Source organism: Triticum aestivum, chromosome 5B (genome assembly GCF_018294505.1).
Source record: "Triticum aestivum cultivar Chinese Spring chromosome 5B, IWGSC CS RefSeq v2.1, whole genome shotgun sequence".
Taxonomy (NCBI): domain Eukaryota; kingdom Viridiplantae; phylum Streptophyta; class Magnoliopsida; order Poales; family Poaceae; genus Triticum; species Triticum aestivum.
In genome coordinates, this window is record NC_057807.1 from 163324619 (window position 1) to 163396707 (window position 72089).

Consider the following 72089-nt stretch of genomic DNA (forward strand, 5'->3'; position numbering starts at 1 on the left):
ACAAGAACCTCACAACCAATGCGATAAAGGGGTTGTCAATCCCTTCACAGCCACTTGCGAAAGTGAGATCTGATAGAGATAATAAGATAAGATAAATATTTTTGGATTTTTATGATATAGATTGAAAAGTAAATGTTGCAAAGTAAAGTAAATTGGAAACTTATATTGTCGGATTTTGGGTTCCGGCAGACCCTTGAGGTTCGACCACTAGGGTGCGCGCGAAGATCTTTCCCCTACCAGCTCACGTCGCGAAGTCTCACAAGGATCTAAGCCAGAAAGATGGACACACAAGGGACACGAGATTTATACTGGTTTAGGCCACCATTGTGGTGTAATACCCTACTCCAGTGTGTGGTGTGGCTGATTGCCTCAGGGGCTAATGATGAACAATACAAAGGGAGAACAGCCTCGTGAGGGGCTGTTCTTGAGCTGGTGCAATGAACTGCTTGGGTGAGTTCAGTAGACTCTCTCTAGTCTATGCGTCTTTTTGAGATGGATGATCGATGCATTTACTCTGTGGTGGCTAGTCCTATTTATAGAGCGAGCCCTGGGCCTCTCCCCAAATAATGAGCGGGAAGGGCGCCATCAATTGGCTATTTTGAAGGGGAACATCTAGTACACTTATCCTGACTAAAGTTGGTCTTCGGATGCCAAAGGCTCTGACGATGATGCTGTCCTGGGCTCCACAATGACCTCCATCCTGCCGTTCGGCTGGTCTTGGTCTTGTTGAACCGAAACGGTAACCTTTGCATGATGCCTTGGCCTGTGCTTGCCCCCTTTGCACCAAAGGGGAAACAAGGGCACTGTGCAGGCCGGCACCCGCCTTGTCTAGATCGTCATCGCTTGCGGGCTCCTCGCGAGGTACCCTGCCTTGATCTCTCCGCCTCCTCGCGAGCCTGCCTGATGAGGCTCTTCCTGAGGAAGCTTCCTATCGTCCGCCCCGCGAGGCTTGGCCCCTCGCGAGGGTCTTGAGCTTGAGCTGATGATGCTGGGCTGCACTGGGCCCCCACTTGAGCCATGCCGCAGGCCACAGGCAGGCAAGTCTAGGGAACCCCATTCCCAGAATGCCGACAGTAGCCCCCGGGCCCAAGGCGCGCCCGGACTTGGCTTAGCAGCGAAGCGAAGGGGCAAGTGCGAAGCGCCACGGGCCCCAACAGCATGCGGCCTTGGGCGCCGCATGGCGATTGGTTGGATGTGGGCGTCTCCGCTTCCCCACGACGACTCGGCAACTGTCCATCTGACAAAAAGAGGTGCCCGGTCCAGACTTACCTGCTTTGTTCTCGCTTGCCTTGCTCCAGATCCCCTTTCTCGCTCTTCCCCTTCCTACTTCCGAAATCCTCCAGATCTGTCTCAATCCTTCCCGTCCGGCAAGCCATGGCGCCTCGCAAGACCCCGACCGAGGCCTGGTACTCACCGGCTCTGGATCCCCCGAATGTGTCGGAGAAGAATCTCGCCCTCATGCGCCTGAGGATGGTGGCGCAGGGCAACAAGGGAGCGACTGTGCTCAAGGCCGGCTCCGACCAGCCTGAAGGCAAGGGGAGCACCTTCTACCCGCTCTTTGTGAGCGCCATCATCGCCGGTCTGGTGCCCCCTTTTTCCGAGTTCTTCCTTGCTGTTCTTCACTTGTACAACTTGCAAGATCTGCACCTGCACCCCAACTCTGTTCTTCTCCTGGCAATTTTCACCTACTATTGTGAGGCTCACATTGGGGTAAAGTCCTCAATGGCCTTGCTGCGTCATTACTTTTACCTCTGGGTTTCTCGTGGCCCCATCTCCGCATGTGCGAGCTTTATCGCATACTCCAGCTCCAACGCCATCTCGAAGCCTGGGAAGAGGATCGAAGGCTTCCGGAGCAAGTGGGTCATGGTGGATGTCGGGCGCCTCCACCCCCGACTGGTGCTGAATACGGGGCAGCCCAAGGCCGTCGATGCGTGGTCTCGCGCGGAGCTTGTTGACCCCCGTGCGAGGGCAGTGCTGAAGAGGATGAACGCGGACCTGAGGCCAGGCAATTTGGGGGCGGCGACGCTGACCGGGGCCACACTTCTGAGGGAGTTCCTGGAGCACCGGGTGGATCCACTCCGGGAGCACTCGCTACCATTGTGGAGGCTTGGGGAAGCGTACGCCGCCCTTCGCCTGAGCTCCGTGGCCCTGGCCGGCGAAGATCTGGTTGCGGCTCTCGACTCCTTGGTCGGGGGAGACATGGTGAGGCCGGAGGGCGCTCCCGTCCCCCTGTTTCTTCGCGGCGATTGGGAGCAGGTGGTGAACGCCATGCCCACCTTCAACGGTGAGGGGCTGGTGCCCGCAAAAGCTCCCGGGGATCTGGCGGCATTGCCGATGGTGAATGTGTCCTCCAGTGACACCAGCGGGAGTGAGGAGGAAGAAGAGGAGGAGGAGGAAGAAGAGTCTGGCTCTGAGGCGACTGGCGAGGAGTCGGGGGATTCCTTCCCTCGACGCAGGTCCCGCGCCCTCCGCTCCATGCCGGACGACGACGAGGCCGGTGCTAGGCGAGGAGGGGAGGATTCTCCCCTGGTCCCGAGGAAGGGCATGTCGGGGCTGGTTCTCCCAGGGTCTGCTCTGGCTCCGGGGCGGTCTAAGGCCAGCTCCGGCCTTCCCGACGCGCCCTCTGCTTCCGGGCCTCCCAAGGCCGATCCCAACTGTAGGCTCTCGGGCTTCAAGTTTGGCCGGAGGCTGCTTGAGTCCGCGAACGGTGACCAGTAAGTGCCCGATCCGCGCTTTGCTTTGTTTCTGCCGCCGAGACTTGACGTCTGCACTCTTTTGGCCAGGCCGGCACCTGCGGCGAAGAGGTTGAAAGGGGCTTCTGCGGCCCTGCTTGAGGCGAGTTTGTCTGCCGGGGCAGCGCCTTCGTCTGCGGGGAAAGGAGGCATCGAGGCTCGTGCCTCCCCTGCCCGGTCGTCCTCGCGAGCCAAGCAGGGACACTCTGGCGAGGAGTCAGCCCCCGTGGCCCCGCTGACGCTGGAGGTGCCTGGGCTTGGTGCTTCCGCTAAGGTGTCCAAGGCCTGGGAGGCTCCTTCCTCCCAAGCCATGATCACACTGCCGTCCTCTCTGTCGGTGTCAAAACCGGCGGATCTCGGGTAGGGGGTCCCGATCTGTGCGTCAAGGCTAATGGTAATAGGAAGCAAGGGACACAAATGTTTACCCAGGTTCGGGCCCTCTCGATGGAGGTAAAACCCTACTTCCTGCTTGATTAATATTGAAGATATGGGTAGTACAAGAGTAGATCTACCACGAGATCATAGAGGCTAAACCCTATGAGCTAGCCTATGATGGTATGATTGTAATTGTGATCGGCCTTCTAAGGACCAACCTCTCCGGTTTATATAGACACCGGAGAGGGCTAGGGTTTACATGGAGTCGGTTACAAGGAAGGAAACACAATATCTGGATCACCAAGCTTGCCTTCCATGCCAAGGAGAGTCCCATCCAGACACGGGCCAAAGTCTTGATTCTTGTATCTTCACGCTTCAATAGTCCGGACGATGTATACAGTCCGGCTGTCCGGATACCCCCTAATCCAGGACTCCCTCAGTAGCCCCTGAACCAGGCTTCAATGACGATGAGTCCGGCGCGCAGTATTGTCTTCGGCATTGCAAGGCGGGTTCCTTCTCCGAATACTCCAAAGTAATTATCGAACACTTGAATCGTGTCCGGATCCACAAAATGATCTTCACACACCGCTGTAGAGAGAATGATATTTCACAAATGCAATCTGCTGACAACTTTTTAGACAATGACATGTCATTACGGTCGGATCATTATTCGAACCGTTTTCCCACAACCAGCCACAGCGCATATTGCGAGGCGGTTTCTTTGACACGTCTTGTCAAAGCAGAGATCGTGTCCCCTTATCACGGGATTCTCATCAATACGGGTATGGGTAATCCCACCACGCCATCAATCGTGGCGCTTGGGAAGCAAGCGATTCCCAACGGGCAAGTGGGGAGGCGCACCGCTTTCGTCGCCTCTATAAAGGGACAAGATTTCCTCATTTTTACCCACGCCTTCTTCCTCCTTTGCCCACCCTTGCCCCCTCGAGCTCCAGCGCCCAAGCCCAAGTCTTCTCCGCACAGCTAAACATGTCCGGAGCAGGAGGCAAGTGGGTGGCTTCCACCGTCAAGGAGAAGCACATCACAAATCTTCGGGCGGCCGGATACTTGGCCGCAGACATAGCGCACCGGCTACCGGACGCCGGGCAGGTCATTCCGACCCCAGGACCCCACGAGAGGGTCGTATTTGTCGCCCACTTCATCCGTGGACTGGGATTTCCACTTCATCCCTTTGTCCGCGGGCTCATGTTCTACTACGGGCTAGATTTCCATGGTCTAGCCCCGAATTTCATCCTCAACATCTCGGCGTTCGTCGTCGTATGCGAGGCCTTCCTCCGCATCCGGCCTCACTTCGGCCTATGGCTGCAAACCTTCTGCGTGAAGCCAAAGATTGTAAGCGGCCAACAAGCGGAGTGCGGAGGGGCCATGGTGGGAAAGATGCCTAACATCACCTGGCTGGACGGTTCCTTTGCAGAGACCGTAAAAGGGTGGCAATCGTGGTGGTTCTACATCACCAAGCCGCGCGGCACCAACTAGGCGGCGGCCCCCAAGTTCCGATCCGGGGCCCCCATGCGGCTCACCTCCTGGGAAAAGAAGGGCCTGTCTTGGGGCGAATCTACGGAGCTGACCGGACTCCAGACATGCATCAAAAGCATGAAGGACAAGAACATCAAGCTTGTCAACATGATCCAGGTCATGCTCGTTCGCCGGATTCTGCCCTGCCAAAGGCGGGCATTCAATCTGTGGGAGTTCGTCCTGGTCAAACACCAGACGCTCTGGAAGCTCTACGACATGATGCACAAAGGCGCATGGAAGGTGTTATTCAAGGCCTCCGAAGTAACTCCTCCCACATCCGAGGACCACGGGCTTCACGCCGCGCGGCCTCCTAGTCAGGTGAGTTCTCAGACTACCACCGGATTTGGTTCTTCCCAATATATTCATGGGAGAGCCTTAAGTAGTTATGTATATTTGCTCAGGATTATGTGGAGACAGCGGAGCAGGTTTACTGTCCGGCTCCGCTGCCAGAAGGACCAGCTGATGCTCTCCTGATGGAGATGCTGGTCCTGGCACCGTACAAGGTGCCGGAGAAGAAGGCCGAAAAGAAGGCCCCGGGGACCCGAAAGGGTCTCCGACGTAAGGTTGTGCCAGAAGCCTCGTCCGAAGACGACGAGGCACACTCCTCCCACGAAGGGGAGGAGGAAGAAGAAGAAGATGCCCCATCCGGAAAGGATGAGGGGCCCGGGGAGGCAGACCAGGGGGCCGGAAAAGGCCCTCGGTGCAAGGCCGTCATACCCACGTCGTCCGACGACGACGAGATAGATTCCTCCCGCGGAGGCAGGGGGAAGCAAGAAGAAACTCTACCTCCCCACACCGGGGAGGAGAAAAATAGAAAAGCCGCCCCGGAGGGGGAGGCTGGGGCGTCCAAGAAGGGGAGGGTGTCCCTTCCGGACGACTCCGCCATGGCCACTCACAGCAAGGAGGGGTGGCTGCCCAGGGGGAAGCCCCCAGTGCGATCATAAGTGTCCGCACTCTATCATGATTTCACTTCATAATTTTTGTATTTATAATGCCGAACATATATGCAGTCCGGCCAGGGTTCATCCCGAGGTATCTTCCTCCGGATCCCTGAGCGATTCAGAGAAGAATTCGCTTCCGACGGCCGCAAGTCCTCAACCCGCAGATGACATGGAGGTGTTGTCCCGAAGGCTCCCAGAGCGGGGGGAGGTGACTCTGGAGATGCCCCAAGGCGGGATTCCATATGTCAGACACGCGGGGTTCAAGATCCCCGTGGATCGTGTCGATGAGAGCCACGGTAAGCCGGGCTCTCAGCCGAACATAGTTCAGGAACCTTCAATGGTTCCAGACTCAGGCGAGCGGTCCCTCGTTAGGGAGGGCGAGCCATCTGTGTCGAGGACTTCCGTTGCACCTGAGGCGCCAGACTGTCTGCGGGAAGCGCTTCGCGGCGCTTCCATGGATGAAGAGCACCGCACTCTTATGAATGCGGTGATTCAGAAGGTTTTGTCTACCAAGAGCGGACTAACCGAAGCCCGCACCAGCCTGCTGACCGGCTTTGAGGTAAGTAATAAAAAATGTATGAGATTACCACCCGATAGGTAGTAGCCCCTGATACTCTATTTGGTGTTCGGAAGGAAAAGCCAAACAGAGGGTCAATTATGATCCGCAGGAGCTTAATAATAAATATTTGTGTGAATAAGCAGGCTGTGGTGCTTGCCACTGCCGCCCGCACAGCCGAGGTGGCCGAACTAAAGCGGGACCTGGAGTAGGCGTAGGGAGAGCTCGACCTCACTAAGAGGCAGCTCGAAGAGAACAAGGGTAAGTGATTCCCCGCTCTTATGTATTTAAGGATAGATAGAATTGGTTAGTCTAACGCCAAAGCATCGTGACTGTGTGACAGGGGCCACCGTCAAAGTGGCGTCCCTGAAGAAAGCGTTGTCCGAGGCTGAAGACAAGGTGGCCTTGGAATGCAAGGAGCGCGAAAAGCAAAGTGCTAGAGTGGTCGAGGTACAGAAAGAGCTCCAGGACCTCGGTAAGAAGTACAAGTCCGTGGAGCATGATCCGAAGATGAAAGAGGCCGAGCTTGCGAAGGCCCTTGTGAGTATAAGAGACGCCAAGGCCGAAGCCGAGAAGGCACAGCAAGAAATCCAGGAGGCCAAAAAGATAGCAGCAGGTAAGAAGTTCTTTATGCAAAGCAAACATGTGGGGGAGGCGTTTCTTTTACTTACTCGAATTCGGAGTTCTCCAGGGGCATTCACAGATCTGCCATGCAGCGTATTGGACGCTGCGGAGTTCTACCGTGCCCAGGAGGGGAGCTCAATGGAGAAGCTGTTCTGGTCCTTGTATGCTGGGGCCGAACACCCAATGCCTCTGAGTGACCAACTGAAGTAGTTGGTCGAACTCCATAGGGCGGCCGAACTGGCTATGAAAGGTTTCATAGTCCGGATGTGGCCTGGTGAGCTCCTGCCCACTAGCTACTTTGGCCTAATCAAGCGGATGGTGGATGCCTGTCCACGGCTTGAAGTGATCAAGCGATCCGTTTGCATTGAGGGTGCCCGCCGGGCCTTTGCCCGTGTCAAGGTGCATTGGGGCAAGCTGGATGCGGAGAAGCTGGTGAAGGACGGGCCGCCGGAGGGCAAGGTGCATCACCATGACGAGATGTACTATGATGGCGTTATGAAGGGTGCTCGTCTCGTGGCCGATGAATGTACCAAGGACACCATTTTAGAATGAATTCACTTCTGTCATGTTTGTAATTTAAAGACGAAGTTACTTGCGCTATGTAGTGCTTTTGTTATTTAAAATATTACCTTCTGTGCGGATGTTTATAAAATTCTGAAAGTAGGCCAGTCGTCGGCTTCTGCCCACACATAACTAGTACTGGGGTGTTCGTGGAAAACCCGGACACTCTTTATCCAAATGTTTGGTCCCTTAAGGAGGTGTCCGGCGCAGCGAACAAGGCAATCAGACTATGCAGCTTTATAACTTTCACTTAGACATAGAGGTCTGCAATTTTAAATTTCGGTGAAGCCCCTAGAATCCGGAAGGCTGAATTGGGGCACTATACACGCCTAGATCGGACGAAGCCGATTTATCGCCTAAAGCGGAAAATCTTTAAGGATTTTAGGAACTCTCAAACAGCGACCAGCTCTCGCCACATCATGCCGGTCAGTTTTCGGCTTTCTCGACTGAGGTGCTCGTCCGGAAGAACCGGGACACAATCGCAGTAGTTCTCCCTGCGCTACCTTAGCCGATATAACGGAACGTAAGGTACCAAAACAAGGGAGCCGGGCTAACCCAACTGTAGACCCAAGGCATGATTCAGAGCTGATGCATATAGTGCTATAAGTTCGGGGTGCTGCACTGTTGAAAGTGTTCGGACTTGTATTGTCGTATTATGGGGTGCCATAAGAAGCCCCTGGTAAACTGACCGTACCAAGGTGTATGGATGCAATATCAAATAAACATTTATGAGAAAAAAATGCACAAATAAGAATATTAAGCTGACGCTATATATGATCTCCCATTGATGAATAATACGTTTAAGCGTATGTTTACAATGGATGCATTAAGCGGAGATAAATAGGACTATTTTACATGTCCTATCAAGGGGCAGGCTGTGTATAGATAGATAAAGCAGGTATAATGATCGTAAATAGATTCCACCTGGGTATTTCCTTCTGTGCACAACGCCTATTGCCTCCTTTGTTGTCTCTCCCATGTAAGTTCGGCAATCCGGCTCTTCTGAGGATGCTGCGCTAAAGCGATGTCCTGAAAGGTAAAAGGGAAAGATTATGAAGGTATTTGGCGGTTACCCGCACTATTGACTGAGTCATTGTTGCGCCTCCGCCTATGCCCATGGTATCTTGAGTGCGTAATTGTGTACACGTGGCACGAATGCTGCTTTGATGGGGCTTGAGCGGAGGCCGGACTGCTAATCACGCTCCTGGCATTCCTGATGATCTCGTTGCAGGGTGCTCCGGACTCGCTTGACGGTGCTTGAGGTTGTCGTCGCTAGATTGGTGGTTTGCCGGAGGAGGCCGCATTGTACTTCTGTCGCGAGGGCTGCAGTATGCTCTTCTGTACAGAGAGAGCGGTCCATGTTTCCGTTGATAGTTATGACCCCGCACGGACCTGGCATCTTGAGCTTGAGGTATGCATAATGTGGTACCGCATTGAATCTAGCGAATGCGGTTCGTCCGAGTAGTGCGTGGTAACCACTACGGAAAGGGACGATATCGAAGATTAACTCTTCGCTTCGGAAGTTGTCCGGGGATCTGAAGACCACTTCCAATGTTATAGAGCCCGTACAACGGGCCTCTACTCTAGGAATTACACCTTTAAAGGTGGTTTTGGTGGGCTTGATCCTTGAAGGGTCAATGCCCATTTTGCGCACTGTGTCCTGATAAAGTAGGTTCAGGCTGCTGCCGCCATCCATAAGGACTCGCGTGAGGTGGAATCCGTCGATGATTGGGTCTAAGACCAATGTGGCTGAGCTGCCATGACGGATGCTAGTAGGATGATCCCTACGATCAAAGGTGATCGGACAAGCTGACCATGGGTTGAATTTGGGGGCGACTAGCTCCATCGCATAGACGTCCCGTAATGCTCGCTTCCGTTCCATCTTGGGGATGTGAGTGGCGTAGATCATGTTGACCGTTTTCACCTGGGGGGAAATTTCTTTTGTCCCCCCGTGTTCGGACGCCAGGGCTCTTCGTCATCGTCGCTGTGCAGCCCCTTGTCCTTGTTTTCGGTGTTTATTTTGTCGGCCTTTTTGAACACCCAGCAGTCTCTATTGGTGTGGTTGGCTGGCTTGTCCGGGGTGCCATGAATTTGGCACGAGCGCTCTAGTATGCGGTCTAGACTGAGACTGGACGGTCCTTGATTATTTCTTTTGAACGGCTTTTTCCGCTGACCGGACTTGGATCTACTAAATCCGGCGTTTACTGCCGTGTCTTCAGTGTTGTCGCCGTTGTTCCGTCGCTTATGTCTGTCGCGTCATGGCTTGCCGTTGTTATCGCGGACATCCGAAGTGCCGGAATGTGGCATGGTGCCGCTGCGAGCCAACCAGCTGTCCTCACCCGCGCAAAATCGGGTCATTAGTGTTGTGAGAGCTGCCATGGACTTGGGTTTTTCCTGGCTGAGGTGTCGAGCAAGCCACTCGTCACGGATATTATGCCTAAAAGCCGCCAGGGCTTCAGCGTCCGGACAGTCAACTATTTGGTTCTTTTTAGTTAGGAACCGAGTCCAGAATTTCCTGGCTGACTCTCCAGGCTGTTGAGTAATGTGGCTCAGATCATCAGCGTCCGGTGGTCGCACATATGTGCCCTAGAAGTTGTCGAGGCATGCGTCTTCCAGGTTTTCCCAACTGCCAATGGAATTTGCTGGCAGGCTGTTTTGCCAGTGCTGGGCTGGTCCTTTGAGCTTAAGGTGAAGATACTTGATGGCGTGTAGATCATCTCCGCGGGCCATGCGAATGTGGAGAAGGAAATCTTCGATCCATACTGCGGTGTCTGTTGTGCCATCTATGATTTGATGTTTACGGGTTTGAACCCTTCTGGGAATTCATGATCCATCACTTCGTCAGTGAAGCAGAGGGGGTGTGCGGCGCCTCTGTGCCGGGCTATGTGGCTACGCAGTTCCAATTGGTCTGGGTTGCTGTGTTTGGCCCGGCCGGACTTGTTGATCATGTATCCGGAGTGACGGTCATCATCGCGCGCTGGGGCACGCCCTCGCGATCCGTAGATCGATCTTGGTTGTCCTGCTTTGTTTTCCAGAATATCTTGCAGGACCTGCCTGTTGCCCTGGGGTGTAGTGTATCGGCGTGGGGGTGCGGGATGGTATTCGGGTTGATATCCTGTTTTATCCCGTCCACGGGGTGGCCGGTCAGCCGTTTGGCGCTCGAGTCTGTATTCCTCGGCTGCCAGGACTTCAGTCCATCTGTCTGTGAGCAGGTCTTGATCAGCCTGGAGTTGCTGCTGCTTCTTCTTCAGGCTCCTCATAGTGGCTATAAGCCGACGCTTGAAGCGCTCCTACTCCACGGGATCCTCAGGCACGCCGAACTCGTCGTCACCGAGGCTAATCTCGTCTTCGGAGGGGGGCATGTAGTTGTCCTCCTCTGGGTATCCGTCAGTCGCCTGTTCTTTTGGGCTGACCTGCTCATCTTCCTGTTTGGCCTGCTCGAAGGCGGGCTGGTCAGGGTTATATTCCTCTTCGATGTCACCCAGATTGCTTTCATCTCCGAGGCCGGTATTGTTGTGGCGGGGCTTGGAGCGGCGCCGACGACTCCCATGCTTTGCTTTTCTTCCTGAGGGGTTATCCTCCGTTGCCTCGTCGCCATTGGTTTCCTTTGGAGTATCCACCATATATATATCGTATGAGGAGGTCGCCGTCCACCGCCCTATAAGCAGTGGCTCCTGTAATTCTCCTGCATCGTCGTCCATACCGTCGATGTCTTTGGAGTCGAAGTCAAGCACGTCGGTTAGATCATCGACCGTGGCAATGAAGTGGGTGGTGGGTGGGCAACGATGTCCGTCGTCGCCTGATTCCCACTCAAGCCAGATATAGTTCGGCACAGAGCCTCTTGACAAAGAGAGAGACTTCAATGAGTTCAGCATGTCTCCAAAGGGCGAGTGCTGAAAGATGTCCGCAACGGTAAACTCCATTACCGGATAAGAGTCCGGGGGCCCGGGGTTACAGGCTTCCACAGAGGTGAGACCTGTGTTCGGCTCCACCGCGGATGAGTGTGCGGCCTGCGGGGCGGGGTCCAGCCCTCCGTCCTTAGGCAACGCAACCTGCTCCGGATTTAGATCCGGGGCTTCTGCCGGGGTGATATCTCGCGCATCGTCTGACAGCAGGTCTAAGCCGTGCTCATCATGACTGTTCGGTGCTCCTGGCACAAGCCCGAATCCGTCGAAGATCAAGTCTCCGCGAATGTCTGCCGTGTAGTTCAAGTTTCCGAACCTGACCTGGTGGCCGGGGGCATAGCTGTCGATCTGCTCCAGATGGCCAAGAGAATTGGCCAGCAGTGCGAAGCCGCCGAACACGAAGATCTGTCCGGGGAGAAAAGTCTCGCCTTGGACCGTGTTGTTGACAATTGGAGGCGCCATCAAGCCCTGTAGCAACGACACAGAGGAACTCTCAGTGAAAGCACCAATGTCGGTGTCAAAACCGGCGGATCTCGGGTAGGGGGTCCCGATTTGTGCATCAAGGCTGATGGTAACAGGAAGCAAGGGACACAGATGTTTACCCAGGTTCGGGCCCTCTCGATGGAGGTAAAACCCTACTTCCTGCTTGATTAATATTGAAGATATGGGTAGTACAAGAGTAGATCTACCACGAGATCGTAGAGGCTAAACCCTAAGAGCTAGCCTATGATGGTATGATTGTAATTGTGATCGGCCTTCTACAGACCAACCTCTCCGGTTTATATAGACACCGGAGAGGGCTAGGGTTTACATGGAGTCGGTTACAAGGAAGGAAACACAATATCCGGATTGCCAAGCTTGCCTTCCACGCCAAGGAGAGTCCCATCCGGACACGGGCCAAAGTCTTGAGTCTTGTATCTTCATGCTTCAATAGTCCGGACGATGTATACAGTCCGGTTGTCCGGATACCCTCTAATCCAGGACTCCCTCACTCTCTGCCTAGTCCACCAGCTGCCGTCTCTTCTGATCCCTCTGCCATCTTGGACTAGGCCGCCAACGAACTGAGCCGGCTGCGGGAGGATCTCCAAAGCACGGACCCTCGCTTGGTGGTCAGGCGCCTGGAGCTAGCTTCTTGCTGGGCCCACTCTGTCGCCTCTGTCCGAGCGGCGCTGAGCCAGGCTACGTCTGCCTCCGACGAGGAGAAGCAAGATACCTTCCAGGTCAAGGCTGCTCGCGATGCTGCCTAGGGTGACGCTGCGGATGCCTGGGGCCGCTGCAAGGCGCTGGAGGTCGAGCTGCAAGGCCTGCGTGACGAGCTCGCGAAGGAGGTCCGCATCCGCCAGGAGAAGGAGGAGGAGATGAAGGCTCAGGAGGCTGCCATCAAGGACCGGGACGCCAAGCTTGATGACCGCCATGGCTGGTTGGAGACACTGGAGCATGCGCTGAAGGTGGAGAGGACCGAGCTAGACCGCAAGGTGCAGGTCCTAGCCGAGGATCGAGTGGCCTTCGCCAAGCTGGAGGAGAAGGCTCGCGCTGCACTGAAGACGCTCTACGAGGGAGGCTTAGAGAAGCCGTTGGTTGGCGAAGAGGACGGCCCTGCCGAGCTGCTTCCCTTCCTGGTCCGTGCGCTTGAAGATGTCACGGACGGCCTTGGCCCTACGACCAAGGCCGAGGCGCGTGCCCTGTCGTCTGTAGCGCTGACACGCTTCCTCAGCCACGTCTACCTTTGCGACCCCAATGTCGACCTCGAAAGCCTACTGGACCCTGTGAGTGGCGACCTCGCCGCCGCTGCTGCTGAGGCCGTGAAGGGCCGAGCCGCGGCTTTGCTAGGGAGGTTCCGTGCCTTCAGCACCTTACCCAGGCGCGACGCCGCCAGTTCCGCAGCTTCAGGAGGTGGAGCCGCCCAGCGTGACTCCACCACAGGCGGCGGCGCCACTGGAAAGTGATCCCTTTGCAGCTTCTGTCCTGTTTTAATTCCTGCAACATGCACGATGCCTCATGGAGGCATTTAAACTTGTGTTTGGTGTTGTGAAACACTCTATGGCTTGTAATATTTGCTTTTGAATTCCCTAGAATTTGCATTTTCCCTCCTATTTGCCTGTGTTCTATGTCGGCAGGGCCCGACCCCGCGCGTACCTCAGCCGCCGTTAGCCCCGACCGGAAACCAGGACGGGACTAAGGAGTGAGGGGCTACGTGGCAAGTTAGGCTCCTGAGTCGCGATGCTCAGGAGTCCCCCTTGACTCGCAAACAACAAGTAGGGAAGGGAGGCATAGGAGTGGATTTATCGTTCTACGTCGGCAGGGCCCGGCCCCGCGCATACCTTTGCCGCCGTTAGCCCCGACCGGAAACCAGGACGGGACTAAGGAGTGAGAGGCTACGTGACCAGTTAGGCTCCTGAGTCATGATGCTCAGGAGTCCCCCTTGACGTGCAAACGAGTCTTCATACCTTGGCTCCGCTCCGGGAGAGGTGCGCGACGACTAGGTCCGAGGGACCTGGCTGGGTGGCGTGCGTACGGGCGTAGCCCGGGCGCAGCCCCCGTGTCCAGCCCCCTCGCGTGGCACTCCTGAGGGAAGGCGTTGCGATGGTGCCAGACACTAAGCTCTAGGCTCCCTGAGGTTGATACGGCCGTGGGCTGCCCTTAGTTGTTTATCACCAGTGCGGAGCATAGCGCTTCTGTATGTGTACGAGCATAGCCGCTCCTCGGCAGTGTCGTCAGCCAGCGCGGAGCATGGTGCTTCCACTGGTACGTGGGAGGGGGCTCACCTCCGGGAGGAGCCCCCGGGGCGTGTACAGCCCCACGCTGACACGTGGCCGGCACGGTAGGGCTAGGAGAGGTGTATCTGGGCACCCGTGAGCCAGTGCGGGACTCACGAGGCCCAACCTCAAGGCGGGTTGCGCCTGGCTCTGGGCCTTTATCAATGGTGTCTTCCTGCAGGGTGGTTAGAATGCAAATACTCTACGTCCTCAGGTCCCGGCCCTCGAGCGAGCTTAGCCGCCGCTAGTATGACAGGTCGCGATGCCGTGGGTCAAGGCCAGGGGGTGAGGGCTGGAGAGCCAGTAAGAGCCCATGAGTCGTGATGCTCAGGCGCCCCCCTTTTAACGTGCAAGCGCTTTGCATGAGAGCGGAGAGGTCCGTGATAAGTAGCAGATGATATCCATGGGAGTCAGGTTAAGCGCGGAGGAGCAAATCCACTTCAGATAGATGAGGAAAAAGCAAACGCCACTGGGCTGGGCCCGAGCAGCTTGGGGATAATGCAGCCCGAGGGGCTCCCCCAACAAGGTAGGTAAAGAGCATAAGCAAAACGGATACATGCCGCAGGGACGGACCCACGCGACCTGGGAATGATGCAGCCTGCGGGTGCTCCCAGCTGAAAATGGAACTTTGAAAGATGTCACTTGATACCATTGCAGAGCGAGTGTCGGGGTAGCTGACGACGCGTGGTGAAGAAGCCAACCCTCACGAGCCTTCGGAGCCCTGAGCCTCGGGAGGCTCTAGGGGTCCGGGCGGCTCCTCAAGGTCCATCTCCATCTCCTCCAGGAACGCGCGGTGCCTGGCCACCTGAGCTTCCAGGATGCTCCTCATCAGGCGCTAGTGGGCAGCAGCCTCGTTCGGAAGGCCGAAGGGCATGCGAACGTAGCTGTGAGGTGGACCCTCACAACGCCCAACGCGTGAAGGCCAGAGGCGCTCGTGAGACGCGACTTGGTTGAGCCCTGGTACATCGATGCAAACGCGCAGCCCACCATCCTCGCCGGGATGTGGGGCTATGGCGGGTAGGCGGCGGCTGCCAGGCATGACTCATGACTCTTGTAGCTCCAGAATGTTCCTCGCGATGAACTCCTGAGGGTTTGGCCCTCCTTCCCTCATGCCTTCCTAAGGGAAACGTGCCTTGAAGCATGCCTCCAAGTGGTGCCCAAGCGCCTCCCTCGTGACCTTGGCGAGGTCGGTGGCCCTCTAGGAGAGAGCCCCTGAGCCCTGCCCGAGGAAGGTGCCGGGCGCGCCTTCCTATGCGACAGAGGGTGGCGCCCCTTGAACAGGCGCGGATCCTGATGCAACGCCTCCGGAGGTACCTGCCTCATGAGTGTTCGGGCCAGGTGAAGCCTTCTTCTTCTTAGGGACCGCCTTAGGAAGCCTCCCGCTCCTGTGATATGGGTCTTCGATTGTCGCGGCTTGGAAGGCATGCTCAAGAGAACACACTGCATCCCTTTCCTCACAAGGCACTGTGATGATCCCACCGCTCCCTGGCATCTTGAGGACATTGTAGCCATGGTGAGTCACTGCCATGAACTTGGCCAGGGCTGGGTACCCGAGGATGGCATTGTATGGCAGGCGAATGTGGGCGACGTCGAAGTCAATGAGCTCGGTGCGGTAGTTGTTGCGCTGCCCAAAGGTGACGGGAAGGCGAACTTGCCCTATCGGGACAGTGGAACCATCAGTGACTCCTGAGAAAGGCTTGGTTGGCAGAAGCTGATCATATGGCACTTGGAGATTGCTGAATGTCTCGACGGACAGGACATTGAGTCCAGCTCCGCCATCGAAGAGGGTTCTGGTGACTTGCACATTGCTAATGACTTGGGAGCAAAGCATCGGGAGGACTCCGGCCGTCGCTGCGCACTTGAGCTGATCCGCTGAGCTGAACGTGATAGCGCACACTGACCACCTAAGAGGGCGCGTGGCCTCAAGCTTGGGGAGGACTGCATTCACCTCGCGAGCAAACTGCTTGAAGATGCGCTGAGAGGCTAGGGCCTGAGCACCGCCCAGGATGCAAGCGATTGCACGCGGCTCCTAGAAGCCCCAGCCCCCTCGTCCTGATAATGGTCTTCATTCCTCCTTGGCGGTGGTGGCAGAGGAGGGAGGCCTGCATTTCCCTGAGGGCGATCCTCATGAGGCTGATCCCTCCAACCTCCCTCGCGAGGTTGGTCCTGCCAGCGGTCCTCGCGAGGTCGGTCATGCCACCCTTGGCGAGGGCCACGATCTTCCCATCGTCCTCCGCCTCTTCCTCCTCCTCGGCCATAGCCCCGGTCGTTGCGGTCGGGGCGTTGGCCGATATGCCCATCTCGCACAGCCCTGAGCTCTTGGCATTCCTTGGTGTTGTGGGTGTGGAGGTCATGGTACACGCAGTACCGGCTGCCCTTGGATGACTCAGGCTGATCCCTACCTCGCTTGGTGTCTGGCTCTGTCGCAAGCACGGCAGCCCCCTTGCGCTTCACGTCCTTGACCTTGGGCTTCTTCTCTTCTGGGTCGGCAGCCGAAAGCTCAAGGAGGGAGAGGCGCCCTTCCTCAGCCCTGCGCACTTGGTCGCCAAGTTGAACAGCTCCAGTGATGTGCACAAGTCTTCATGGATTGCTAGCTCCTCTTTCATCTTGATATCACGCACATCGTCAGAGAAGGCTGAGATGATGGCCTCCTCAGTCACCCTGGGGATCTTGAGGCGGGCGTTGTTGAAGCGTTGGATGTACTTCTACAGGGTCTCTCCTGGTTGTTGCTTGATGCGGCGCAGGTCACTCATGGCCGGGGGCCGGTCGCGAGTACCTTGGAAGTTGGCGATGAAGCGGGTGCGCATCTCGTCCCAGGAAGAGATCATGCCGGGAGCCAGGTTCAGGAGCCAGGTGCGGGCATCGTCCTTGAGCGCCATGGGAAACCAATTCGCCATGACCTTTTCATCCCCATTGGGGGCTTCGATGCCCAGCTCGTAGAGCTGAAGGAACTCCGCAGGGTCGGCAGTACCGTCGTAGCGAGGAGGTAGGTCCGGCTTGAACTTGTCGGGCCATGTGATGCTATGCAGCTCGGTGGTGAAGGCGCGGCAGCCTGCTGTGGCCACTGGAGCTCTCTGCTGATGCGGGGCTTGCCCGTGGAGATTCCCGCGCACCGCTGCCTGGAGCAGCGCGGGGTCTTGACGTGGCGGTGCAGGGATGCGGTCACGGCGCTCCGGTGCTGGGAGCATGCGAGCACCTTCTTGGGGACAAGGGATCTCTTGGCAGCTCCTTTCTTGTCGCGCAGGCGCCGGACGCGGAGGGTCTCGTCCTGGGGCCGCGCGCCTTGGGGCCAGGGCGCCTTCTTGGGGAGGAGGCGGCGGAGGCACCTCCTGATTCTCGCCTCCTGTGCAGGATGGAGGACGAGGCAGCAAGAGGGACGGCACAGGGGAGCCCCCTGCGGCGCTGATGAGCTTGGTGATACGGGCAAGCCAGTCCTCGTAGAGGTCGTCGACGGGACGGTAGTGCAGGAGCTCACGCGCCAGGAGCAGCGCAGCATGCACGTCCATGGGGCGCGACGGGCGTGGGACGACGAATCGGCTGGGGTCAGCGACGGGTCGGCGGTGCGGCCTTCCCGCCGCACCGAAGGATGCAGGGACGAGGCCTGCTGCTCATTCCCCGCCGGGCCGGTGGCAGCGTTGGCGGCAGGCGACGGGGAACGACGAGGGCGTCCGCCGATGGGCGCCGTTTGGGCGACGCGGGTGGCGAGAGCAGCCCGACGATCGGCGCGGGCTCGACGAGCATCAGCCATGGACACGACGGAAGATCACACGCGACCAGCGGAAGAAAGATTCCGGCGCACCCCTACCTGGCGCGCCAAATGGCGGATTTCGGGCTCCGGCAGACCCTTGAGGTTCGAACACTAGGGTGCGCATGAAGATCTTTCCCCTACTAGCTCATGTCGCGAAGTCTCACAAGGATCTAAGCCAGAAAGATGGACACACAAGGGACACGAGATTTATACTGGTTCAGGCCACCATTGTGGTGTAATACCCTACTCCAGTGTGTGGTGTGGTGGATTGCCTCAGGGGCTAATGATGAACAATACAAAGGGAGAACAGCCTCACGAGGGGCTGTTCTTGAGCTGGTGCGATGAACTGCTTGGGTGAGTTCAGTCGCCTCTCTCTAGTCTATGCATCTTTTCGAGATGGATGCTCGATGCCTCTACTCTGTGGTGGCTAGTCCTATTCATAGAGCGAGGCCCTGGGCCTCTCCCCAAATAATGAGCGGGAAGGGCGCCAACAATTGGCCGTTTTGAAGGGGAACATCTAGTACACTTATCCTGACTAAAGTTTGTCTTCGGCTGCCAAAGGCTCTTACGATGACGCCGTCCTGGGCTCCACGATGACCTCCATCCTGCCGTTCGGCTTGTCTTGGTCTTGTTGCACCGAAACGGTAACCTTTGCCTGATGCCTTGGCCTGTGCTTGCCCCCCTTGTACCGAAGGGGAAACAAGGACACTGCGCAGGCCAGCGCCTGCCTGGTCTCGATCGTCATGGCTTGTGTCACGGGCTCCTCGGGAGGTACCCTGCCTTGATCTCTCCACCTCCTCGCGAGCCTGCCTGATGATGCTATTCCTGAGGAAGCTTCCTGTTGTCCGCCCTGTGAGGCTTGGCCCCTCGCGATGGTCTTGAGCTTGAGCTGATCAAGCTGGGCTGCACTGGGCCCCCACTTGAGCCACGCTGCAGGCCGCAGGCAGGCAAGTCTGGGGATCCCCGTTCTCGGAACACCGACATATATGATGGAAAATAGACCCGGGGGCCATAGGTTTAACTAGTGACTTCTCTCAAGATAGCATAAGTATTACGATGGGTGAACAAATTATTGTCGAGCAATTGATAGAAAAGTGCATAGTTATGAGATTATCTAGGCATGATCATGTATATAGGCATCATGTCTGCGACAAGTAGACCGACTCCTGCCTGCATCTACTACTATTACTCCACACATAGACCGCTATCTAGCATGCATCTAGAGTATTAAGTTCATAAGAACAGAGTAACGCATTAAGCAAGATGACTTGATGTAGACGGATAAACTCAAGCAATATGATATAAACCCCATCTTTTTATCCTTGATGGCAACAATACAATACGTGCCTTGCTGCCCCTGCTATCACTGGGAAAGGACACGGCAAGATTGAACCCAAAGCTAAGCACTTCTCCCATTGCAAGAAAGATCAATCTAGTAGGCCAAACCAAAATTATAATTCGAAGAGACTTGCAAAGATAACCAATCACACATAAAAGAATTTAGAGGAGATTCAAATATTTCTCATAGATAAACTTGATCATAAACCCACAATACATCGGATCTCGACAAACACACCCTAAAAAGAGTTACATTGAATAGATCTCCAAGAAGATTGAGGAGAACTTTGTATTGAGATTCAAAGGGAGAGAAGAAGCCATCTAGCTAAAAACTATGGACCCGAAGGTCTGTGGTAAACTACTCACAACTCATCGGAGAGGCCTTGGTGATGATGTAGAAGCCCCTCTGGCGGAGCGCCGAAAAAGGCCCCAAGATGGGATCTCACGGGTACAGAAGGTTGCGGCGGTGGAAATAGGGTTTCGTGGTGCTCCTGGATGTTTTCAGGGTATGGAGGTATATATAGGCGAAGGAGGTCGGTCTGGGGAGCCACGAGGGGCCCACAAGGGTGGGGGGCGTGCCCACCCCCCTAGGGCATGCTCTCCTGCCTCGTGGCCGCCTCAGCTGCTTCTTGACGTCCACTCCGAGTCTCCTGGATTGTGTTTGTTCCAAAAAGATCGCTCCCGAAGGTTTCATTCCGTTTGGACTCCGTTTAATATTCCTTTTCTTCGAAACACTAAAATAGGCGAAAAAAACAACAATTTGGGCTGGGCCTCCGGTTAGTAGGTTAGTCCCAAAAATGATATAAAAGTGTAGAGTAAAGCCCATAAACATCCAAAATGGGTAATGTAAAAACATGGAACAATCAAAAATTATAGATACGTTGGAGACGTATCAAGCATCCCCAAGCTTAATTCCTGCTCGTCCTCGAGTAGGTAAATGATAAAAAAAAACAGAATTTTTGATGTGGAATGCTACCTAGCATATTTCTCTATTTTATTTTCTTTATTGTGGCATGAATGTTTAGATCCAAATGATTCAAGATAAAAGTTCATATTGACATAAAAATATTAATACTTCAAGCATACTAACAAGTAATCATGTCTTCTCAAAATAACATGGCCAAAGAAAGCTTATCCCTACAAAATCATATAGTTAGGCTATGTTTCATTTTTGTCACAAAAAATACTCCTATCATTCACAACCCCGGTTTCAGCCAACCAATTGGTTCATACTTTTTGACGTGCTTCAGCTTTGTGAACTCTCACGCAATACATGAGCGCAAGCCATGGATATAGCACTATGGGTGGAATAGAATATGATGATGGAGGTTGTGTGGAGAAGACAAAAAAGGAGGAAGTCTTACGTTGACGAGGCTAATCAACGGGCTATGGAGATTCCCATCAATTGATGTCAACATGAGGAGTAGGGATTGCCATGCAACCGATGCACTAAAGCTATAAATGTATGAAAGCTCAACAAAAGAAACTAAGTGGGTGTGCATCCAACTTGCTTGCTCACGAAGACCTAGGGCATTTTGAGGAAGCCCATCATTGGAATATACAAGCCAAGTTCTATAATGAAAAATTCCCACTATTATATGAAAGTGACAACATAGGAGACTCTCTATCATGAAGATCATGGTGCTACTTTGAAGCACAAGTGTGGAAAAAGATAGTAACATTGTCCCCCTTTTTTTATTTTCTTTTTTTGGCCTTTTTTTATTTGGCCTTTCTTTTTTTGTCCTTTCTCTTTCAAGGGACAATGCTCTAATAATGATGATCATCACACTTCTATTTACTTACAACTCATGCATTACAACTCGATACTAGAACAAAATATGACTCTATATGAATGCCTCCGGCGGTGTACTGGGATATGCAATGAATCAAGAGCGACATGTATGAAAAATTATGCATGGTGGCTTTGCCACAAATACGATGTCAACTACATGATCATGCAAAAGCAATATGACAATGATGAAATGTGTCATGAAAAATGGAACGATGGAAAGTTGGATGGCAATATATCTCGGAATGTCTATAGAAATGCCATAATAGGTAGGTATGGTGTCTCTCTTGAGGAAGATATAAGGAGGTTTAAGTGTGACAGAGCATATCGTATCACGGGGTTTGGATGCACCGGCGAAGTTTGCACTAACTCTCAAGGTGAGAAAGGGCAATGCACGGTACCGTAGAGGCTAGCAATGATGGAAGGGTAAGAGTGCGTATAATCCATGGACTCACATTAGTCATAAAGAACTCATATACTTATTGCAAAAGTTTATTAGCCCTCGAAGCAAAGTACTACTGTCAGGACCCCGACTCGATGACACATCGATCTAGCCCGTAACACCTCATATCACTTTGCGGCCTCACGCACGGTATCCCCACGGGTGTCGCCTTACCTTTGCCCGGGACCGTTTGCGCCTTTTGGCTCACGTATATGATAGTGTCGCTAGCATCCATATGATAAGGAGCCCGGGCTGACATGACTAGTCGTAAACCCAAAGTGGCACAGACTTACAGGGACAGGCATCCATGACCCAGCTTCGAACGTGTCGGTCATCAGCAAGTGGGTCCGGGCTGTAGCACTGGGCTAGCAGGACTCCGGTAAACCGGGCTGTAGCGGGCTAACAGGACTCCGGTACTCAATGCGTGACATTTCCCCGAAGGGACAGACACCGGAACGAAGAAGGACACATGCCGGCCAGCCTAAGTGTTCCAGAGCAGTAGCAAGCTACCATGGCTCAGCGGTAACACTAGGAGACATTTCCCGGTAAGAGAGGCTACTAAGATAAACAACTAGATAGTCAGATCCCACACATACCAAGCATTTCAATCATACACACAATATGCTCGATATGTGCAAATACAACAAGGCATCACAACATGACTCTATGACACAAGTACTTTATTTAAGGCTCAGAGAGCCATACATAACATACACAAAGGTACGGGTCACACGACCCAGCATTCAAGTCATACAGTCATACAAACCAGCAGCGGAAGTAACTTGTCTGAGTACAGACAACTAGTAAAATAAAAGAGGCTTGGAAAGCCTAGCTATACTACGTGGTCCTTCACAAGCTCAGGATCACCACCTGGGCCTTAGCCTACTCATTGATGTCAACGTCTACGTAGAACCCATCAGAAGGGGTTGCAGCGTCTTCTGTAAAAATGTAAATTATAGCAACATGAGTACAAAGGTACTCAGCAAGACTTACATCAGATCCTACATACATGCATATTATCAAGAAGGGTTGGTGGAGTTATTGCAGCAAGCCAGCTTTGACTCTTGGCTAGGCTAACCTACGAGACTCCAACTTGAAATGGTTTTGCGCACACGAGTCCACTACTCACCACTTCAATACACTACCGAGGATCCACCTCCGTCTTCCTACGGAAGAGCCATCCTCGGCACTCACACTTATCTTGAGGCTTTTAGTAGTTTCCATTTACTTGTCTATGAACTGTATAGGCAACCAAGTAGTCCTTTACCGCGGACGCGGCTATTCGAATAGATCATGATAACCCTGCAGGGGTGTACTTCTTCATACATGTTTCCACCACTTAGCGTCTGCACACGACATGTGCTCGGCAGACTTCAAGCGAAAGCCGACGTGGGTGTAGACCACGACCTACCTAAACACTTAAGCCTCTAGTCCAGGTTTATCGCCTATCCAGGTTCCATCCGCAGGGAGTCCGGCCGAGGTTTCCCATACGGCCCCGAACGATGTGAACAGGGTTCCCGAGATACCTAACGGGTATTCGGTACACCCGGCCACGTACCTACCGCATCACAGCCCACCCCTACGGTCAGCGCTGTCCACGGCCTCCAGTAGGCTACAAACACCAGAAACTACTTGCAACTCCTGGACAGAGAGCTAGGGTGAATAAGAAGTCGAGCGGGGTCATATTTCAGGGCCCAATGCATGGTAGTAGCTGTATCTTAAATCACACATACAGATCTCAGTGCTTAAGGTCGGCTTCAATGAAACAACCCACCATGTACTCCTACATGGCCTCTCATCGATACCTTTACCAAATCGTGTTCACCACACCACTCTCATTACCGACATAATCATTTCACTCTAGCCATCACCCAGATGAACCAGACCTGACACGACTCTAAGCATAGCAGGCATAGCAAGGTAGGAACAACACATACATATGGCTCAATCAACTCCTACACATGCTAGTGGGTTTCATCTAGTTACTGTGGCAATGACAGGTCATGCAGAGGAAATGGGTTCAACTACCGTAGCACACAGCAGTTTGAAACGCGTTGTCTTAATGCAGTAAAAGAGAGCAGGAGCGAGAACATGGGATTGTATCGATATGATCAAATGGTTGGTTGCTTGCCTGATGGTTCGATGCACTGATACGGTTCTTCGTTAGGGTAATCACGGTACTCCTCGGGGGCAGAACCTGCCGCAAAGAACACCGATACACAACCATCACCAAACAATGTGCAACAATATGATGCATGCATGAAACATAGCAATATGAGTGTGTTGGGCTAATGCAACTAAGACCAGAAGGGTTTGAACCAATTTGAATCAAAGATTCAAATTTCAAACTCAAACATGGCCTTTTAAAGTGCTTTTCCTTGTTCTGCATTAAACATCAGGTTAACTTGTTTAATCATGCATGAAAATAGTACAGATGGATAGATTGGATTTTTCTGATCATTTTTCATATATAATTTGTCTGATTTGGAGTTACAGAATAAAAGTTATGAATTTTTGAAGTTTAAACTATATTCTGGAATTTCCTATATTAGATTAATTCCAGAAAATCAATTATTGCGTCAGCCTGACGTCAGTGTGACGTCAGCAGGTCAACGGAACACGTCCGGGTCAAACCTGACAGTGGGTCCCGCGTGTCAGTGTGATTAGATTAATTAAAGTTTAATTAAAACTAAACCTGTTTAATTAACAGGGCTGGGCCCCACCTGTCATTGACTCAGGGGAGTCAACCAGGGCCCACCCGTGGTCAAACCCGGGTCGGCTGCACCGGCGTTTAGCCGCCAGCGAGCCCGACGCGGCGGCGGAAGTGGTTTTGGCCGTTTCGGCCACCAAATGGGTCGCGGAGACCACCGGAGTGGAGCTGAGGACGAGCCGCAGCTCTTGGTGGAGTCCGTTGGGGTCAGGGTGGCCGGAGTTGGCGCCGGCGACGACTTTGGTGGCCACCGGGGTTCGGCCGAAGACGAACTTGACGCTAGAGGGGTCGGTGAGGCTCGGGGAGTGGCTAGCTAGGTGCTAAGTGACACGGGGAGCATGATGGACACCGTGGAGTGGCCGGAGGATGACCGGGAGCACGTCGGCGACGAGCTCCACGGCGGTGGGTGCGGTTGAGCTCCGGGAGGTCGCTACACGGCTCATGAGCAAGAACGGAAGGGAGGGGAAGATGGCTAAGCTCACAGTGAGTGCGACGAAGCCCTTGGTGTGGTCGGAGATGGACCGGAGCGACGACGGCGTTGAAGGGGATCTCCGGCGACGGCGGTTCGGGCGAGGTCGTTGCGGTGGACTCGGGCGTTGCGAGCGCTCGGGGCTCGGCTTGCTCGATGAAGTGGACAGCGGCGGAGCTCCTGGACACGATGAGAGGACGCACGGAGCGGCGGGGAGCACGGCTACGACGAAGGCACGGCGATGGTGGCGTCGGCCATGGCGGGGGAGCGCGAGGGGGAGGAGCTGGAGAGGAGAGGGGGTGTCTGGGGGGTTCGGGGGAGCGAGAGAGGCTGATCCACGACGTCACCGGGCGAGGGGAGCGGCGAGGCGGCGAGCAGGTGCGTGGCGCGCGCTGCGGTCGCCGTCGGGCACCTGCCTGCCTGCCTGGCCGGCAAGCAGCTCGCTGGAGCGGCGCTGGGCTGGGCCGGCAGGTGGGCCGGGAGCAGGCGCCAAGTAAGTTTTTTCCATTTCTTTCTGTTTTCTGTTTTTTTAATACTTCTGCAACTTTGTTGAATTAAATAAAATACTTAGGCTACTCCTAAAATCACCAAACTACTCCTGGTCCATAGTTGGATTATTTCCAACATGAAACATTTTAGTTTGGAGATATTTGAGCATTTAAATATTTTATATAATTTTAAATGCCCAAATTCAAATATTTATGATTTAATTCAAAAACCCTAAGATGGCCTAGGAAAATGTGCACCACTTTTGGCAGAGGTTCTGAACCAAGACAAAAATGATGGGCATTTTAGAAGGGCATTTCAGGTTCATTGAAAAAGTTTTTAGTAAACCCTAGTTGGTTTCAGAGGGGACTGGGGGTTCTGTCATCCCCATTTCAGGTTTCTGATGAAAGAATAAACATGATGCAACACTCTAATGCATGACTAGCTAGGGTGTGACAACTCACCCCCACTCAAAAGAATCTCATCCCGAGATTTAGGTTCCTCCGGAAAGAAGGCGGGATACTCAAGTCGAAGACGATCCTCCCTTTCCCAAGTTGCTTCATCCTCAGAATGGTGCGACCATTGAACTTTGAGAAACTTGATATTATGACGTCGAGTGGTACGCTCGGCCTGATCGAGGATACGAATGGGGTACTCTCGATATGTAAGATTATCTTGGAGATCAAGCGTTTCGTGGTCCACTCCACGGATAGGATCCGAGAAGCAACGCCTGAGTTGAGAAACGTGGAAGACATCGTGGACTCTGGAGAGGTGCGGAGGTAGTTCCAACTGGTAGGCAACTTCTCCTCGTTTGGCGAGAATGCGAAAAGGTCCAATGTAACGAGGAGCCAATTTGCCTTTGATACCGAAACGATGGGTTCCCTTCAGAGGGGTAACCCGAAGGTAAGCCTTCTCGTCAATCTCGAAAGTCATAGCCTTATGTTTTCGGTCATATTGACTCTTTTGACGAGATTGGGCTGTTTTCAACTTTTCACGAACGATGCGAACTTGCTCTTCTGCTTCCTGAATCATATCCGGGCCAAAGAATTGTCTTTCCCCGGTCTCTGACCAGTTAAGGGGTGTTCGACACCGTCGTCCATAGAGAACTTCAAAAGGGGCTTTACCCAAGCTAGATTGATAGCTGTTGTTGTAAGCGAAATTCGGCAAATGGAAGGCACTTCTCCCAATCCATTCCGAATGAGATAACAGAGGCTCGAAGCATGTCTTCTAGAATCTGGTTGACGCGTTCCACTTGACCACTCGATTGAGGGTGAAAAGCGGTGCTAAAGGAAAGGCGGGTTCCCATAGCGTTTTGGAAACTTTCCCAAAATCGAGAGGTGAAAAGACTTCCTCGATCCGAGTTAATTTCCAAAGGAACACCATGGAGAGACACTATTCGGGAGATGTATAAGTCTGCCAGCTGACTAGCGGTTATACTCTCACGAACAGGTAAGAAATGGGCCACTTTGGAAAGACGATCGACAACGACGAAGATAGCATTATTCCCTCTCTTGGTCCTGGGAAAACCGGTAATGAAATCCATACCAATTTTATCCCATTTCCATTCAGGAATAGCTAAGGGGCTGAAGGGTGCCAGCAGGCCGTTGATGCTCTGCTTTTACACGACGACAGACGTCGCAATTAGCAATATACTGAGCAATTTCTCTCTTCATCCTAGTCCACCAGAACCTCTGGCGTAGGTCCTGATACATCTTGGTACTACCGGATGAATGGTGAGAGGGGATTCATGAGCCTCCTTAAGGATCAACTGTCGTAGATGCTGGTTCTTGGGAACCACTAAACGGTTCTCAAAGTACACAACACCATGATCATTTGTGGAGAAACAACTAGCACCTCCGCTAGCAATGTTCTCCTTGATTTTAGATATTCCCTTATCTCGCTTTTGGGCAGCGATGATTTGATCCGTAAGAGTAGGTTTCGCTACCAAGGTGGTAAGAAATCCTTGAGGAACAATGTGAAGGTTAAGCTTCCGAAATTCCTCATGCAGAAGCGGTTGACTTTGTTGTAACATCAGGTTGTTACAATAAGATTTACGACTTAGCGCATCAGCCATGACGTTGGCTTTCCCTGGGGTGTAAGTTATTCCTAAGTCGAAATCTGTGATCAACTCAACCCAACGTCTTTGCCTGAGATTCAAATCCGGTTGGGTGAAGATGTACTTCAGACTTTGGTGATCAGTGAATATTTCGCAACGATTACCGAGGAGGTAATGTCGCCAGGTTTTAAGTGCATAGACTACAGCTGCAAGCTCTAGATCATGAGTAGGATAATTTTCCTCATGTGGGTGCAATTGCCGTGAGGCGTAAGCAATTACATGTCGATCTTGCATGAGAATACAGCCTAGTCCTTGTCGCGAGACGTCGCAGTAGATAACAAAGTCCTTAGAGAAGTCTGGCGGTACCAGAACGGGAGCAGAAGTCAGGCGTCTTTTCAGTTCCTGAAAGCTGTGCTCACATTGTGGAGTCCATTCAAACTTTTTATCCTTCTTAAGGAGTTCGGTTAGAGGTTTAGCAACTTTGGAGAAGTTCTCGACAAAGCGACGACAATAGCTCGCTAGGCCAAGGAAACTCCGAACTTGCTTGACCGATTCAGGTGGAGTCCAATTAAGGACGGCTTGAACTCGCTCAGGGTTAACAGCAATACCTTTACCAGATATTACATGACCCAGATAGGTCACTTCTGACAACCAAAATTCACATTTGGAAAACTTGGCATAAAGGCGGTGCTCTCGAAGTTTCTTCAACACTAGCCTTAGATGTTCGGCATGTTCTTCCTCGTTCTTGGAGTAGATGAGTATATCATCGAGGTAAACCACGACGAATTTATCCAAATACTCCATGAAGATTGAGTTCATTAACCGAGAAAAAGTGGCTGGAGCGTTGGTTAAACCGAAAGGACATGACGGTGTACTCGTATTGGCCATAACGAGTAACAAAGGCCGTTTTAGGAATGTCCCCGTTCCTGATTTTGATTTGATGGTAGCCCAACCTCAAATCCATTTTGGAGAAGACTGAGGATCCAGCGAGCTGATCATACAGGTCGTTGATCCTGGGGAGCGGATATTTGTTCTTGATTGTGACCAAATTGACAGGTCGATAATCTACAACCATCCGGTCCGTACCATCCTTCTTCTTGACGAAGAGGACGGGGCAAGCCCACGGAGATGAACTAGGTCGGATGAAACCCTTTTTCAAGGACTCATCGAGTTGTTTCTTAAGCTCGGCTAGTTCTAGTGGTGCCATCTTATAAGGGTCTTCTAGCAATCGGAACGGTTCCTGGAATGAGGTCTATTACGAACTCAACATCCCTGTCGGGTGGAACACCTGGCAATTCCTCTGGGAAGACATCCGGAAAGTCACGGACTACCGGAACGTCCTCAAGGTCTGGCAAAGGGCTGGCGTTAAGAGAATATAATTGTCGCTTGGCTAATCGGGTCAAGACATTGACTATCTTCCCCGAAGGATGAGTGAGTTGAACAGTCCTAGAGAAGCAATCAATTTTGGCATGATGAGCTGACATCCAGTCCATACCCAAAATGATATTAATATCTGAAAATTTGAGAGCTATCAAAGATGCAAGGAAAACAAGTCTGTCGACTTGGATTTTCATTTCCATAACTTACCCTGGAGGTCTGCCATCTAGAACCGGGAGTAGAAATTTCCATAGTGGATGGCATGTTACAGAATGCGGTGTTATGCAAACGAGCATAGTTCTCGGATATAAATGAATGAGAGGCTCCTGTATCGAAAAGAACAGATGCCGGGTGGCAATTAACAAGGAGCGTACCGAGAACGACGTTGGGATCCTCTTGAGCTTCTTCGGCAGAGATACAGTTGACATGGCCACGTGTAGCGGTGGCCGGCTTGGCGTGGAACACTTTCCCTGTTGGTTTGCCACGGCCAACAGCTTTAGCAGACTGGTTGGGGTTGGTCTGGGGACACTCATGCATATAGTGACCAGATTCCCCACACTTAAAACAAGTCACGGCACTGGTACGTGGGGGAGCATTGTTGGTTGGACCCCCATAGGGCTTGGCTGGTGCAGACTGTTGAACAGGGCGAGGCGCCTGGAAAGATGGCCTCGGTGTGAACCTGGGTGGCAGGGCGGTGTTGGGCACCCACACGCGGCGCTTCTGAGGAGCAGCACCGGATGAGGAACCCATGTCACGGCCATGCTTGCGTGTTGCATCATAATCAGTCTGACCAGTTTCAGCACTGATGGCCTTGTTAACAAGTTTCTGAAAAGATGTGCACTCATGCAGACGGAGGTCGCGGCGAAGCTCAGGACTAAGCCCCTTACGGAACCTTGCTTGCTTCTTGGCATCAGTAGAAACTTCCTCAGTTGCATATCGTGCGAGGTTACCGAACTCCCTGCTGTAAGCATCCACAGAGAGTCGGCCCTGAGTGAAACTGCAAAATTCCTCACGTTTACGGTCCATGAGACCCTCCGGAATGTGATGTTCACGGAAAGCCTCGCTGAATTCAGCCCAAGTAGTGACATGGCCCGCTGGGCGCATAGCTCCATAATTCTCCCACCATAGACTGGCGGGGCCTTCAAGATGATATGCAGCAAAGGTGACCTTGTCAGCCTCCGCTATCAGCGCGGAACGCAGTTTGTGAGAAATACTGCGAAGCCAGTCATCAACGTCTAGAGGCTCGACGGAGTGGTGGAACGTGGGTGGGTGTAACTTGATGAAATCACTGAGTGACACCACGTTAGTCCTCTAATGGTGTGCTGTGTTCTGTTCAATACGCTCCAACAAACGGTTGGTCTCCCGTTTATTTCTCTCAGCTTCCATCATAACCTCGGCTAGGGAAGGAGGATGAGGCAGATTTGCATTCCTGACTTCACTGCCTTCAGCCTGCTCTTGAGGAGCAGGGTTAGTGCGCGTGTTGACCATCCTAGGTAAACAAGACAATGATTTAGTCAGAATGATAAAATTCCGACATAGGATACAGAATGTAAGGAATAACTCGGAATGCAAGATGATCATCCGTATGACATGGTAGATACAGAAACTGCTTCTTTATTCCATCGTCATACACACCATACAAGGTTTAGTACAAGACCAAACAAGGTACTATTACGGTGAAAGGAAGATTACATCACATCGGAGGCATCCCAAGCTCCTATACATTATTTTTCTACACCTCCGGAAGCGGTACAAACTAGGTCATATCCCACGAGTCACGCAGGACGATAGACGACACAGCTAGTACAAACTAGTGATACTACCACTAACTCAGACCGATCCGTAGTAGTCCTCGTAGAAATTACCTCCATAGCCTGGAAGCTCAACATGATCATCCGGAAACAGACGATCTCGCAGAGCTTGTGGACCATAGGGACTAGGATGAGGTCTTGGACCAACAGACGGTGGCCTGCGGGGACCGCGAGGTGGGGTGATGCCTCCTACATCACGCCAACCCATCACGTCTGGCAGAGCAGATCTCACAGGATAGAGATCGCGCATATCCGAATATCCAGCTTGCACCGCCGGTGCAAACCGAGTCAACGTGGCCCAATGGTCAGCACGGGTATTAAAAAGCTCTAGCCTCAAGGCCCGATTTTCACGATCCTTATCCTCGAGCATCTCAGCAGTAGTGCGGGTCCGTGAATCCTCCTGAGTGGGGTCAGCATAGATAGCCTGGAGATACCCTTGTGCTCCCAGAAGTGATCCTGGCATATACCGGAAGTCAGAGTCCCGAAATAGGCCAGACCTGACTCGCATGATGGTCATCATAGAGTAGGCGGCGTCCTGCACAGCCATCTCAATAGTAACCCCGAGTCCATAGGAGCAGTGAAGGGGCTCGGTGGACCCAGGATAAGATGGAAATATCCTGACAGTGCAGAGATACTGGCTTTGATTAAAGTCTCAGAATTGCTCTTCGACCGTGTACTCAGGATACCAACGGTATCCAGCCTCAGTCATTACCCTGACCAACATGGCAGTATGGCCGGGTACATCTAGGCATCGAGTCAGGCGAACCACTTGATTGAGGTCGCGAGTGGCCATCTGAAAGCACAATCATAATGCAAAGGCATTAGAATTTCTAGCAAAATTTCGGCAGCATAACAGCTGTAAATGCTCAAGAAGGATTTTGAGACATTTGACAAAGGATTTCATACACACTCAACATCATCATATCAAGTTCTGAATCCATCCTAACAACATAACATGGTAGTAGAACTGAACTAGGCTTGTATCCATCAACCCTATAAGGTACTACTGATTAGTAACGCGTGATCCTGATAGAGAGAATAGATCCTAATTCCTTAACCCCCGGTGGAAGAATAGACTGACTCAGATCAGAATGTCATAAGATAAAGGAGTAAAAAGAGCCTTACGTTCCAACCCACAAACAATTCCCCTACATATAACTAAAGAATTTCTAGACTCGACATCGACCAGTTTGGCTTGGAGAACCTACAGGCAGTCCGGCTCTGATGCCAATGCTGTCAGGACCCCGACTCGATGACACATCGATCTAGCCCATAACACGTCATATCACTTTGCGGCCTCACGCACGGTATCCCCACGGGTGTCGCCTTACCTTTGCCCGGGACCGTTTGCGCCTTTTGGCTCACGTATATGATAGTGTCGCTAGCATCCATATGTTAAGGAGCCCGGGCTGACATGACTAGGTGTTAACCCAAAGTGGCACAGACTTACAGGGACAGGCATCCATGACCCAGCTTCGAACGTGTCGGTCATCAGCAAGAGGGTCCGGGCTGTAGCACTGGGCTAACAGGACTCTGGTAAACCGGGCTGTAGCGGGCTAACAGGACTCCGGTACTCAATGCGTGACATTTCCCCGAAGGGACAGACACCGGAACGAAGAAGGACACATGCCGGCCAGCCTAAGTGTTCCAGAGCAGTAGCTAGCTACCAAGGCTCAGCGGTAACACTAGGAGACATTTCCCGGTAAGAGAGGCTACTAGAGATAAACAACTAGATAGTCAGATCCCACACATACCAAGCATTTCAATCATACACACAATATGCTCGATATGTGTAAATACAACAAGGCATCACAACATGACTCTATGACATAAGTACTTTATTTAAGGCTCAGAGAGCCATACATAACATACACAAAGGTACGGGTCACACGACCCAGCATTCAAGTCATACAGTCATACAAACTGGCAGCGGAAGTAACTTGTCTGAGTACAGACAACTAGTAAAATAAAAGAGGCTTGGAAAGCCTAGCTATACTACGTGGTCCTTCACAAGCTCAGGATCACCACCTGGGCCTTAGCCTACTCATTGATGTCAACGTCTACGTAGAACCCATCAGAAGGGGTTGCAGTGTCTTCTGTAAAAATGTAAATTATAGCAACATGAGTACAAAGGTACTCAGCAAGACTTATATCAGATCCTACATACATGCATATTATCAAGAAGGGTTGGTGGAGTTATTGCAGCAAGCCAGCTTTGACTCTTGGCTAGGCTAACCTACGAGACTCCAACTTGAAATGGTTTTGCGCACACGAGTCCACTACTCTCCACTTCAATACACTACCGAGGATCCACCTCCGTCTTCCTACGGAAGAGCCATCCTCGGCACTCACACTTATCTTGAGGCTTTTAGTAGTTTCCATTTACTTGTCTATGAACTGTATAGGCAACCAAGTAGTCCTTTACCGCGGACGCGGCTATTCGAATAGATCATGATAACCCTGCAGGGGTGTACTTCTTCATACATGTTTCCACCACTTAGCGTCTGCACACGACATGTGCTCGGCAGACTTCAAGCGAAAGCCGACGTGGGTGTAGACCACGACCTACCTAAACACTTAAGCCTCTAGTCCAGGTTTATCGCCAATCCAGGTTCCATCCGCAGGGAGTCCGGCTGAGGTTTCCCATACGGCCCCGAACAATGTGAACAGGGTTCCCGAGATACCTAACGGGTATTCGGTACACCCGGCTACGTACCTACCGCATCACAGCCCACCCCTACGGTCAGCGCTGTCCACGGCCTCCAGTAGGCTACAAACACCAGAAACTACTTGCAACTCCTGGACAGAGAGCTAGGGTGAATAAGAAGTCGAGCGGGGTCATATTTCAGGGCCCAATGCATGGTAGTAGCTGTATCTTAAATCACACATATAGATCTCAGTGCTTAAGGTCGGCTTCAATGAAACAACCCACCATGTACTCCTACATGGCCTCTCATCGATACCTTTACCAAATCGTGTTCACCACACCACTCTCATTACCGACATAATCATTTCACTCTAGCCATCACCCAGATGAACCAGACCTGACACGACTCTAAGCATAGCAGGCATAGCAAGGTAGGAACAACACATACATATGGCTCAATCAACTCCTACAGATGCTAGTGGGTTTCATCTAGTTACTGTGGCAAGGACAGGTCATGTAGAGGAAATGGGTTCAACTACCATAGCACACAGCAGTTTGAAACGCGTTGTCTTAATGCAGTAAAAGAGAGCAGGAGCGAGAACATGGGATTGTATCGATATGATCAAAAGGTTGGTTGCTTGCCTGATGGTTCGATGCACTGATACGGTTCTTCGTTAGGGTAATCACGGTACCCCTCGGGGGCAGAACCTGCCGCAAAGAACACCGATACACAACCATCACCAAACAATGTGCAACAATATGATGCATGCATGAAACATAGCAATATGAGTGTGTTGGGCTACTGCAACTAAGACCAGAAGGGTTTGAACTAATTTGAATCAAAGATTCAAATTTCAAACTCAAACATGGCCTTTTAAAGTGCTTTTCCTTGTTCTGCATTAAACATCAGGTTAACTTGTTTAATCATGCATGAAAATAGTACAGATGGATAGATTGGATTTTTCTGATCATTTTTCATATATAATTTGTCTGATTTGGAGTTACAGAATAAAAGTTATGAATTTTTGAAGTTTAAACAATATTCTGGAATTTCCTATATTATATTAATTCCAGAAAATCAATTATTGCGTCAGCCTGACGTCAGTGTGACGTCAGCAGGTCAACGGAACACGTCCGGGTCAAACCTGACAGTGGGTCCCGTGTGTCAGTGTGATTAGATTAATTAAAGTTTAATTAAAACTAAACCTGTTTAATTAACAGGGCTGGGCCCCACCTGTCATTGACTCAGGGGAGTCACCCAGGGCCCACCCGTGGTCAAACCCGGGTCGGCTGCACCGGCGTTTAGCCGCCGGCGAGCCCGACGCGGCGGCGGAAGTGGTTTTGGCCGTTTCGGCCACCAAATGGGTCGCGGAGACCACCGGAGTGGAGCTGAGGACGAGCCGCAGCTCTTGGTGGAGTCCGTTGGGGTCAGGGTGGCCACAGTTGGCGCCGGCGACGACTTTGGCGGCCACCGGGGTTCGGCCGAAGACGAACTTGATGCTAGAGGGGTCGGTGAGGCTCGGGGAGTGGCTAGCTAGGTGCTAAGTGACACGGTGAGCATGACGGACACCGTGGAGTGGCCGGAGGATGACCGGGAGCACGTCGGCGACGAGCTCCACGGCGGTGGGTGCGGTTGAGCTCCGGGAGGTCGCTACACGGCTCGGGAGCAAGAACGGAAGGGAGGGGAAGATGTCTAAGCTCACAGTGAGTGCGACGAAGCCCTTGGTGTGGCCGGAGATGGACCGGAGCGACGACGGCGTTGAAGGGGATCTCCGGCGACGGCGGTTCGGGCGAGGTCGTTGCGGTGGACTCGGGCGTTGCGAGCGCTCGGGGCTCGGCTTGCTCGATGAAGTGGACAGCGGCGGAGCTCCTGGACACGACGAGAGGACGCACGAGCGGCGGGGAGCACGGCTACGACGAAGGCACGGCGGCGGTAGCGTCGGCCATGGCGGGGGAGCGCAAGGGGGAGGAGCTGGAGAGGAGAGGGGGTGTCTGGGGGGTTAGGGGGAGCGAGAGAGGCTGATCCACGATGTCACCGGGCGAGGGGAGCGGCGAGGCGGCGAGCAGGTGCGTGGCGCGCGCTGTGGTCGCCGTCGGCCACCTGCCTGCCTGCCTGGCCGGCAAGCAGCTCGCTGGAGCGGCGCTGGGCTGGGCCGGCAGGTGGGCCGGGAGCAGGCGCCAGGTAAGTTTTTTCCATTTCTTTCTATTTTCTGTTTTTTTAATACTTCTGCAACTTTGTTGAATTAAATAAAATACTTAGGCTACTCCTAAAATCACCAAACTACTCCTGGTCCATAGTTGGATTATTTCCAACATGAAACATTTTAGTTTGGAGATATTTGAGCATTTAAATATTTTATATAATTTTAAATGCCCAAATTCAAATATTTATGATTTAATTCAAAAACCCTAAGATGGCCTAGGAAAATGTGCACCACTTTTGGCAGAGGTTCTGAACCAAGAAAAAAATGATGGGCATTTTAGAAGGGCATTTCAGGTTCATTGAAAAAGTTTTTAGTAAACCCTAGTTGGTTTCAGAGGGGACTGGGGGTTCTGTTATACCCATTTCAGGTTTCTGATGAAAGAGTAGACATGATGCAACACTCTAATGCATGGCTAACTAGGGTGTGACAACTACTATGCATGCTTCTAGGGGGAGGGTTGGTAGGAGTTAACCATTGTGCGATCCCGACCTCCACCCATAAGGAAGGCAATCAAAAGAGCACCCCATGCTACAAATTTGTTACACAACTTTTACCATACGTGCATGCTACGGGACTTGACAACTTCAACACAAGTATTTCTTAAATTCACAACTACCCAACTAGCATGACTCTAATATCACCATCTTCATATCTCAAAACAAATATCAAGCATCAAATTGATCATAGCATCCAATTCACTTTCTATGGTAATTTTTATTATACCCAACTTGGATGCCCATCATTCTAGGACCAATTTTATAACCATAGAAAATACCATGATGTTATAAAAGACTCTCAAAATAATAAAAGTTAAGCATGAGAGATCAATAATTTCTACAAAATAAAACCACCGCCATGCTAAAAAGATATAAGTGAAGCACTAGAGCAAAATTGTCTAGCTCAAAAGATATAAGTGAAGCACATAGAGTATTCTAATAAATTCTGAATCATGTGTGTCTCTCCCAAAAGGTGTGTACAGGAAGGATGATTGTGGTAAACTAAAAAGCAAAGACTCATATCATACAAGACTCTCCAAGAAAAACACATATTATGTGGCGAATAAAAATATAGCTCCAAGTAAAGTTACCGATAGACGAAGACGAAAGAGGGGATGCATTCCGAGGCATCCCCAAGCATAGGATTTTGGTTGTACTTGAATTACCTTGCGGTGCCATGGGCATCCCTAATCTTAGGCTCTTGCCACTCCTTATTCCATAGTCCATCAAATCTTTACCGAAAACTTGAAAACTTCACAACACAAAACTCAATAGGAAATCTCATGAGCTCCGTTAGTGCAAGAAAGAAAAACCACCACTTAAGGTACTATAATGAACTCATTCTTTATTTATATTGGTGTTAAACCTACTGTATTCCAACTTCTCAATGGTTCATACCCCCGATACTAGCCATAGATTCATCAAAATAAGGAAACAACACAAGAAAAACAGAATCTGTCAAAAACAGAACAGTCTGTAGCAATCTGTAACTTTCGAATACTTCTGGAACTCTAAAAATCCTACCAAAATAGGAAGTCCTGGGGAATTTGTCTATTGATCCAGTTCAAAAAGATTCAACTAAAAAGCACGTTCCTGTGATTTATTTCAATTATTCTCATGCGCGCAAAAGTTTCTTTTTTTCAGCAAGATCAAATTAACTATCACCGTAGGTTATCTTGTAGGTTCTACTTGGCACAAACACTAATTAAAACATAAAACCACATGTAAACAGAAGCTATATGAATTGTTTATTACTAAACAAAAGCAAAAAATCAAGGAACAAAAAATAAAATTGGGTTGCCTCCCAACAAGCGCTATCGTTTAACGCCCCTAGCTAGGCATAAAAGCGAGAATAGATCTAAGTATTGCCATAATAATAGGATAAATCGCGAAAACTCATCTCATATTCCCTACGTTCAGCACCAAGTTTTCTTTGTGGCAAGCAAAAGTAATCAAAAGGGCTAAATTTAATGGGACAGACGTCCTCAATATCAAGCTCGGGACGTATGGGTCCCTCCTTAGGCCCTTCATATTGCACAACCAATTCATCATTATAAGCATTCTTTTGGCAGAAAGTCATGAGCCTATACTCAAGAGAATATCCTAACTCATTGATTCGAATTGCAAAATCATTATTAAGTTGAAAAATTCTATCAACTAGAACATTAGTATGAACCTTTTTTCTAAGGTTTTCATTAAAAGGAACATAATCTAGAGATTGTAAACGCATTATGTCCTCTTGATTGAAGAGGATTGCCTCTATGGGAGGACGGCCAACGTCCACCCTATAGTGCGCAAAAAATTCTTTGGCTTCTTTTATTATAAATCTGAACTCATGAGCCAAAAAGATAATAGATGCGTGCTTAACTGAAGAATGCTCAATATTGGAAAATTCTAGGAAAATCCTTTGTATGCAAGGATGCATATGCATAAACTGTCTTTCAAGTTCAACTATAAGCAGGGCGATAGCATCCATAAGACTACTAGTTTTATGAAGAATAGAACAACCCATAGAAGGTAAAGCACCGGCACAAGTAAAGAAATTTTGAATGACCCCTTTTCCAATAATATTACCACTACTGATTCGAAACTTTTTAGTATGCAAGATGGTGGGTTCTTCAACAGGATCATCAAAAGCATCAAAATTTCCCATGTTATTACTATTGTCCTTATCAATGATAACCTCCCCAGCTTCAGACCTAGTGGCAGCAAGTACTAGGAGCAAATGAGAAAGAGGCGAACGGAAAAGAGATGGCGAATAAAACGGCAAGGGTGAAGTGGGGGAGAGGAAAACGAGAGGCAAATGGCAAATAATGTAATGCGAGGGCAATGAGTTAGTGATGGGTAGTTGGTATGTCTTGACTTGAGCGAAGACCTCCCCGGCAACGGTGCTAGAAATCCTTATTGCTACCTCTTGAGCACTGATTGGTTTTTCCTTGAAGAGGAAAGGTTGATGCAGCAAAGTAGCGCAAGTATTTCCCTTAGTTTTGAGAACCAAGGTATCAATCCAGTAGGAGGCTCCACACGAGTCCCTCATACCTACACAAACAAACAAGAACCTCGCAACCAACGCGATAAAGGGGTTGTTAATCCCTTCACGGCCACTTGCGAAAGTGAGATCTAATAGAGATAATAAGATAAGATAAATATTTTTTGATTTTCATGATATAGATTGAAAAGTAAAGATTGCAAAATAAAGTAGATCGGAAACTTATATGATGGAAAATAGACCTGGGGGCCATAACTTTCACTAGTGACTTCTCTCAAGATAGCATAAGTATTATGGTGGGTGAACAATTTATTGTCGAGCAATTGATAGAAAAGTGCATAGTTATGAGATTATCTAGGCATGATCATGTACATAGGCATCACGTCCGCGACAAGTAGACTGACTCCTGCCTGTATCTACTACTATTACTCCACACATCGACCGCTATCCAGCATGCATCTAGAGTATTAAGTTCATAAGAATAGAGTAACGCATTAAGCAAGATGACATGATGTAGAGCGATAAACTCAAGCAATATGATATAAACCTCATCTTTTTATCCTCGATGGCAACAATACAATACGTGCCTTGCTGCCCCTGCTATCACTGGTAAAGGACACCGCAAGATTGAACCCAAAGCTAAGCACTTCTCCCATTGCAAGAAAGATCAATCTAGTAGGCCAAACCAAACTGATAATTCGAAGAGACATGCAAAGATAACCAATCACACATAAAAGAATTTTGAGGAGATTCAAATATTTCTTATAGATAAACTTGATCATAAACCCACAATTCATCGGATCTCAACAAACACACCGCAAAAAGTGTTACATCGAATAGATATCCAAGAAGATCGAGGAGAACTTTGTATTGAGATTCAAAGGGAGAGAAGAAGCCATCTAGCTAATAACTATGGACCCGAAGGTCTGTGGTAAACTAGTCACAACTCATCAGAGAGGCCTTGGAGATGATGTAGAAGCCCTCCGTGATCGATTCCCCCTCCGGTGGAGCGCCAGAAAAGGCCCCAAGATGGGATCTCATGGGTACAGAAGGTTGCGGCAGTGGAAATAGGGTTATGTGGTGCTCCTGGATGTTTTCCGGGTATGGAGGTATATATAGGCGAAGGAGGTCAGTCAGGGGAGCCACGAGGGTGGGGGCGCGCCCTCCTGCCTCGTGGCCACCTCGGCTGCTTCTTGATGTCCACTCCAAGTTTCCTGGATTGCGTTTGTTCCAAAAAGATCGCTCCCGAAGGTTTCATTCCGTTTGGACTCCTTTTGATATTCCTTTTCTTTGAAACACTGAAATAGGCTAAAAACAACAATTTGGGTTGGGCCTCCGGTTAGTAGGTTAGTCCCAAAGATGATATAAAAGTGTAGAGTAAAGCCCATAAACATCCAAAACGGGTAATATAATAGCATGGAACAATAAAAAATTATATACGTTGGAGACATATCACGATGTAAAACCCTACTCCTGCTTTGTGGTGGATTAGCCTCGCGGGGGCTAGGATGAACTAGTACAGTGAAGAACATCCTCACGGGGTCTGCTTTGGTGGTGGATATGAGCTCAAGGGATTCGTCCCCCGGCGGTCCGATCCCTTCTATGGTGGTAGCTAGGCTATATTTATAGTTGCCTTGGTCCTCTTCCCCCAAAACTTAGGAGGGAAGGGATCCCATAGTGGCCAATTTTGAGCGGGGACAAGTAGTACATGTTATCCTAGCGAAAGGTGGTCTTCGCCTGCAAACCTTCTGGTCGTGACGTCCTGGTGGGCTTGGTGTCGGTGTCAAAACCGGCGAATCTCGGGTAGGGGGTCCTGAACTGTGCGTCTAAGGTTGATGGTAATAGGAGGTGGGGGACATGATGTTTACCCAAGTTCGGGCCCTCTCTGTGGAGGTAATACCCTACTTCCTGCTTGATTGATCTTGATGAATATGAGTATTACAAGAGTTGATCTACCACAAATCGTAATGGCTAAAACCCTAGAAGTCTAGCTTGTATGATTATCTTTGCCATTACGGACTAAGCCCTCTGGTTTATATAGACACCAGAGGGGACTAGGGTTATACAAAGTCGGTTACAGAGAAAGGAATATTCATATCCGAGCGCCAAGCTAGCCTTCCACGCCAAGGAGAGTCCCATCCGGACACGGGAGAGAGTCTTCTGTCTTGTATCTTCATAGCCCAATAGTCTGGCCCATGCTACATAGTCCGGCCGTCCGAGGACCCCTTAATCCAGGACTCCCTCAGTAGCCCCTGAACCAGGCTTCAATGACGAGGTGTCCGACGCGCAAATTGTCTTCGGCATTGCAAGGCGGGTTCCTCCTCCGATTACTTCAAAGTACCTGACTTAAAGTGCAGTATTCGGCTTTCCATTTAATGTCGCGCCCATCGGCTTCCACACCTTCAAGACTTCATCTTCCACGTGTCGAGCGCATATGAGAGGTCGGAGTATTTTTGTACATATCACCCTGACCATGTAAGAAAGGTGTCTATTTAAAGAGATTGGGATCATCAGATCCATCCCGCACCAAGCAAGGAATCCTCAGAGCTTGCTAGGAGAGACCATTCCAACATGGCTAGTGCTCCCAGCTCTTCCTCCCGCCCCCATAGCAGAAAAGGCAATTGGGAGAAATGTTCTGTATCCCACAGTCAGTTAGCGAAGCTACAGACACAGGGATTTCTTCCCCCCGTGGATCTAGCCCCCATTCGAGTAGGATTGACCTCCTTCAGCAGCGGGGCTCAGGCGGAGAATTGCCCCAATCCATCCAGGGGGAATGAGTATGCTTCGTTCCCTACTTGTTGAGAGGCGTTGGATTTCCAATCCATCCGTTCCTCCGAGGGCTTCTGGAGTATTATGGCCTCCAACTGCACAATTTCACTCCTGCCTCCATCCTGCACATCGCGAGTTACGTTGCTCTTTGTGAACTATTCCTGGGTTGTGAGGCCCATTTTGAATTATGGAGGAAACTATTCTGCCTCGTCCCACGTAGCCAAGAGGGATCAATATATGAAGTGGGCGGAGCCGAGGTATGATGCATCGCCGGGACCGAATACCTGTCCGGCACGCCGAAGAAGGCATCCGAAGAGTGGCCTTCCGAATGGTTCTATATCAAGGACGTCGCCCTTTCCGACCCAGTCCGAATGGGTCTTCCCGAATTTTCAAGCGTTCCTTTGAAGAAACGCCACAGCTGGCGCCCTTGGAGCCTCGAGGGGGAAGACAGCGCAAAAGTCCGTTAATTAATGAGCAAGATAAATACGCTCACCCAGTCCGGACTATCAATAGTTGAGGTAATGGTGACTTCCATAGTACAAGGGGTTCAGCCACTCCAATACAGAAGGCTTCCCATGTGGCACTATAATGGGGAAGATGACGCCTCCTGCGGCGGTCGGAAGGGTCCGGACACCCCCGCCGCATTGGCCAAAATATTGGCCGAACTATACAAAGGGGAGAAAGAGGAGTTGTTTCATATTAAGCGCCGAGACGGATTTTCCATGTACAATCCTCCTAGCTGGGTGAGTTCCAATCCCACTACTCTACTCAATCTACTCCCTGAGTCACTTTCCATGGACATTAATCCATCCAGTTGTAACAGCAATGGCGGAAGATCACCAAGGGGCTCCACAGCCCCGCTCCACAGCCAGAGGACCACAACCGGGACCTGGACCCTGAATTCCAAGAGGATCCAGATATATTCGTGGAGCTCGAGGATGGAGTGTTTTACCAGGCGTACCATGACGGCACGGAAGTGGCCATCACCACCGACTATCCTGGTCTTCTCCCTGCCTCACACGTAAGTAATCAGTAGATGTTTCCTCCGAAAGAGCTTCCTCATTCTGCCTCACCCACCGCGCTACCTCGTGCTCCAAAGGGGAGGCGCTCGACGCGCCATCTTGCACCATAGGCGACTCTAAATAGAGCGGCGCCCGCACCAGGCAAGCTTTCAAAGAGGAAGGCAAGCAAAGACGCATCAGAGCTGTCATCAAAGACGTATGGCATTGTAAATATGCCCTTTGGCGGTCACATCCAACTGTGACATTAACCGTTCGTGTCTTGCAGAAAGATCATTCGCTGGACTATGTCCGGGATTCCCGCCCGTCACACTCCCAACAGCCGGGTTCCAGCCCCTGCTGTAATGACAAGGTTGATACAGGAGTGCCATCGGATTGTCCTTTGACAGAGGATTTGGATGATGTGTCCGTCACAAACTTGGAAGTGGTGAGCGCCATGAACCATTGGTGCCGGAGGGCTATTCTTCGTGACCCCGGCTTTACAACAGAGGCATTCAACGCCTTCAGCTTGGGTGATCCGTACATCCGAGCTGCTCGAGATGGGCTTGCCAGAGCCACAGACCAATATTTGAAAGATATGCGGGTGAGATCGCAATATATACCAGTAACCCCCGAGACTTGAAGGAGTTGATTCATCTGATTTAAGGATCATTTGTAAAACCAAGTGCTTACGGAGAAGAACAACATGTTATCTCAAGAGCTGGAAAAGTGTTGGACCCAGCTAGCTTCTGCGACAGCCGAACTGGAGAAATCCAAGAAGGCATTGCCTGGTAATGTGTCCCTCCATCGAGAAAAACCAAATTATATACCAGCAATGCTAACACAGTTGCATATGTTATGGCAGGATCGTCAGATCATCCGGGGGAGGCGCCGGAAGTCGCACAAGTGGGTGAACAAGAAGCCAAAAGGCAACTGGCCGCGGGCGAACGTATACTGACACGGGTCAGGGAGGAGAAAAACAAACTCTAGGATTCCAACATATAGCTGGGAGGAGAACTCAAAGATGTACGGGCCCAGTTGGCTGACTACGTAAAGGAAAATAAGAGGCTGCGAGGCGACATATTTAGTATGTGTTCAAACTTACCTCCGCGTAATTTGGTGAGGAAAGGAACTGACAGAGTTATGTCTGTAGGTATGCTGACTGGCCGTCCCGAAGAGGAGATGACCGGATCTTTGGACGATCTGCTACAAGAGCTGTTGCAAATGCACGAGCGAGCTCGGTAGGCAATGCGAAGCGTTGCCAAGGCCTTATGGCCATCTGCCTCCCCTCTAGAAAGTATGGAGGAGCTTGTACAGCTATTTAAGGGAGCGTGGCGGAATTTCCGATTATGGAAGATATCGGCCTGCCGGGAAGGTGCGCGATAGGCCTAGGCCATGGTGAAAACATGGTATACCAAGCTTGATCCGAATCATATGGCCCGGGTCGGACCTTTAGGGTCATATGGAAAAGAAATTCCCGTTAGTTTGGTATATGAACAGGTAAATGTAGCCGCAAAATATTCTCAACAGGATTTTAAGCTAGACAACCTGTTGGACACCATAGAAGAGGAAATTTTGAGTCCAAGTGACTATGTACTTTCCTTGACATATTTTTCCCTAGCCGGATTGTAAAACAATTGTCATGGCAGACCTTTTCGCTTCAACCTGTGGACCCGAAGGTGCGGAGTGTTTCCGAATACCTGAGCGGCAAAATAAAACCGGGGTATGCGTGCAAACCAGGCATAGGGGTCATAGTTGCTTGAACAGACAAGTATCCGGCTAGCTATGTTATATTACATTATAATTATAAGAAACATCTTCCAGAGAGAATAGTTCCGTTAAGGGTTCCTTTCCCTGGGTGAGCATGTGCTAACATGCATGCCCGAACTGTGATTGAAAAATCGCAGTATACGTAACATGTGGGGGTTCATAGTGTAATGAGTAAAAAACATCTTTAGTCCGCTGATAGAATATTCCCTTAAGAATGTTAGCTTTCAGCTTCACCCAGTTTGAGGCACACATCCGAATGACCCGGCAGTAAGAATTGCAGAGGTGCTCCCTTTATGCCCTAGGTGAACTAACGGGAACGTAGGGCATAAGCACAGGAGCCAGGCAACCGAGCTTGGCCAAAACTTAAGTCATATTGATGCATATAATGGCGAAGAAAAGGCACATATGAGCAAAAGACACATATGTGGTGAGCTTAATGCTCGGAAACTAATAATAATAATAATAATAATAATAATAATAATAATAATAATAATAATAATAATAATAAGCTTCTATACAACAAGCCCCCAGGTATAATGGACGTACATATTTGAGGATGTGTACGTCGTAGGTGCACGGTTTAGCTGCACAAGAGCTTTAAGGCTAAAAAAAGAAAAAGTGAAAAGAGAGGGAAAAATAAATAAATAATGAAAACAAAAGGGAGAAGGAGACGAATGAAGAGTTCGGTGCGAGGCATAGAATCTTCAGAGTCTGGCCGCGTTCCATGGCTTCGGCTCTAGGCAATTGTCTGATGCATCACGCAGGCGGTACGCTCCTCCAGTGAGGACTTTGTCAATGATGAAGGGACCCTCCCACTTGGGCTTGAGTTTGTCCTTTTTCTTCTCCGGCAAGCGTAGAACGAGTTTGCCAACATTATAAGTCTTGGTCCGTAATCCTCTGCTTTGATATCTGTGGGCCTGTTGTTGATAAAATGCAGAACGGGCTTTTGTGATGTCGCGCTCCTCCTCCAGGGCATCTAAGTTGTCCTGCCGATCAAGCTCGGCCTCTCTCTCTTCGTACATGTGCACTCGAGGTGAGTCATGAATAATGTCGCCGGGTAACACAGCCTCTGCACCGTACACCATGAAGAAAGGTGTATATCTGGTAGTGAGGTTGGGCGTGGTCCGCAGCCCCAGAGTATGGAGTCGAGCTCCTCTACCCAGTGCTTGTTTGATTCTTTCAAAGACCGCACTAGTCTGGGCTTAGTGATACTCATAATAAGACCGTTGGCTCGTTCGACTTGACCGTTTGTTTGCGGGTGATAGACGGAGGCGTAATCGAGCTTAATGCCCAGATTAACACAACAGGTTTTCACCTCATCGGCTGTGAAATTGGAGCCCTTATCGGTTATGATGTTGTGTGGAACACCATAACAGTGCACAACACCGGATATGAAGTCTATCACTGGTCTGGCTTCGGCCGTTTTAACTGGTTTGGCCTCTATCCACTTAGTGAATTTATCCACCATGACCAACAGATATTTTTTCTTATGGCTTCCTCCTTCAAGGGGTCCGACCATATCAAGGCCCCAGACTGCGAAAGGCCAAGTGATGGGGATTGTTTGTAGAGCGGTGGGTGGCATATGGCTTTGGTTGGCGAAAAGCTGGCATCCGACGAAACGTTGGACCAAGTCCTGTGCATATGCTCGGGCCGTCGGCCAATAGAAACCTGTACGGAAGGCCTTGCTTACAAGGGCCCGAGCTGCAAAGTGGTGACCACCGAGACCAGCATGAATTTCAGCCAAGAGTTACCGCCCCTCTTCCTCAGAGATACATCTTTGAAGTACTCCGGTAGCGCTTTTCTTGTAGAGTTCTCCATCGTGAACCTTTTAGGCTTTCAAGGGCTGGAGAATGCGGCGCGCCTCATTCTGATCCTCAAGGAGTTCTCACCTATTAAGGTAGGCCAAGAAGGGTTCAGTCCATGGGGCAATGACTGCCATGATAAGGTGGGCCGACGGTGTTATTTCGGTGGTTGAGCCCCCGATGATATCGGTGTGCTCGGAATCTGGGGTTGTATTCGGATCCGGACTGGTGTTGCTGCTCTCCCCTTGCCACACCACGGACGGCTTGAAGAGCCTTTCCAGAAAGATGTTGGGTGGGACAGGCTCGCGCATAGCACCGATGCGAGCAAGGACATCCGCCACTTGATTACTTTCTTGAGCGACATGATGAAACTCGAGCCCTTCGAACCGAGCCGACATTTTGAGAACGGTGTTGTGGTAAGCCACCATCTTCGCATCTTTGGCATCGAAATCTCCATTTATTTGAGATATTGTGAGGTTTGAATCCCCGCGCACTTCCAGGCATTATATGCCCATGGAGACAGCCATACGAAGACCATCTAATAAGGCCTCGTATTTGATGTCTACTACACAAGCTTCTTCTTGTAGACGTTGTTGGGCCTGCAAGTGCACAGGTTTGTAGGACAGTAGCAAATTTCCCTCAAGTGGATGACCTAAGGTTTATCAATCTGTGGGAGGCGTAGGATGAAGATGGTCTCTCTCAAGCAACCCTGCAACCAAATAACAAAGAGTCTCTTGTGTCCCCAACACACCCAATACAATGGTAAATTGTATAGGTGCACTAGTTCGGCGAAGAGATGGTGATACAAGTGCAAAATAGATAGTAGATAAAGGTTTTTGTAATCTGAAATAATAAAAACAGTAAGGTAAATAATGGTAAAAGTGAGCATAAACGGTATTGCAATGATAGGAAACAAGGCCTAGGGTTCATACTTTCACTAGTGCAAGTTCTCTCAACAATAATAACATAGATAGATAATATAACAAGCCCTCACCTTGCAAGAAAGAGTCACTCCGAAGCCACTAATAGCGGAGAACAAATGTAGAGATTATGGTAGGGTACGAAACCACCTCAAAGTTATTCTTTCGGATCGATCTATAAAAGAGTTTGTACTAGAATAACACCTTAAGATACAAATCAACCAAAACCCTAATGTCACCTAGATACTCCATTGTCACCTCAAGTATCCGTGGGCATGATTATACAATATGCATCACACAATCTCAGATTCATTCGACCAACATAAAAGTACTTCAAAGAGTGCCCCAAAGTTTCTATCGGAGAGTCAAGAACATGTTCCAACCCCTATGCATAGGTTCCCAATGTCACGAAACCCGCAAGTTGATCACCAAGACATACATCAAGTGTTCTCATAAAAGACTCAATCCGATAAGATAACTTCAAAGGGGAAACTCAATTCATCACAAGAGAGTAGAGGGGGAGAAACATCATAAGATCCAACTACAATAGCAAAGCTCGGGATACATCAAGATCGTGCCATAGATGGAACACGAGAGAGAACACGAGAGAGAGAGAGAGATCAAACACATAGCTACTGGTACATACCCTCAGCCCCGAGGGTGAACTACTCCCTCCTCATCATGGATAGCACCGAGATGATGAAGATGGCCACCGGTGAAGGATCCCCCCTTCGGCAGGGTGCCGGGAAGGGCTCCCGAAAGATTTTTGGTGGCTACAGAGGCTGGCGGCGGCGGAACTCCCGATCTATCTTCTGTTCTAGAAGTTTTAGGGTACGAGAGTATATATGGGTGCAGGGGGTACGTCGGAGGAGCTACGGGGGCCCCACAAGGCAGGGGGCGCGCCCGAGGGGGTGGGTGCGCCCCCGACCCTCGTGGGCAGCCCGTATCTCCCCTAACGTGTGAAAGTGCATTATATCGACTAGAGGGGGTGAATAGGAGATTCTTATGAATTCTTCACTGAGGAATTTGCCGGTGAGGAAATTCCTTACTGAAGAACTACTAGCAGCGGAATAAGTACTAAGAAGTAAGCGTAACAGAATACAAGCATGGTCATCATGATGAGATGAAGACTAGCACAGAGTACAGAAAGCGTAATCACAGGATAACACAAGACGAAGACAAACAGACTAAAGAAATTGAACTGAGGAAATTGAGAAAGTCTTCAGTCGATGTCTTCAAGCACAGATATGAACAAACACTCAACACAGTAATGAGGAAATGAAAGGGTTGAGGAAATAGAACCAGTTGGTTGGTGAAGACAATGATTTGGTAGACCAGTTCCAATTGCTGTCTCAGTTGTACGTCTGGTTGGAGCGGCTGAGTATTTAAACTCGAGAACACGCAGTCCCGGACACCCAGTCACTGAGCCGCAACTCAGGACACCCAGTCCTCACCGTATTCTCCTTGAACTAAGGCCACGCAGACCTCGTCCAATCACTCGTGGTAAGTCTTCAGGCGACTTCCAAACCTTCACAGACTTGGTCACTCGGCAATCCACAATTCCTCTTGGATGCTCTAGACCTTGACGCCTAACCGTCTGGAAGAAGCATAGTCTTCAAAGGTAACAAGCGTCGGATCCACGCATGATCAATTTCTTCAGTGATGCTCAATCACTTTGGGTTTGTGGGGGTTTGGTTTTTGGGTTTTCCTCACTTGATGTTTTTCGCTCAAAGTCCTCGGAGGATGGGTTGCTCTCAAATGACAAGTGTCAAGTTCTCTCGGAGCAGCCAACCAACTAGTGGTTGTAGGGGGCGGCTATTTATAGCCTAGGGAGCAGCCCGACATGATAAGACATAAATGCCCTTCAATGATATGACCGTTAGGTGGATAAGATATTTTGGGACAGCTGGCGCGCAGCACAGCAACGGTCAGAAATTTGACTCTCAAATTCCTCAGGGCTATCATGTTCCTCACTGTGTAGGCAATTCGGACTAGCGAATTCCTAACTCCTCAGTCAGAGCAAAGTCCTCAGTGACTAGAAGAACTGCGTCTCTGTCACTGAAGAAATTGACTGAACTGTATGAGATTTCCAATGGCTTCACTCGAAGGGATTGGTAGGTGTAGGATTTTGAGTTGAGCATCACATGGAAATTTTCCTTAGTATTTCCTCGACCCCCTTTAACAGTACGGTGTTTCCTATGACTCAAGAAAGAGAAAATGAAACTACGAAAACAAAAGTCTTCACGCTTCATGTTCCTCAAATGAATACCAAGTCTTCAAGGTCACACCAATTTCTTCACTTTCAAAGTCTTCAGAAAGTCTTCAGAATATCAAAGTCTTCAGTCAAAGAACTTCATTTTTAGGGGTCGACTTTCTCTATAAATATCAAACTCCTCATAGACTTATAGACCTGTGTACACTTACAAACGCATCAGTCCCTTAACCTATAAGTCTTCAATACACCAAAATCACTAAGGGGCACTAGATGCACTTACAATCTCCCCCTTTTTGGCGATTGATGACAACATAGGTTAAGTTTTCAACGGGGATAAACATATGAAGTGTAAATACTGATATTGGGGAATTTGATTGCAAGATATAGAAGAACTCCCCCTGAAGATGTGCATAGTGAGGAATTTGCGTTTGAGGCAATGCACATTTGAAGAGTTGAATCATGGAGATGTCCCCCTATATCTTGTAATTCATACACACATTTGACATATAATATGAAGAATTTGAAATGCATGATGAAATATGGTGCCTGATGAAATTCAGCATGCGTGCAATAATATTAACGAGGAATAAGCATGCAGAATGGCATCAATCAGAGCATAGTGCATCAAAAGTATCAGAGCACCATCGGGTTTAAGATTACAACTCGATCCATATAAAAGTTTCAGAAGAACGAGAGTTGTAACTTAAAAAAACGCCTTTATATAGACCCGCTTGAAGACTAACTCAGATTTCTCCCCCTTTGTCATCAAATGACCAAAAGGATTGAAACTAAGGACTAACGCCCCTGAAGAATTTCAAGTTGATGGAGGAGCGCCAGCGTTGTCGGGGTTGTTTGTTGTAGCAGGGCCTGCCGCAGTGTCGTCCAAATCTTCATACTCATCAGTATCACGCGATGAAGAATAAGAGCTGGCCACCAGTGGAGGAACTTTGACCCTCTTGAATTTCTTCGGAGGAGGTGCAGACAAGTCAAATTCTTCCTTGAGACCCATAGTCTTCAGTTCTTCAGCGCTATAGATATGAGTGAGGACAGCCCTGGTGCGGTTGAGGGTTTCATGAAGGTAGTAATGGTTCTTGTTCACTGCATTGTGTGTTGAGGTCATGTTGTGAAGAATTGCACCAAACTGACGCTTTACCCATTTGTGATTGCAATCAACCTTCTGATGAAGACTGAGGAGTAACTCACGGTCAGTCATCACCCTGGGTGCTGTGGCTTGAGGATTTTGCTTGGCTGAGGTATTTGCGGCAGTGTCATGTGTGGCAGAGTCATCATTGGTAGAGTAAGATGTAGCTAGACGAAATTGACCATCCAATGGACGAATGCCTTCATCAATCACAGCAGCTGCCTTGCCTTTACCATCAGATGATGAAACTGGCCGTTTGAGGACTTCAATGGGAGGCAAGTAGCTACCGTGGTTCAAAGTGTCAGCTTTGTAATTCAGTGAAGATCTTGCCCTGATGAATCTCATAATCCAAGGAGCATAGGGTTTCAGCTCGAATGGTGACATAGCAACATTTGCCAGAGTCCTCATGAAGAAATCATGGAAGTTCACGGGAATGCCATGAATGATGTTGAAAAGCATATTCTTCATGATGCCAATGACTTCTTCATCATTTGACTCGTGACCTTTGATAGGACTCATTGTCTTCGTCAGAATGCGACAGACAGTCCAAGGCACATAGAGTAATTCCTTGACGAGGAATTTGGTTCATGGTGCCTGCCCTGGCTTCAAAGGCTTCATGAGCACTTGCATATAGTGATTTGTCAGTTCAGGGTCATTGTAGATGCAACGTGCACTATCATGGGGAGGATCGAGAGGAAGGACACGAAGCAATTCAGTTGTTGGTGCCTTGTAGTGAGTGTTTTCGGTCATCCAATCCAACACCCATGAGTTGACATCTTCAACGCTTCCAGTGATATGCAGTGTACGTAGAACTGAAGAATGAGTTCTTCATTCCAATCACAGATGTCAGTGCAGAAGTTGAGTAATCCTTTATCGTGAATAACACTGAGGACTGGCTCGAAGCATGGCAGAGATTCCATATCCACGTGAGGAATATGCTCATGATCGAAGATTTTGTCTTTGTCAAACAACACTGAGGAATAAAAGTTGGCTTGACTTGCAGTCCAGAAACGCCTCTTCCTTATGCGAGCAGAGTCATATGGATTGTAGTCAGTGAAGAACACATGCTCCAAAAAGAAGTCTTCAGCCTTGAACTTTTGCTTACTTGAGAACGGATTCTTTGGCTTGGGCAGAGGAGTGTCAGTAATTTGCAGCACAACCTCAGGAATCGCAATCTCAGGTTCTTCAGGCTGAGGAATTTCTGGTTCCTCTTCTTGTGCAACCTGTGGATCAGCAGCAGCAGGTTCTTCAGCACTAGCGGCTGGAATATCTTCATGAACAGAGGGAGTGGGTTGAGTTTCTTCAGAGCCCGTCTGAACTGTTGTTGCCGGGGACTGGGGAATCTATTGGATAGGTGTGAATAGAGGAGTATTGGGATGCTGACTTTCCCAAAAGTCATCGTTCATCACAGGTGTGGTGCATCCAATATCCACATCCTCATCTTCAATTTCCTCAACACCAGCCTCTTCAGCTGTGAACAGAGGCATAGGTGAGGAAATGACTGTCGTTGAAGGGATTGCATCCACTTCAATTTCTTCATCAATCTGCTCTGACGAAGCAGAATGATTTTCTTCATCTGATCCGCTTGGGATCTTATAATCTTCTCCAAAAGGAACAATTTTCTTTGATGACATGGATGAAATTGGAACAACATCAATTGGATTTTCAAATGAGCTGGTCATTGGCTTCATTTTCTTCGCAGCTGAAGAATTTGACGCAGCAGATGCCTTCCTTTTCTTCACCGCAGCTCGCTCTGTAGCCTTGGTCTTCTTCACCTCATAGGCAGATGGAAGAATTGGAGTTGGTGTAGGCACGGGAGGAGCTGAGGAATCTGGTTGATTTTCTTCAGGCGCAACTGATGCAGTTGCCCTGATCTCTTCAGTTTCTTCAGGCGCACCACTAGTGGATGCCCTGGCAATTTCTTCAGCGGCTGGAATGGAGTCATCAGCCCTGGAACTAGCATTTTCATCACCAGGCTAAAAGTCATCAGCGGTGCTGGCATGTTCTTCAGCAGGCTGAGCACAGTCTGCAGCCTGAGGATTTTCTTGTTGCGATGGGGCTGCAACATTTGTGAATTTCTTCGTCAGATCGACGAATCTCACTTTGTCTCCTTGCCAATCAGCATAGTAGGCATCGAAGTCTTTGCTGGGGGCTTGAATTTCAGACTGAGCCTTGAGAAGTTCCTCAGGTGTCATTCTGACAACATTTTTCTTCAGGAGCTTCTCCTTCCTATATTGCGCTTTCTTGATCTCTCTTGCCTTCTCAAATTTCCATTTCTCTTGAGTGATGAAATGGATCTTCCTCGGATCCAAAAGCAGTGACACAGATGTGCCTTTGGCTCTAGCGGCCTTCACCTGTCTGTCTCTGATGATTTATGCAAGTTCATCATTAGAAGCTTCATCATCAGAGGGCACATGAAATGCGACCTGTTTCTTCCTTGGACTTGGTCGAGGACCGCGTCCAGCTGTTGCTTTAGTCTTCAATAGTGTGGGGCCTGATGAGGACATTGGTGCAGCTAAGGAACTTGCTGAGACACCAGAGGCAATCGAGAAACCCGTAGTCCTTTGACATGTAGCCAGATGCACAGGAGCTGAGGACTTTGAGGGAGCTGCTGAGGACTTTGGTGGAGCAGTGGAAGTCTGAGGAATTTGCCGTGAGGGCATAGCTGAGGAACTTGGCCGTGAGGGCGCTGTTGGTGAAGCACTTGGCTTACGAGCAGGCTTCTTTGGCATTGATTTCCTCAGCTTGACCGAGGCCTCAGTAGCAGCAGCAGCAGCAGAATCCTCATTGAATTTCTTCACAGCCTCCTTGGCTTGTCTTGCCAATTTGGCTTGGCGCTTAGCCCATTCTTCAGGAAAGTCCTCACCACTTTTGATACTGGTGGGATCAGCTACTTGGCCAGGTGCCAATGGAGCTCTTGGGCGCGGAGGATTGAGGGCGAATTTCTTCATGTACTTTGGAGTCACATATCTATATTCCCTCCATTCTCTTGCCCATGTCCGTTCAATCCTCTATATGCGCACCTTGCGCTGATTCTTGTTTTCTTTGCCGAATTTGGCTTCATCGGGTGTGCAATAGTCCTTATAAATGTCATCAGGGATCTCGAAAGCAGTCATGACCTCAGGCTTCTTTCCTCCTTTCTGTGGTCTCTTACCGTCTACCATATTCTTCAGATGAGGAATTTGAACAATTGAACACTCTGAAGAAGTATGCAATTTTTCTTCGAGGAACGCTACAAATGAGTTAAGTTGATGAGAACCTAGTGATTCAGCAGTGGACATGAGTACCTGTGAACAGAGTGTAGGTGCGAGGAATTTGGAGAGGTCATATGCGTTCTCAGAAGGTTTTTCAAAAAGACAAGTTTTGAGGAATTTGACCAGATGAGTCTTGAGGAATTTCACTAAGCGTTCTTGTCTTAGGCTCCAGAGTTGTACAGATCGAAGATCTACACAATTGAGGAATCTTGAAGAAAATGATTGCTTAGAGAAATGGATCAAGAGCATACAGTGTGTGAGGTGTTCATATGTGTGAAGATTTGAAGAATAAAACACCTTTGAAGATTTTCAGGAAATCTTGAGAATCAAAGTGAGTAATAAAAGTAACTTTTAATTACCCGAAATGAAGAACACGACGAACTGAGAAGAACGGATGTGAAGTTCGTTAGGTTAGATCTCCCACGCCCTAACTTGGCAGAGGGAGACAGCTACGGCGGCGGCGGAGTGAAGATTTCCGCAACCGGCGCGAGTACGACGGCGACGAGGTCGAGGCAGTGAAGCTCTTCCTCACCGGCGATGATGGAGTAGCGGCGGCGCTAGGATTTCAGGAGCTCGAGCGAGAGAGAGAGCGGTCGGGCGGAGTAAATGAAGTGAGGAAGGGGAGAGGGGTATTTATAGTCACGGAAAAAAAACTGTTCGCCCGAAGATTTTGGGACGAACATGCCCCTGCCCTTTCTCCTTCACGCGACATGTGTCACCCACATACTGTGTAGATGAGATCGTGTAAGATCGTGGGTGAATAAAATAACGCATCGTGGGATGCGGAACGGTTTGAGCGGTAAAACCGAAAATCTGGATAAGATTTGTTTTAAAGTTTCGTTCGCAATTTCTTCAGCTGACAAGGACACAGTGAAGACTTTGAACGAGTTTCAAATAGAACGCACATGAAGAATTTGTGAATAGATTGGGTTGAGTATAGCATAGAGGGGGAAGGGTCCGATCACATTCACTTAGCAGAAACAGCAACTTGAAGAAATAGCTATAAGTGAATGCTGTAGAGGACATAAACTCATATATATATATATAGCCAATGAAGAAAAACGACGGAAACAGTGAAGATTTTGCAAAGTTGAAGAATTTGACAAACTGAAGAATTTCAAAACTGAGGAAAAACTCAAATTGAAGATTTTCAACTTTTTGTGGTGGCGTGACCCACCGTATAAGAATGATGATTTCAAACACCGCGTACAATTGTCGTAGGGTTCTGAGAATCAAATTCTTCATTAATTTCATCACACTTAGAGTGTTATTCTTCATTGATTGAAGAAAAACGTTTCTTCATGTGTTGCACATCTAAGTCATCAATTTTGCATAAGTGTTAGGATGTGTGTCCTTTTCAAAGAACATTCGAAGATTCTAAGATATTTATCTCACACCGCTACTTGCTAAATCTCTTTTCATCCAAGGGCTTAGTGAAGATATCAGCTAGCTGTTCTTCAGTCTTCACGTGCTCGATGGAGATGTCGCCCTTCAACACATGATCACGAAGAAAATGATGACGAATTTGAATGTGCTTTGTCTTCGAGTGCTGAACTGGGTTGTGAGCAATTTTGATGGCACTCTCATTGTCGCAGAGGAGAGGCACATTCTTCACGTTAACACCATAGTCCTTGAGGGTTTGCTTCATCCAAAGTAGTTGAGCACAGCAAGAGCCAGCAGCAATGTATTCAGCTTCAGCAGTAGACAGTGATACACAGTTCTGTTTCTTCGAGGACCAACAGACCAAAGATCGTCCGAGGAAATGACAAGTGCCAGATGTTGACTTGCGGTCCACACGATCACCAGCATAGTCAGAGTCAGAATATCCAATGAGATCAAAAGCAGAGCCCTTGGGGTACCATAATCCTAGTGTTGGTGTGTGAGCTAGATATCGAAGAATATGCTTCACAGCCTTATGGTGTGATTCCTTCGGTGCAGCTTGAAATCGGGCACACATGCAAACACTAAGCATTATATCTGGCCTAGATGCACATAAGTACAATAAAGAACCAATCATGGAGCGGTATACCTTGTGATCAAAGTCAATACCATTTTCATCAGTTCATAGATGGCCATTTGTGGGCATAGGACTTTTGACGCCTTTGCAATCTTGCATGCCGAATTTCCTCAGTACATCTTTGAGGTATTTCTCCTGAGATATGAATATGCCATTGCGCTGCTAACGAATTTGAAGACCTAAGAAGAATTTCAACTCTCCCATCATAGACATTTGATCTTCTTCACTCATCATACAGGAAATTCATCACTATAACGTTGGTCAGTACAACCAAAGATAATATCATCAACATATATTTGGCACACAAACAGTTCACCATCATAAGATTTAGTAAAGAGAGTAGGGTCGAGTGAACCGGGTGTGAAGCCATTCTTCACGAAGAATTCCTTCAATGTGTCATACCACGCCCGAGGGGCTTGCTTGAGGCCATAGAGGGCCTTATTAAGTCTGAAGACTTTGTCAGGATTCTTTGGATCTTCAAAACCTGGGGGTTGAGCAACATATACTTCTTCCTCAAGCTTACCATTGAGGAATGCACTTTTCACATCCATTTGATATAAGATGATATCATGATGCTTAGCATAAGCGAGTAATATACGAATAGCCTCAAGTCTAGCAACAGGTGCAAAAGTTTCATCAAAATCAATTCCTTCAACCTGTGTGTAGCCTTGAGCTACTAGTCGTGCCTTATTACTCACCACAAGGCCATTTTCATCTTGCTTGTTGCGGTAGATCCAGTTTGTGCCAATGATATTATGCTTGCGAGGATCTAGACGATTGACCAGTTCCCAGACATTGTTAAGCTCGAACTGATGTAATTCTTCTTGCATAGCCTGAATCCACTCCGGCTCCAGAAATGCTTCATCTATCTTAGTGGGCTCTGTAATAGAGACAAAAGCATAGTGCCCACAAAAGTTAGATAAATGTGAAGCTTTTGAGCGTGTGAGAGGACCTGGTGCGCTAATGTCATCGATGATCTTCTCCACTTGCACTTCTTTTGCAACGCGTGGATGAGCTGGTTGTCGCTGAGGAATTTGATCCGTTGAGCAAGAAGCCAGTGATCCCACAACATCAAAGTGATACATATGACATATTGGAAATTAGGCTTAGTTTGTAGCTGTGGCCATGGGCAAGCTTTAATGAATAGAAATAAGTAGGAGTTACAGCCTTTAAATTCGAGTGAAACGAGCCTTTGACGTAGTCACAAATTCGACTGCCCTTTTAGTTAGCCTTACTTATTCCAATTCCTAATCTATACCATAAAGCAAAGCCCTTTTTGCGCAAGGTTCTCTCCTACGTATACAATTCTCACTGATGGGAGTCGAGTAAACTCCCTTAGGGCCGATTAAATCACAGACGAGGAACTTTTCTTTCTTTTTTTCTTTTTGAGTCCGCTAGTTTCTTTGATTCCACTCGGTGTTCCTTTTCCATTTGCTTCCAATAGTTCGACCTATCCAGAAAAATTGTCGGCCTACGCAGGAGGAAATTGACAGGTCTATAAATTCTATTAAAGCAAGAGAACTTGCTCAAGCATTGCTTTATGAAGCTGCTCAGAAAAAGAAGTTAGCTGCTCATGAGAAGGAGCAGTCTTCCAGTGTCGAGTTAAGCTCTGATTCAGATGGCTCGGGCCCCCCCGGAAGGGGGCCTTCTTCGCCTTCCACCTAAGCTGCGCAGGAAAGGCCCAAAGCCAATCCCAGGGAACAGTAAAGCTTCCTCCCTATGCTCCCCCGGCGCAGGCCCACCACGCTTCGCGCCTGCGGCGTTTTCGCCAGACGGTCTTTGCCAGTAGTGCCATCCTCCCCGCAGGCTGTCTGTATGGGTGGGTTGTCCCTTGCTGCTACGGGAACTAGCAGACCAAGCCAATCAACAAGGAAAGCCTGTCAAGCAAGGGCAGGGGTTGGAGATGTGATGCAAGGGTGCGGGGAATTGGGTGGAAGGACAGTCGTTAATGTGGAGTCAGGACGCAGCATTTTCTTCAGCACCATTTTCTTCAGCATTTTCTTCAGGTGCATCAGCTCGACGTTCTTCATGAACTGGAATGAATTCTTCAGCAAATTCTTCAGTAGGAATGACATCCTCAGTTGCCTTGAACTTGATGGAATCCTCAGGTGCTGGTTCATCTAACACAGAAGGTAGATGCTCTATTGGGTTTCTTGTCAGTGAGGAGTTCATAGGCCGTCTTCTTGAAGAATTTGTGAAGATATACTCTGTTGATGATGTGGCACGCAGTATCAATTGCATCAATCCAAAAACGCTGAGGCATTTTGTATTCATCAAGCATAGTGCGAGCCATCTCAACAAGAGTTCTGTTCTTGCGCTCCACGACGTCATTTTGCTGAGGAGTATAGGGAGCAGATAACTCATGAGTAATACCAAGTTCATCAAGATAGGCATCAAGACCAGAATTCTTGAACTCGGTTCCATTGTCACTTCTGATGTGCTTGATCTTCACACCAAAGTTTGTTGAAGCCCTCGAGGAAAATCGTTTGAAGACTTCCTGCACTTCATGTTTGTAAGTAACAATGTGTACCCATATATATCGAGAGTAATCATCAACAATGACAAAACCATATAGAGATGCATCATTCGTGACTGCTGACTAATGATTAGGTCCGAAGAGGTCCATATGAAGCAATTCGAATGGACAAGTAGTGGTCATGATAGTCTTCGCTGGATGCTTGGCTTTGGTCATTTTTCCATCTTCACAGGCTCCGCACAAGTGATCCTTGAGGAATTTGACATTCTCAATGCCAATGACATGCTTCTTCTTTTCAAGCGTGTGCAAATTCCTCATGCCTGCGTGACCAAGTCGTCGATGCCATAGCCAGCCTTCTGAAGCTTTTGCAAGTAGACACACGGCTGGTTGTGGTCCTGTAGAGAAATCAACAATATACAAGTCTCCTCTCCTAAAGCCTTCGAAGACTTTGGAATTGTCAGCTTCCATAATCACAACACAGCGATACTTGCCAAAGACAACAACCATATCAAGATCACAAAGCATTGAGACTGACATGAGATTGTATCCTAAGGACTCAACAAGCATGACTTTGTCCATGGGTTTATCCTTAGAGATTGCAACCTTACCAAGACCCAATACCTGACTTTTGCCTTTGTCAGCAAAGATGATATGCTTCAGATGTGACGGTGATAAGGGAGCATCCATCAATAGATTCTTGTCACCAGTCATGTGATTTGTACATCCACTATCGAGGACCCATTCAGTAGTTTTGGGTTGATTATCCTGCAGATGAATTAGTGTAACTTACAATCTCATATGCTTCATCAGTGAAGAATATGACACCAATTTCATCAGATGAATTTCATCAAGCAGTAAACAGATATAGCAGTATGAGGACGTGTGAAATGAAAGTTCATTTCATCATGATTCGCCTGCGTCCTTTCAGGCATTTTTGTCAGGTCCCCAGCAAATTCTTCAGACGTTAAAGCACGTCTGGAGACCTGACCCTGCAGAAGAGATTAGTTCTTTTTCTTCACCACCCACATCTGAAGGGGTGGCAAAGAGTTCATCACTCTGCGAGCACCATATCACAAAGGTGGCAAAGATGCCAAACCATTTCGTTTCACATAAGAGGGGTTAGGGTAAGCATATGAATAAGCAGAGAAATTCTTCGAGGACTTATGAACATAATGATTTGAAGAATAATGCACATATTCATAGCCTTTAGCTCTACCCTGCGACACAGAGTTGTTAGCACGATGATAATCATATGAGGACTTTGATCCTTTTGAGGAATTTGATCCATGCGAGGAATTTGGTCCATATGAGTACTTGCATCCATATGAAGAATTTGGTCCATATGAAGAATTTGATCTGGGGTTACTGTTCTTCATAGGTGGTGTCATGAGGACATTCACCTGAAGACTTTCAACATAACTTTTGGGAACCCAGATTTTCTTCATAGGGGAACCATTCCTGCAGTTAGTGCCAACATATCTAGCAAATAGTTCACCATTCTGATTTTTGAACAGTTTATAGTTGGAGTCAAATGACTCATCAGAAGAATGAGGGGGTTCACATGTAAAGCCAGATAAGTTAGATGCATCAACTAGAGGTCCCTTTGCAGCAACCCATGAGGTTTTGGGGTACTGCTCAGGTTTCCAATATGTTCCATTAGCATTGAGTTTCCTCTCAAAGGCAATACCCTCTTTTCTAGGGTTTCTGTTGAGGATCTGCTTTTTAAGCACATCACAAAGAGTCTGATGCCCTTTGAGGCTTTTGTACATGCCTGTCATGTACAATTCCTTCAGCCCTGCATTGTCAGTGATACTAGTAATGTCCTCAGATGAGGAATTAGTGATAGCAGAGGCAGGTGAAGAATTTGTAACAGTTGAAGCATTTGAACATTCAGGTGAAGAATTAGCAGATTCACGTTCAATGCACTTTAAGCATGGAGGAACAAATTCTTCCTGAGAAGCGCTGATTTGTTGAGCTAGTAATGAATCGCGCTCCTTCTGAAGATCTTCATAACACACTCTTAGCTTTTCAAGATCTTCCTTTTTTTGAAGAGATTCAGAAGAAAGCTTCTCGTGATCTTGCTTTTCTTGAAGAAATTCATAAGAAAGTTTCTCATGATCAGATAAGAGAGTGTTATGATGACTTTGAAGGTTATCAAACCTAGACTGAAGTCTCTGAAGATTTTCAGTCAGGGCTTTAGTGCGATCCATTTCTTCACCCAACATATCATCACTTTTGTCTAGCATGTTTTGATCCTTTTCAAAAGCCCGTTGTTGTTTTACAGCAATCTTAGCAAGTTTAGAGTAGTTGGGCTTGAGATCCTCATCAGATTCATTTTCTATAGATTCATAGGAGTTGTATTTGAGTACCCTTGTACCTTTCGCCATGAAGTAATAGGTGGGAGCGTAGCCATCATTATCTTCATCAGGCTTGTCGGTGGGGTCAGTTTCTTCAGTGTTGAAGATGGACTTGCTGACGAAAGCAGTAGCGAAGGCCAGACTCGCCACACCAGATTCAGATTCTTTAGACGCCTCCTCTTCATCATTTTCCTCAGATTCAGCTTCAGAGTCCATTTCCTTGCCAATGAATGCCCGAGCCTTCTTGGAGCTGCTCTTCTTGTGAGATGAAGACTTTGAGGATTTTGATGACGAAGATTTTGACGATTTCTTCTTCTTCTTCGCATCATCAGAACTGTAATCCTTGTATTTCTTCTTCTTCATTTCCTTTTCCCACTAAGGACAATCTTGAATATAGTGACCAGGTTTCTTGCATTTGTGGCACAACCTTCTCTTATAGTCACTGGATGAGGAATCACTGCTTCTTGAGGATTTTCCAAAGCGACCACGTCTTGAGAACTTCTGGAATTTCTTCATGAGCAGTGCTAGCTCCTGGCTCAATTCTTCAGGATCACCAAGGCTACTACCAGAATCCTCACATTCAGAGTCAGACACAGCCTTGGCCTTCAGGGCACGTGGTTTGCCATAGCTTGAACCATAGAGATCTCTCTTTTCAGCAAGCTGGAACTCGTGAGTATTTAGCCTTTCGAGGATATCAGCAGGATCAAGAGACTTGTAGTCAGCACGTTCTTGTATCATCAATCCCAGAGTATCAAATGAGGAATCAAGCGATCTCAACAGTTTCTTCACCACCTCATGATCAGTGATGTCAGTGTTACCGAGGGCTTGAAGCTCATTTGAGATGTCAGTGAGGCGATCAAAGGTTTGTTGGACATTTTCATTGTCGAGTCTTTTGAAGCGGTTGAAGAGATTCCGAAGAACATCAACTCGAGAGTCATGTTGAGTTGAGACTCCTTCATTCACTTTGGACAGCCTATCCCAGATAAGCTTAGCAGTTTCCAAAGCACTTACTCTTCCATACTGTCCTTTGCTCAGATGGCCACATATGATATTCTTCGCTTGAGAATCGAGTTTCTTGAATCTCTTCACATCGGTAGCGTTCAGTGAGGGTGAGATAGAGGGAACACCATTTTCCACAACATACCAGAGATCATTGTCAATTGCCTCAAGATGCATTCGCATCTTGTTCTTCCAGTAGGGGTAGTCCGTCCCATCAAAGGTAGGACACCCAGCCGAGACCTTGATCATACCTGCGGTCGACATAACTAAAACTCCAGGCAGTTAAACCAAAATCACACAGAACAAGGGAGTACCTTTTTCTGATACCAATTGAAAGTGCGTTATATCGACTAGAGGGGGGTGAATAGGCAATTTTTATGAATTCTTCACTGAGGAATTTGCCGGTGAGGAAATTCCTTACTGAAGAACTACTAGCAGCGGAATAAGTACTCAGAAGTAAGCGTAACAGAATACAAGCATGGTCATCATGATGAAATGAAGACTAGCACAGAGTACAGAAAGCGTAATCACAGGATAACACAAGACGAAGACAAACAGACTGAAGAAATTGAACTGAGGAAATTGAGAAAGTCTTCAGTCAATGTATTCAAGCACAGATATGAACAAACACTCAACACAGTAATGAGGAAATGAAAGGGTTGAGGAAATAGAACCAGTTGGTTGGTGAAGACAATGATTTGGTAGACCAGTTCCAACTGCTGTCTTAGTTGTACGTCTGGTTGGAGCGGCTGAGTATTTAAACTCGAGGACACGCAGTCCCAGACACCCAGTCACTGAGCCGCAACTCAGGACACCCAATCCTCACCGTATTCTCCTTGAACTAAGGCCACGTAGACCTCGTCCAATCACTTGTGGTAAGTCTTCAGGGGACTTCCAAACCTTCATAGACTTGGTCACTCGGCAATCCACAATTCCTCTTGGATGCTCTAGACCTTGATGCCTAACCGTCTGGAAGAAGCACAGTCTTCAAAGGTAACAAGCTTCGGATCCACGCAGGATCAATTTCTTCAGTGATGCTCAATCACTTTGGGTTTGTGGGGGTTTGGTTTTTGGGTTTTCCTCACTTGATGATTTTTGCTCAAAGTCCTCGGAGGATGGGTTGCTCTCAAATGACAAGTGTCAAGTTCTCTCGCAGCAGCCAACCAACTAGTGGTTGTAGGGGGCGGCTATTTATAGCCTAGGGAGCAGCCCGACATGATAAGACATAAATGCCCTTCAATGATATGACCGTTAGGTGGATAAGATATTTTGGGACAGCCGGCGCGCAGCATAGCAACAGTCGGAAATTTGACTCTCAAATTCCTCAGGGCTATCATGTTCCTCATTGTGTAGGCAATTCGCACTGGCGAATTCCTAACTCCTCAGTCAGAGCAAAGTCCTCAGTGACCAGAAGAACTGCGTCTCTGTCACTGAAGAATTTGACTGAACTGTATGAGATTTCCAATGGCTTCACTCGAAGGGATTGGTAGGTGTAGGATTTTGAGTTGAGCATCACATGGAAATTTTTCCTTAGTATTTCCTCGACCCCCTTTAACAGTACGGTGTTTCCTATGACTCAAGAAAGAGAAAATGAAACTACGAAAACAAAAGTCTTCACGCTTCATGTTCCTCAAATGAATACCAAGTCTTCAAGGTCACACCAATTTCTTCACTTTCAAAGTCTTCAGAAAGTCTTCAGAATATCAAAGTCTTTAGTCGAAGAACTTCATTTTTAGGGGTCGACTTTCTCTGTAAATATCAAACTCCTCATAGACTTATAGACCTGTGTACACTTACAAACGCATCAGTCCCTTAACCTATAAGTCTTCAATACACCAAAATCACTAAGGGGCACCAGATGCACATACAACATGCACTAAAAGTTCCCTGAGTTGCTTTCCTTCCAAAAATAACTTCTCTAGTTGATTTCGTTCCGTTTTGACTCCGTCTGATATTCCTTTTCCTCGAAACACTGAAATAGGCATAAAACAGCAAATCTGGGTTGGGCCTCCGGTTATTAGGTTAGTCCCAAAAATAATATAAAAGTGGATAATAAAGCCCAATATTTCCTAAAACAGTAGATAAAGTAGCATGGAGCAATAAAAATTATAGATACGTTGGAGACGTATCAAGCATCCCCAAGCTTAATTCCTGCTCGTCCTCGAGTAGGTAAATGATAAAAAAGAATTTTTGATGCGGAGTGATACTTTGGCATAATTTCAATGTAAATCTTCTTACTTGTGATATGAATATTCAGATCCGAAAGATTCAAGACAAAAGTTCATATTGACATAAGAAATAATAATACTTCAAGCATACTAATCAAAGCAATCATGTCTTCTCAAAATAACATGGCAAAAGAAAGTTCATCCCTGCAAAATCATATAGTTAGGCTATGCTTCATTTTCGTTACACAAAGATGTTCCCAACTTCTATACCCCCGATGGCAAGCCAAGCAATTGTTTCATACTCAAATAATCTCAAACTTTTCCAACCTTCACGCAATACATGAGCGCGAGCCATGGATATAGCACTATGGGTGGAATAGAATATGATGATGGGGATTGTGTGGAGAAGACAAAAAAGGAGAAAGTCTCACATTGACGAGGATAATCAACGGGCTATGGAGATGCCCATTAATTGATGTCAACATGAGGAGTAGGGATTGCCATGCAACGGATGCACTAGAGCTATGAATGCTCAACAAAAGAAAACTAGTGGGTGTGCATCCAACTTGCTTGCTCATGAAGACCTAGGGCATTTGAGGAAGCCCATCATAGGAATATACAAGCCAAGTTCTATAATGAAAAATTCCCACTAGTATAAAAAGACAACTTATGAGACTCACTACATGAAGAACAAGATGCTACTTTGAAGCACAATATATGAGACTCACTACATGAAGAACAAGGTGCTACTTTGAAGCACAAGTGTGGAAAAAGAGATAGTAGCATTGCCCCTTTTTTATTTATTTTTTCTTATTTTTTTTTCTTTTCTCTTTTTTTGGGCCTTTTTTTTGGCCTTTTTTTCTTTTTGGGCAATGCTCTAACAATGATGATCATCACACTTCTATTGATTACAACATAAGGATTACAACTCGAAACTTAGAACAAGATATGACTCTATATGAATGCCTCCGGCGGTGTACCGGGATGGTGCAATGAATCAAGAGTGAAATGTATGAAAAATAATGCATGGTGGCTTTGCCACAAATACGATGTCAACTACATGATCATGCAATGGCAATATGACAATAGTAATGTATGTCATGATGATGATGATGGAAGTTGCGTGACAATATATCTCGGGATGGCTATGGAAATGCCATGATAGGTAGGTATGGTGGCTGTTTTGAGGAAGATATAAGGAGGTTTATGTGTGATAGAGCGTAACGTATCACTGGGTTTGGATGCACCGGCGAAGTTTGCACCAACTCTCAAGGTGAGAAAGGGCAACGCACGGTACCGAAGAGGCTAGCAATGGCGGAAAGGAAAAGTGTGTATAACCCATGGACTCAACATTAGTCAAAAGAACTCATATACTTATTGAAAAAATTTAGAAGTCATCAAAAACCAAGTACTACGCGCATGCTCCTAGGGGGATAGATTGGTAGGAAAAGACCATCGCTCGTCCCCGACCGCCACTCATAAGGATGCACAAGCCAGGTACACTTCATGTTTCAAATTTGTTACACAACTTTAACCATACGTGCATGCTACGGGACTTGCTAACTTCAACACAAGCATTCTTTAAATTCATAATTACTCAACTAGCACGACTTTGATATTATCACCTCCATATCTCAAAACAATTATCAAGCATCAAACTTATCTTAGTATTCAATTCACTCAAAAGAAAGTTTCGCATATCTTGAATACCAAGTATATTAATATTAAGAAAATTACCATGCTATTAACGACTCTCGAAATAATCTAAGTGAAGTATGAGAGTTCATCTATTTCTTAAAAATAAAACTACCGCCATGCTCTAAAAGATATAAGTGATGTACTAGAGCAAATGACAAACTACTCCGAAAGATATAAGTGAAGATCAATGAGTAGCTAAATAATTATGTAAGTATGCGAAGACTCTCTCTCATTAAAGGATTTCAGATCTTGATACTTTATTCAAACAGCAAGCAAAGCTAAAGAAAACATTGCAAGGATAGCACAACTCATGTGAAGAAGCAAAAACTTTGGCTCAATCAATACTAACCGATAGTTGTTGAAGAAGAAAGGTGGGATGCCAACCGGGGCATCCCCAAGCTTAGATGCTTGAGACTTCTTGAAATATTATATTGGGGTGCCTTGGGCATCCTCAAGCTTGAACTTTTGTATATCCTTAATTCATCTCATATCATGGTTTCTCTTTTTATCAAAAGCTTCATTCACAACAAACTCAACAAGAACTCGTGAGATAGGTTAGTATAAACCAATGCAAAACCTTATCATTTTCTACTGTAACAAATCACTAAAATTATTATTCAACATTGAATACTAAATGCCTCTGCATATTTAATACTCCTATCTTCAAATAGAATTATTAAACAAGCAAACATATGCAAACAATGCAACCATAACAGCAATCTGCCAAAACAGTATAGTCTGTAAAGAATGCAAGAGTCATCATACTTCGCTAATTCCAAAAATTATGAACTAAAATTCCCACTGTAACAAATTTGTCATAGCTCAATATGCAAAAAATTTCAACCTTATATCATGCTCTGAATTTTCTAGGGAATTTTTGCAACAGCGGTAAACTTTCTGTTTTCAAACAGCAACATGTATACTAGCAAAATAAGCATGGCAAAGGCTATCCTTGACTTCTTTATTGAAACTAAAGATGCAAAACACTAATATAAATAACAGGAATAAAATACTAACAAGAGGAAATGATGCTCCAAGCAAAACACATATCATGTGGTGAATAAACATATAGCTCCAAGTAAAGTTACCGATGGTACGAAGACGAAGGAGGGGATACCTTCCGGGGCATCCCCAAGCTTAGGTTGTTGGTTGTCCTTGAATATTACGTTGGGGTGCCATGGGAATCCCCAAGCTTAGCCTATTGCCACTCCTTATTCAATAGTCCATAGAGTCTTTACCCAAAACATGAAAACTCCACAACACAAAACTCAACAGAAAACTCGTAAGCTCCATTAGTATAAGAAAATAAAGTAACCACTTAGGTACTATAATGAACTCATTCTAAATTCATATTGGTGTAATATCTACTGTACTCCAACTTATCTATGGTTCATACCCTCCGATACTACTCATAGATTCATCAAAATAAGCAAACAACACATAGAAAACAGAATCTGTCAAAAACAGAACAGTCTGTAGTAATCTGTATCAAACGTATATTCTGGAACTCCAAAAATCCTACCAAATTAGGAAGTCCTAAGCAATTCATGTACCAATCCAGAGCAAGAATAATCAGATCAGAAGAACGTTTCTGTGAATTAACAAAACTAATTTACTGGGTGCAAAAGTTTCTGATTTTCAGCAGGATCACACAACTATCACTGTAAGCTATCCTAAAGGTCTTACTTGGCACTTTATAGAAACAAAAGCTATAAAACATGATTACTACAGTAGCATAATCATGCGGACACACAAGAACAGTAAGGATAAATATTGGGTTGTCTCCCAACAAGCGCTTTTCTTTAATGCCTTTCTAGCTAGGCATGATGATGACAATGATGCTCACATAAAAGATAAGAATTGAAACATAACAGGAGCATCATGAAGCATATGACTAGCACTTTTAAGTCTAACCCACTTCCTATGCATAGGGATTTTTTGAGCAAACAACTTATGGGAACGATAATCAACTAGCATAGGAAGGTAAAACAAGCATAGCTTCAAAACTTGAAGCACATAGAGAGGAAACTTGATATTATTGCAATTCCTAAAAGCATATATTCCTCCCTCATAATAATTTTCAGTAGCATCATGAATGAATTCAACAATATAACCAGCATCTAAAGCATTCTTTTCATTATCTACTTGCATAGGAAATTTACTACTCTCCACATAAGCAAAATTCTTCTCATGAATAGTAGTGGGAGCAAACTCAACAAAATAACTATCATGTGATTGAAAGTTAAGATCAAGATGACAAGTTTCATGGTTATCATTATTCTTTAAAGCATACATGTCATCACAATAATCATCATAGATAGGAGGCATGCTTTAATCATAGTAAATTTGCTCATCAAAGCTTGGGGGACAAAAAATATCATCTTCATCAAACATAGCTTCCCCAAGCTTGTGGATTTGTATATTATTAGCATCATGGATATTCAAGGAATTCATACTAACAACATTGAAATCATGCTCATCATTCACATATTTCATGCCAAGTATTCTATGTAATTCTTCTTCTAGCACTTTGGCACAATTTTCCTTTCCATCATACTCACGAATGATATTAAAAAGGTGAAGCGTATGAGACAAACTCAATTCCATTTTTTTGTAATTTTCTTTTATAGACTAACTAGTGCTAAAACAAGAAACAAAAAGATTCGATTGCAAGATTTAAAGATATACCTTCAAGAACTCACCTCCCCGGAAACGGCGCCAGAAAAGAGCTTGATGTCTACTACACAACCTTCTTCTTGTAGACGTTGTTGGGCCTGCAAGTGCATAGGTATGTAGGACAATAGCAAATTTCCCTCAAGTGGATGACCTAAGGTTTATCAATCCATGGGAGGCATAGGATGAAGATGGTCTCTCTCAAGCAACCCTGCAACCAAATAACAAAGAGTCTCTTGTGTCCCCAACACACCCAATACAATGGTAAATTGTATAGGTGCACTTGTTCGGCGAAGAGATGGTGATACAAGTGCAAAATAGATAGTAGATAAAGGTTTTTGTAATCTGAAATAATAAAAACAGTAAGGTAACTAATGGTAAAAGTGAGCGTAAACGGTATTGCAGTGATAGGAAACAAGGCCTAGGATTCATACTTTCACTAGTGCAAGTTCTCTCAACAATAATAACATAGATAGATAATATAACAAGCCTTCAACATGCAACAAAGAGTCACTCCGAAGCCACTAATAGCGGAGAAAAAATGTAGAGATTATGGTAGGGTACGAAACCACCTCAAAATTATTCTTTCGGATCGATCTATAAAAGAGTTCGTACTAGAATAACACCTTAAGATACAAATCAACCAAAACCCTAATGTCACCTAGATACTCCATTGTCACCTCAAGTATCCGTGGGCATGATTATACGATATGCATCACACAATCTCAGATTCATTCGACCAACATAAAAGTACTTCAAAGAGTGCCCCAAAGTTTCTATCGGAGAGTCAAGAACATGTGCCAACCCCTATGCATAGGTTCCCAATGTCACGAAACCCGCAAGTTGATCACCAAGACATACATCAAGTGTTCTCATAAAAGACTCAATCCGATAAGATAACTTCAAAGGGGAAACTCAATTCATCACAAGAGAGTAGAGGGGGAGAAAGATCATAAGATCCAACTACAATAGCAAAGCTCGGGATACATCAAGATTGTGCCATACATGGAACACGAGTGAGAACACGAGAGAGAGAGAGATCAAACACATAGCTACTGGTACATACCCTCAGCCCCGAGGGTGAACTACTCCCTCCTCATCATGGATAGCGCCGGGATGATGAAGACGGCCACCGGTGAAGGATCCACCCTCCGGCAGGGTGCCGGGAAGGGCTCACGAAAGGTTTTTGGTGGCTACAGAGGCTTGCGGCGGCGGAACTCCCGATCTATCTTCTGTTCTGGAAGTTTTAGGGTATGATAGTATATATGGGTGTAGGGGGTACGTCGGAGGAGCTACGGGGGCCCCACGAAGCAGGGGGCACGCCCGGGGGGGGGGGGGCGCCCCCCACCCTCGTGGGCAGCCCGTATGTCCCCTGACGTGCACTCCAAGTTCCGTGAGTTGCTTTCCTTCTAAAAATAACTTCTCCAGTTGATTTTGTTCCGTTTTGACTCCGTATGATATTCCTTTTCCTCGAAACACTGAAATAGGCATAAAACAGCAAATCTAGGCTGGGCCTCCGGTTAATAGGTTAGTCCCAAAAATAATATAAAAGTGGATAATAAAGCCCAATATTGCCTAAAATAGTAGATAAAGTAGCATGGAGCAATCAAAAATTATAGATATGTTGGAGACATATCAGTATTCGGCTGCATTGTTGAAGTCTGTGTATAGTATTTCGAGGACATATTGAACTGTATCTCCAGTGGGGGATGTTAGGACAACGCCTGCTCCTAAGCCCACCAGCATTTTGGAATCATCGAAGTGCATGACCCATTTCGAATATGTGTCGTACTCTTTAGGGAGTTCAGCCTCTGTCCATTCGGCGACGAACTCGGCCAGTACTTGGGATTTAACAGCCCGGCACAGTCTGTATGTTATGTCAAATGGGAGGAGATCAATGGCCCACTTGGCAATCCAGCCCGTGGCATCGCGGTTGTTTATTATGTCATTGAGTGGTACTTCGGAGGCCACCATAATTGAGCACTCTTGAAAGTAGGCGTAGCTTCCGGGATGCCATGAAGACCGCGTATGCTATTTTTTGGTAATGAGGGTACCGAGATTTGCATGGTGTGAGGACAGTGGATACGTAGTATACCGGCTTCTGGAGCGGGAATTTGTGTTTGTCCTCCTTTCGTTCAATGACGAGCACCGCACTCACGACCTGGTGTGTTGCCGATATGTATAATAACATGGGTTCGCTGATGTTCGGTGCGGCCAGTATTGGGTTGCTTGCTAAAAGAGCCTATACTTCTTCCAGTCTGGCCATTGTTGCGTCCGTCCACTCGAAGTAATCGGTGCGTCGGAGAAGGCGATAAAGTGGCAACGCTTTTTCTCCTAGTCTGGAGATAAAGCGGCTTAGAGCTGCCACACATCCGGCTAGTTTTTGGACTTGTTTAAGGTCTGTTGGCGTAGCCAACTGTGACAAAGCTTCGATTTTTAGCTGGGTTCGCCTCAATTCCTCTATTCTAAACGATGAAGCCCAGCAGTTTTCCAGCGGGAACACCAAAAACACACTTTTCCTATTGAGCTTGATGTCATATGCAAGGAGGTTGTCGAGTGTTAGACACAGATCGTCTGTTAATGATTCGACGTGCCTAATTTTGATGATGACGTCATCTACATATGCTTCAACTGTCTTGCCGATTTGTTTCTCCAGGCATGTTTGAATCATGCGTTGGTAGGTGGCGCCGATGTTTTTGAGCCCGAAGGGCATAGTGTTAAAGCAGGAAGGCTCGTATGGGGTAATAAATGCCGTTGCGGCTTGATCGGACTCCTTCATCTTGATTTGATGGTATCCAGAGTATGCATCGAGGAAACACAGTGAGTCGTGTCCTACAGTAGCATCGATAATCTGATCGATGCGGGGGAGGGGGAAGGGATCCTTAGGGCAGGCCTTGTCGAGGTCTTTGAAATCGACACATAGGCACCAGGATTTATCCTTCTTTGGTACCATCACCAGGTTTGCTAGCCAGTCCGGGAATTTTAATTCTCCGATGAATCCGGCCTCGAGTAACTTGGCTAGCTCCTCCCCCATAGCTTGTCGTTTGGGTTCGGAAAAGCGCCGCAGTGTTTGCTTGACGGGCTTATGTCCCTTCGATATATTGAGGCTGTGTTCGGCCAGCCTACATGGGATGCATGCCATATCAGAAGGGTGCCAGGCGAATATGTCCCAGTTTTCACATAGGAACGCTCGTAGTGCGGCATAAACCATTGGGTCCAGCTATGCCCCGATGGATGTTGTCTTCTTGGGGTCCGTCGGGTGGACTAGAAATTTGATTATTTCATCTGCTGGTTTAAAGGAGGTGGATTTGGGTCCCTTGCCCAGGATCACGTCGTCCCTATCCACCGTGGAGCATAGTGCGGTTAACTCTTCGTCCGTGAGGGCTTCAGACAATGCCTCGAGGGCCAGGGTTGCGGTTTTGTTTTTAGCACGGAGTGCTATGTCCGGATCACTGGCAAGAGTAAATCCCCTAATAAGGCGTGATATCCACTATTGAAAGGGGCCACTTGGAAGGTTATAACCTCGGACCTATAATTCTCCGGCATGCTGAATACCACGTCGAGTGTGATTTTTTCCGCGCATCGCGCCTCCCGACTTGGAATGATTCCTCGAAAGGTCGTGCTACTTTGCTCGATGCGGCTCCTTTCTATTTCCATTTTGTTGAGAGTTTCCTCGTAAATGAGGTTTAGTCCATTGCTGCCATCCATGAGTACTTTGGTAAGCCGAAAGCGGTCCACGATTGGGCTGAGGACCAAGGCGACTGGTGCCCGGACTATCCTGAATTTTGATTCGTCACCGGCATTGAAAGTTATGGCCGTGTCGTCCCAGGGGTTTATTGCTGCAACTTGGCAAACTTCAGCGAGGCTGCGGAGTGCCCTTTTGCACCTATTGTTTGAGGCGACAGTCTCGAAGACCAATACTCTGAGGTTGTTGTCTTCCATGGGGTGTTGCTCTGCGATATTTTTGGTGAGGAGATCCTCGCCGCTCTTGGCCACTTGCTAGAGTATCCAACATGCTCTAAGGCTGTGGGTTGGTATGGTATCTGGTGTTGTGTGTATTTTGCATGGCCTATCGAGCAATCCCTCCAGAATGGTTCCGCGCCTCGTAATGGGCTTCGATCTTTAATATTGGATCGAGCGACCCACGAGCGTGCATCCTTTTTGTCCGGACGAGGGGTTGAGTGGAAACTGGTGGCTCCCAGGGAGCTGCCTGAGTTTTCGAGGTGCTTTCCATTACGCAGTACTTCTGTACTATGGTTGCCAAGTCAGCAAAGTGTAATACGCAATGGCGGTTTAATGGCATTGAGGATTCCCTCGTCCGTGCAATTATTGCGGAATACAGAGATCGCGTCTTCATCGCGGCAATCTTTAATCTTGTTTTTAACAAGGAGGAATCTGGCCCAAAAGTGATGGACTATTTCCTCAGACCGCTGTCGTATGTACATGAGATCGTGTATATCTGGGTGGGTGGGTGGATTTGAATCTGAACCCTGACCCAATTTGGGATCCGTAGTTTGAGAAACTTTCGAGCTTAATAGTTCGGGCTCCGGGATATCAACCGATTTTTCAGGTCCACCGTCCGACTCTAGGTCCGGAGGGCAGGGCACGTCCTTCTGCGGACGGGTATCCGGCTCTTTGAGCTCGGAAATCCGAACATAGTTCGTCCTCAATATAGAGGAAGAGTTGTTGTATTGCTCCTCGATTACCGCTATCTGATGGGTGATCAGTGGAGATTTGATTTCTGTCTTATCGGGTTTAAGCCCAATCCAATCATAGTTTGTAGCGAC